Source organism: Artibeus jamaicensis, unplaced genomic scaffold (assembly GCF_021234435.1).
Source record: "Artibeus jamaicensis isolate MK-2021 breed Jamaican fruit bat unplaced genomic scaffold, CSHL_Jam_final contig_456, whole genome shotgun sequence".
Lineage (NCBI taxonomy): Eukaryota > Metazoa > Chordata > Mammalia > Chiroptera > Phyllostomidae > Artibeus > Artibeus jamaicensis.
The window spans coordinates 4,281,102-4,332,167 of record NW_026521839.1 but is presented as its reverse complement, the minus strand read 5'-3'; the positions used below and the strand labels follow the sequence as shown (position 1 = coordinate 4,332,167).

Genomic DNA, 51,066 nt, shown 5'->3' with positions numbered 1-51,066 from the left:
CAGTGTCTAGAACCCTTCATCTTTCCTTCCCCTGCCCTCCTGACAAGGCAGTGTGGGCTCTGCAGCATCAGCCACTCGCCCTCCCGAAGGAGGAAGAAGAGCCCGCCATGCCCTGGGTTCCAGTTCTTGGACTGTCACTCACATCTGGTCTATGGCTGTGGCATGATTTTCACTCAGGAGTGGAGGCCTGCCTGACGGGATCTGCCCTCCAGCCACCCCCTTGACTCAGGTCCCAATCTGGCTGGGCTCAGTGGGACACAGAAAGTGTGTGTATATATTTGCATTCGACTGGTGCTTAGAAAATGTAATACAAATATTAACAATCTACTTATCGAGCTCTTACTATGTGCCAGTATGTACATTAGATGTTCCATGTGCATCATCTCACTGAATTCTCATTTACAGATGAGGAAACAGGGTCAGAGAGGTTAGGTCCCTTGTTCAAGGTCACACTGTTAGAAAGCGTCAGAGTCTAGATTCACAGACCTCCTCATGCCAAGGCTGTGTTTTTACCGAATAAGCTATGCACCTCCCACCTGGGTGGGCATGAGGTCCCCTTCCTAACACTCAGTAAACAAGGTGTGTTATGGATTGCGTGAAAAGCCAAGGAGTGGCCCCTCTCAGGCCTCAGATCTACCCATCTGTCCACGATGTCCCATCTACCTGAGATGGTCCAGGGAGCCTCCTGGGAAAGCTGGAGCAGGGCCCAAATCTACCCAGACAGCTTGAGGAGGCTGCAAAGTCTCTGCTGAGTCAACGAACTCCCATCTTTAGACCCTACCATGAGCTCACTATGAGAACTCCCCCCAGTATCTTTTAGCCCTTGCCCCCTCCATCAAAGTGACCCTCCAACCTTTCTCTTCCCTGTTATCTCTCCTACCTCCAGAATGTTCTCTGCAGCACCCCCAGGCTTTCTTCATCCTACAGCCCCAGACCTCTGTGATTAGACTGGTCCTGCCCACAAATCTCCCAGTTGGGCTTCTCTTTGGGGTCCCAGCTTCAGACACATGTCTGCATCTTGCCTGTGTTCTATAAATCAAATGAAGACCTAAGTCTCCTCCTCATGGCTCCTCTGAACCTCCCTCCCCCTGCACTTTCTCCTCGCTCACCAGCTGCACAATGCAGTTAGGGAAAGGGGGTGGACCAGCAGAAACCAGCTTGTTTCTGAGGCTGGAAAACAGAACTGTAGGAAATTAACAGGCTGAGAAATGTCTGCTCTGCTCTGTGTTTGTTTTCTGCCCTCAGTCTTCCCCTCTGAAGCTCCTCCTGCCCCTGCCACCGCTGTGGGCTCTATCACCCCCACCACTCAGTGTGGGCGCCTGGGGCTGGGGATTAGGTAGGGGGGGGACTTTGCAGGAAGGTGCATCCTATTGTGTGTGCGTGCTCCGTGTGTGTATGTGTTTCTGCGTGTATGTGTTTCTGTGTGTGTGTGTTTAGGGGTGGGGATGGCAGACCTGCCCCTCATTCCAAGGCGGCTTAGCCAGAAACGCCAGCGGCAGAGACAATTGTGCGGGTAGGGATGCTAAGCGCAGAGCTGGGGGAGCCCGCGGGCAGGCAGAGAAGCACCACACAAGAAATTGATTCCATTAAAAAGTAATCTTAAATTTAATAAAAGTTATGATTTGATTATAGCCACAGAACCTACAGGCAAGAGGGGAAGAGGGTGGATTCTAGTGATGGATAAACAGAAAGGGGAAAAAACAAGGGGGGAGGGGCATGAGAGAGATGCTTAGGTTTGGATGGATGAGAGGACGAAAAGACCTGGGGGTGGGGAATGAGACCATTTTCTTTCCCTCAGATGGAGGAAAAAAGCCTGTGGCTGGTTTCCAAAGAGGAAGCAGAATGAGGAGTGAGTGCAGATTCAAGAAGCTCTCAGGAGACGGAGCAGCTGGGGGAGCCTGGGGCCTGGAGGCAAGGCCTGGGAGAGGTGGCAGTGCAGGAGGGGTGACCTTGAGCGCTGGGAAGGTAGGTGAGGAACACCCAGCCCCAAGTCAGCAGTCAGACGGGCCGTCCTGGGCTTAGATTCTAGGTCAGCCTCTTCCTACCATCATTACTTCGCTGTTTAGACCCTCAGTTTTGTCTTCTGCTAAGTGGAGCCGTGAAGAAAACACCCACCACACACAGGGTTGTCATGAGGATGAATGACATCATGCAGGCGCAGTATGTGGCATCTCCTGGACACCCAATAAAGAATATTCTTTTCCCATTTCTCCCCTGCCAGGTGTCATTGCCCCCACCCTGTGCGTTCTCATTTATTTGCAAGCACTGGTAAATCCCACTCCTCCCTTTTATTCCTTTTGCAGTGGTGGGACCGAGTGGCCTTCATCTCCCACCTCAACACAGAAAGTTGGTTCTCTCGGGTAGCGTCTCATGCTTTGTCTTTGCCCGTCCCTCTACGGCATGAGTAGGACATGGGCAAAGCAGGGAAGCCACTTTGCTTAGGACCTGCTCCATTATGGGCTAAGGGACTATCTGGAGAACACATTTCCCTGCTACTCCCCGCCCCCCAGCCCCCAGTGCCTCTCCCCTCCCCATATGCAGAGAGCTAGAACTCTCCTGACCCGAGAAGGGTCCCTGGGGTGAGACTGCTCAGGCCCAGCCTTCACCACCAGAATCAGCTCCTGTTATGCACAGCATTTGGCTCTCATGCAAGCCTCCTGTTTGTGCCTTCCAACAAGCCTGGGCTCTGCCTCCAGGCCCTGCGGAGGGAGCCAGGGGCCTGCAGGTTCAGCACCAGCACTGGTGAGTGGGGCCTGGGCAGGAAGCCAGGACATCACTGAGAGATGCTAAGTGAGGCAAGAGCTAGAGATCTCAGTGAGCCCAGAGCACAGCACTCAGGAACCAGGAAGTATGGTCATGGTAACAGGAGTCTCCAGGGGACACAAGACATTATTCTGAGGGTGCTGGAGCCAGTTCTGTGCAGTCTCCCCTTCCAGGTTGTTTTGAGCCAAGTATCTCCACCTGAATTCATTCCCACCCTCCGACATATTAAAGATACCTGCTGGTTGGAGACATTGAAGAAGCTAGTGGTATTAGTGTCTCCATTTTACTGATGAAGAAATTGAGGTCAGAAAGGGTAAGCTATTTCCACAGACCACACGGCTTGTAATAAATGGATCTGGGATCGAAAACCAAGCAGTCAGTCTCCAGCTAGAGAGCTCCTTCTTCTTCTCACTGGGCCCCACAGCCTCCCCAACCAAGCCATTGCTCATGAGGACTACTTCCACTGGGGCCCTTCCTTGTCACCTCTGCTGGCACCATGCTGCTCGGCTCTACCTCTTTTGCCAAAACCACCACCTTGGGCTCACACACCACCTTGGGCCTCCTCTTTCAGGGAGGGCAGCCCAGTCCTGTATTCTCATAGTCTCCACAAGGATGCGCCAACCGCCCTGAAGGTTGGGGAGGGCACCTTGAGAGCAGAGTGTGGTGGGACCTTACTAGGGGGCTCCAAGCCCCGATGGGGATCCAACTGGGACTATGGGCACAATGTGGCCATTATTCCCAAAGGATGGCTGCCCCCACAAGCTTTCCAGACCCTTCATGGAACTACCCTTCCCCTGACTGAGAGGAACTGGCCACCTCCCTGGCCAGGGTTGCCAGCAGGGCAGCCTGCAGCTTTCTGCGCACATGCACACGTTGGCTAAGACAGATCCCACTGTGCTGCCCAAACTCAGTCCTACCTGCTGTAAGTGTTCTTCTGTTCTTTGTGCAGACAGCAGTCCAGCCACCATCCTATGATAAAATCCAGGCATTCCACTCTTTTTCTTCAGGAGGATCCCTTCCTCCATTCTGCAAAGACTGAGCGAATGGAGGACAGGGGCTGGGGTGAAGGGATTATTTAGTGAAAGGCCTCCCCAGTGGCTGTGTTCTCAAAAGCAAGTCCTTCTGCTTTACTTGAAGTAGTCCTTCACTCCAAGAAGGGCCTGGGTGACATTCAGAAGGAGTCACCATGGACTCCTGACTTCTGCATGGCATTCACTAATAAATCACCTTTCCTGGTCTCTCCACAGAGTTGCTCTCCCATGATGAATGCAGAAGAGGGGCCAGGCAGGCAAAGGGCACTAACACTGGCCAAGAGTCTCCTGTGTACCAGGCTGGTGCTAGAGGCTTGACCTAGAGGATGCCATTTGATCCTTGCAACAGCCTTGTGAGACAGCTCTTACAGGGAACAAAAGCTCAGATAGGTTAAGTGACTTATCCAAGATCACACAGAAAAAAGATGGCAGAGCCAGGACTTGAACCTGAACATGTAGACTTTGATTTGAACTTGAAAAGTCCATGTCCTTCCTACCCTGGAATGCCTTTCATATCTAGTTCAACCCAGGGAGGGCTCCTTCACAGGAAAAAGGTCTCCACTCCAACTTGGCAGGATCTTTCAAAATGAAAAATTCATACACATTTTGAGCCAGCAGTCTCTCTTCTAGGAATGAATCCTCAAGAATGGCTCTTACATCTGCATAAGGTGTATTAGGAGTTCACTGCACAAAACATGGTAAATGTTCTTGTTTGCAACCACAATAAAAGAAACAACCTAGCCCTGGCTGGTGTGGCTCTGTGGATTGAGCGCCAGCCTGTGAAACAAAGGGTCACCAGTTCGATCCCCAGTCAGGGCACATGCCTGAGATGCAAGCCAGATCCCCAGCAGGGGGCACGCAAAAGGCAACCACACGCTGATGTTTCTCTCTCTCTCTTTCTCTCTCCCTTCTCCTCTCTCTAAAAATAAATAAAATCTTTAAAAAAGAAAAGAAAAAAAGAAACAACCTAAGTGTCCATCAAGAAGGGAGTGTATAAATAAACGATTACCATGCAGCTGTAAGAAAGGACGGAGCGCACCTTACCTGGACTGGCACGGAAAGCACTCTAAACAGAGTTAAGGGGCCCTGACCGGTGGGGCTCAGTTTGTTGGGTGTTGTCCTGCAAAGGGAAAGAAAGGTCACCAGTTTGACTCCTGATCAGGACACATGCCTGGGTTGCGGGTTCAGTCCCTGCTCAGGGCAACTGAACGATGCTTTGCTCTCACATCTATGTTTCTCTCCCTTTTTTTCTCCCTCAGTGCCCCCCTCTCTCTGAAAATAAATAAATAAAATCTTTAGAAAATAAAAATAAAATAGTTAAGGGGAAGGGAATGACAGTACTTGAATGTTGTACATATTTATACATATTACATTGTATATATGTATGTATTTTGTTTATGAGGTTTCATTTTTTAAAAGATTTTATTTATTTGTTAATTTTTAGAGAGAGGGAGGGAGAGAGAAAGAAAATATCAATGTGAGGTTACCTCTCACATGCCCCATACTGGGGATGTGGGCTACAACCCAGGCATATGCCCTGGCTGGGAATCAAACCAACGACTCTTTGGTTCACTCAAAGGATTGGAACTCAGTCCACTGGGCCACAGTAGCTGGGGCTATGTGGTTTCATTTTAAGCCACCAGCTGTTTTCCAGAGGGGAAGAGGGAAAAGATGAGGAAGGGTAAAGAGGGAAATGACCCCCGTCCCAGGAAGTGCCCTCATCACTCCCCGTCTTTAGGGCTGCATCCTCTTCCCACCCCGGAGGGAGGCCAGTGCAGACACCAATGGTTCTGAGACGAGGGGAGGGAGTTTCCTATCAATGCTGAGGCATGGCTTTCTACTACCATCCCCATCCCCACCTGGCACTGCCCAGGAGCAGCCCCGACGAGGCCTGAGGTTGGTGATGTCATCACATCCTCTCTGGCCTGCATCTCGTGATGTGTCAGAGCTTGGACCGTGCATGAGTCAAACTTGTGACTTAGTTCCTCCTTCTGTCTCTTCTTTATCACTAAGTTCAGTAACCTCTCAATCAAATAAAATCTGGGGACATCGGATGAGGAAGGGATTGGGGGGATGTGGAGTGCATGCATATAGATAAACCGGGATGGTTTCACATTTTCATTTGTCTTGCAAGATCTGTCTTGGGCCCTCACTGGTGTGGCTTAGTGGGTTGGGCGTTGTCCCGTAAATCCAAAGGTCACCAGTGAGACTCATAGTTGGGGCACATACTTGGGTTTCCTGCCAGGTCCTTGGTCGGGGCATACAAGAGGCAACCAATCATTTCCTTCCCTCTCTCTATCTCCCTCCCTTTCCCTCTCTCTAAAAATAAATAAAATTTTTAAATAAAAAAGAAAGATCTGTCTTGGGATGAGGTTTATATCCTAAGAGCTGTTAGTAGGAACTTCCATTGCAATGGGGTGCTGACTGTCAAGATAAACTCCAACCGACTGTCTTCCTCCTCACCCCCTGTGGGGACCCACCTTCCACAGACCATGGGCTCAGACAAATTTCTATCATTATGTAGATAGACGGCCTCTGTAGCAGGAGAAAGGCTTTCACCCAGCCTCAGATTGGCCTGGAGAATCATCTTTGGTTGTGTGTTCTTTCCCATAAACTGGTATTCCTGTTTCACTGGTTCAGTTATCCTAGTGCTCCAGCCCTCTCCCTCCTACACACACCTACCTTCCCATTAGATTCAGTCGTCAGCCCTGCAGTCCTCTCTGTCTCTCCCCCCCTCCTCTTTCTCTCCTTCGGTTTCTCTAAGTTGACTTAGAGTCTCTTGGATGCAAATTCAACTCAAACTGGCTTAAGCTTTTTGCTCACCTGACTGAAAAACCCAGGCATAGATTTCAGGCATCGCTTTCTCTCTCTAACTCTTGTCTCTGCTCTTCTTTGTGTTAGCTTTAGTCTCTGGTAGCCACTCCCCCAGTGATTTAAGCAGGTCCAGACTTAAGCCTACTGACATGGCAAACCCAGTGGGAGAAAGCACTTCTTTTCCAATAGTTTAGCAAAGTAGCCAGTGCTGATCTTACTGGATCAACTGTTTGGAATCATGTGGACCAGGATAGAAGGCACAGATGGTCCAGCTCCAGTAGTCATGTGCCCAACCTGAGATCTGGGGTCAGGCCAGGTAAAGCCAGCCCTTTCCAAACCACATGGACAGAGACAGGGAAGGGGTGGCTCCCTAAGGGAAATCTGGGAGTGCTCAGCAGCAGAAGGAAGAGGGGTGAGTGGGATGGCAGATCAACATGATGCTGACCAAAGGAGGTCTTCACTTCCCTGGGTCTTAGTTTTCTCTCTGGGTGTGATGACCGGGGCTGATTCTCTGCTCTTAGACGCTCCTGCAGCCTGGTTTCTTTTCATAGCCATGGGCAAGTTAAAGCAGCTCCCAGATCTTTCTACGTCACCAGCATCCTTACCACTCCTTTTCCCATTTCTGCTCCCAGCGGAGATGCTGTGGTGCAGAGGGGGACAGAAAGGGAGAAAAGAGAAAGGAAGAGGTGGGAAAAGCAACAGAGACAGAGGAAAGAAGGGAGGCAGAAGCTCACGAGCAAATTGCCAAGGCTGTGCTGGTGCTGGGTGCTTCGACCCACCTCCTCTCCCTGCCTACATCCTCCAGCCTGTGAGTGATGCGTCATGGCTCAGCTGTGCCAGCACCCTGGCCTGGCTGGGCTCCAAGCCCCCAAGGCTTTGTCAGGGTATCATTATTCCCATTCAGTGGCTCTCATCACCTGCAGGTTCTTTCTCCTGCTCTGGCCCACACCCCAAACCTGCACACAGGTGCCTCTGTGCTCTCCTCCTGCCCAACGCTCGGTTCCTCCTAATTGCCACCTTCTCCAGAGCCCTCTCCACTGATGCACAGTCCTGCATTTGCCCCTCTCGGTGCCAACTCTGCCCCAAGCCCACTTCTCCCTCCTCTTGTCTCCCTTTGTCTAGGTTCTCCAGTCCCTTGTCTTCAGAGACAGCCAAGGCCTCTGCTCCAGGGAGCCTCCTTGTCCTCCCTGGAAGGACAAATGTGGGACTGGCCGAAGGCCAGAGGCAGCACGACTAGGGTGGTGGGCAGACCCATGGCCCATTGAGAACTGAGCACTCACCCACCGTTCTGCAATGCGTGCAGTCTTCACAGCCTTGGGTTGGCTGCTCCTCAACTGCTTCTCCCATCCTCAGATCTCTACTGGTTGTCCCATAGCAGGAGCCACTGTCCCTGGGCCCCACGTCTTTGTGTCATTGTACAGCTTTCACCTAGGTTTTAGGAGACAGCAAGGGCCCTGAGATCTGCCTCCAATTCTCTGTGTAAACGTTGGACAAGTTTCTTTCCCTCTGGGCTCCTCAGCTGTGCCAGAATAAAGAGGTTGAAACTAGATCAGGGATGTAAATTCTGGCACAGATGCCACCATTTCTAACCCAGCGCCCACGGCAGACATTGCCAATCAATAACAGCACTCTCTTCTCAGGACTTACTCCCGGCATCTGCTACTCATCATTCAGCTTTTAGCTCGTGACTTGAAACTTCTTTCCCGTTCCTGGACTGCTTGATCTCTAAGGGCCCTTCCAACCTGACAGTCAAGGATTCTTCTGGCCTGGTTGAATCAATATCCTTTTCCCTGTTCCTCATTTCTCCCTCCAGCTCATCTTTTGATCACCCCCCCCCCACACTCTCCTCCAACCTTGCCTTATTTCTAAGTTCCCGCTGCTGAGTCCATGTAAACCACAGATGATGTCTGGGCCTCTAAGGTTCAGTTTGCTGTCATTCAACTTCAGGCTCCGTGAAAGTTACATTTTCTAGGTAGTCGCACTTACACGTGTTGGGTGAGTCCGTGGCATTGACTGGGAAGGAAGGGGAGGAGGCTGTGATAGAGACACCAGAGATGCTCAGAAGAGTCAGAGGAGGAGCAGGCCTGATGTGACCAGGGAAATATTAAAAGAGAGAGATAACAGGGTGAACAGACAGAGGGGTTAGAGTTAAATTCATGTATCAAGGCCATGCTGGGAGGAATGGGGAGGGAGAGTTCGAATGGAATTTATCCTGGACCCTCAAGGTCACAATGGGAGGGAGGACCAGGTAGGACTTAAAAGCCAAGGATAAAGGGAACTTATAAATTAGTGGCCCAGCTGTCATGAAAGGGGCAGAGGGATTCTTTGGTGGGGAGGAGCTATCAAGAACTGTGATAACGAGCCCTGGCTGGTGTGGCTCAGTGGATTGAGCCTGGGCCTGCGAACCAAAGGTCCCAGTCAGGGCACGTGCCTGGGTTGCAGGCCAGGTCCCCAGTGAGGGGGGTGCAAGAGACAACCATACACGGATGTTTCTCTCCCTCTCTTTCTCGTTCCCTTCCCCTCTCTCTAAAAATAAATAAGTAAAATCTTTAATTTAAAAAAAAAAAGAATGGCGATAATGAGATGGACTTACGGTGGGGGCTTCATAGGGGGGCTTGAAGAGCATAAAAGCATGCACTAGTGATTGATTAGAAGAGTTCGGTGTAGAACTGTGAGTGCTGGCCAGCAGCCAGTTCCAGGCTTAAAGCAAAGCCTGACCCAGGTAGCAGGACATATTTATCTCACCAGAGCCGCCTGGAGCAGTTTAGAACGCCAGGAATTCTTTTTCTGAGCCACATGTACACCGGTGAGGCGTGCCCAAGGGTGCGTCAGCCAGAAGCAGAGTGACCACAAGAAAGTCACTTATCTGCAGGCCTGAGTTCAAATCCCAGCTTATCTATTTACTAATTCTGAGATTTGGCCCCAGTGTTCTCCTCTGTACCATGCGGATAAGTAGCACGGAACTTGTAAGGTCCTTGTGATTGTTAAATGAGAATGTGTGTAAAGTGCTCAGCACAGTGTCAGGCTTCTGGTCGACAATAAGCAGTAGCTAGCAGGCTGGTAACATCAGCACGGTTATCATCATGGGTGATGCGTTTAAGGGGTCCCCTGAGTCACTCCCTAATTCATTCACTGTATATATGCCAGGTGCTGGCCTAAATACTTACCTGTGTTACAAACCAGTGATAGGACTCTGCCATCCGTACCATCTCATAATTCCCATGGGATAGATAAATTTTGTCTAAACCAAAAAGGCTACAGTTTAAAATACCTCCTCGAGGGTGGGGCCTGTGTATGGCATAGGACGAGCTGGACCGCTCCCCTGGACCCTGAGAGGAAGGGCTCGTTCTTCTCTAGGATGCGAAAGCCAGGTGTGGGGAACAGCATTAGGGCCTGGTGACAGGCTGGGAAAGGGCCCCACAATGCTGACCAGCGAGAGGGCAACCTCCCAAGTCTGTCCGTGTCTCCCTCACGGTCGTGCTGTGCACAGCCTCGGACAGGCTGCCAGCCCCAGCCAGCCCCCTTACCCACCCAAGGAAGTGGGAAGGCAAACACAGAGCTTCTGCTGCTGGTGGTAAGGCTGCCCAAACCCGCTAGCAAGGGTCAGCCGGGCTTGTGGGCCACAGTCGGTTTGTCCGTCAGCTGGCAACAAGGATCCGGGGAGGAGGCCGATGGGGCGGCTTCCCAGATGCCCTGAAGCCGGCCTCTGTGCTGCTCTCCTGAGGCTTGAACTGTAAGTGGGCACTAGTGGGAGGAGCCAGGGATCGTCTGCCCCCTCTGTGCTGTGCCCCCGCCGGTGCCATGCCATGGAGAGAGGAAGCCCAGGCTCCCAGCAGGCGTCTATCCCACCATGGGAGTGGTGCCCACATGAGCCTTGAGACCACAGTCACTTCCTTCCTTTCTTTTTTTAAAATTTTTATTTATTGATTTTAGAAAGAGAGAGGAAGGAAGAGAGAGAATGAAAGGAACATCGATTTGTTGTTCCACTTATTTATGTATTCACGTGTTGCTTCTTGTGTGGGTCCTGACCGGGGATTGAACCTGCAACCTTGACGTCCAACTAACTGAGCTACCCGGCCAGGGTGAGAACCTTGAGCCCTGGCTGGTGTGGCTCAGTTGGCTGGCCGTTGTACCACAAAGTAAAGGTTTGCGGGTTTGATTCCCAGTCAGGACATATGCCCTAGGCTTCGGGTTCTGATGGAGTCTCACATGGCAGTTCCTCGCCCTCTTTCTCCCTCCCTTCTCCCTTCCCCTATCTATCTTTTTTTTTTAAAAAAGTACCCCTCAAGTAAGGCATCATATCCCTGGGCCATAGCACAGAGGCCAAGAGGAAAAGGCTGTAGAATCACATAGACATGAGTTCAAGTCCCAGCTTTGCCATTAACCAGTTTGACTTAGGGCTACGGACAGCTTCGTGAGAATCTGTGCCTCAATCTCCCCACCTGTAAGTTAAGGATGATAAAAATGGGCTCCTGGCAGGATGAAGTAAGAATAATACAATGTGTAGTATTTAGCTCAGGTCTAGCACATAGTAAGTGCTTGAAAAATGTTAGCTGTTATTCTCCTAATTAGTTATTACTATTGTTCAAATTCCAGCCAGGAAGTCTGTAAGGGCCTGTGTGGGAGTGAATCTTACCAAAGTCCAGTGTGATTTGGTTCTGGTCCCTCCATCACCCGGAGGGAGTGGCCCAGGCCACCATGGAGGGCCACTGCAGAGCCCCTTTCCCCACGGCTACCTGATTGATCGCACAGCTGGGAAAGACAAGAAGACCTCAGGTGATGCTCCTCCTGGACGAGAGCTGGCCTCTGTCCTGGCAGGGGCCCAGGAGGCGGCCGAGGGATGGGAATGGATGTCTCTGAACAGCGCTGTCCGAACGAAGCTGGCAGCAGGGGACAGGGATCAAACCGGCTGGAACTTCCTGGATTCTAGTCGTGACCCGACATCAAGGCCGGTCCTGGGGAAAGGCAGCCCACCACTTCTCCAAGCAATTGCTAAGAAAACAGGAGGAGAGTGATCATTCACGTTGAGAGGCAGGGATGGTCATGAGGAGACCCCAGACCCTCTTTGTCAGGGACCTTCGCTCCAGAGCCCCATCCAGCAGTGTTGCCCCCCTGTCCTGTGCCCATCCTCCACTGGCTGTCTTCCTTCTTTTCAGGAACGGACTCTGTCCCTGTGTTTACCTGGGAGGGTGGGGGCTGCTGTGTCTGGGTATTTTTCTGTACACTGGTCCTTCCTTGCCCCACCCAGCGGATGCCTGGGCTGGATTGTATATTTCCGGAGTTGCCTACTTGAATCACAGCCTTTTATTTTTAGAAGATTACAAATGCCGGGACTGGAAGGAGAGGCCTGGGGGGCCCGGAGCTGGGCGGGGGAAGAAGTTCAAGGGTCTGACTTTGGTGACTATGGGATGGGAGTGGAGTTAGACACTAAGGGGAATAAGTGAGACAGTGGGAAAAAAAGCCAGAGGTGAGGAAGTAGGAGGAATCCCACTCTCTCAGCGCCCAGGGCCAGGGATCAGAGTCTTTACCCGCTGGGCCGGGGAGGGCGGGCATGTGGAGGGGGATGGGTCAAGGGTCACCTTTCTGGCATGTAGCTGGGTCCCCAGGGAGGCTGAGGAGCCTGGGAAAGAGACTGAGAACGTCACCCCCCTCCCCCTCCCCCCAGACCTCTGGGACTGGAAGAGCCGCTTCCTGCACCAACATCTCCTCAGTCCCCCTGGCTGGGGACGTCTTAACCCCTCTGGTGCTGGTATCAGGGAAGACAGAGCAACTGAGACGTGCACACCCGTTCTGGTGGGCGTGGCCCAAGTGCTGTGTCCCGCACAGGTGGGGTCTTCCACTTGCCTTACCGCCTTGCTCAATACATTCACCCTGGAGTCCTGACCTCGAAGCCCCAGAAGGCCTGAAGCTGCATGAATTCCACTGGTTCACGGAGAGAGGGAAACGGGGTGCTCCCCTTAGGGAGGGCTGGCACAGCATCTGCGCCTTCACTAGTGGGTGAGGAGAGGATGTCAGGCCGATGTAGAGCTTACAGGGTTAGAAGTCCTCCTCCTGCGATGAATGGGAGGCTGCTGGGCTGAGAGAAACTTGCCTTGAGGTTCCAGGGACCTGGTTCGCCTGCCTGTCTGTGTGACCCTGGGAACTTACATCACTCTGGGCTTCAGACGTAGCCCCTGAAAAACGGGAAGAAATCAGATCAGAGATGGTCTGGTGGGCTGAGGGCAGACCCTCCCTTGCCCTTCATTCCCGGGAGGGAGCCAGGCAGCCCTACACTCCCTGTCCTCACCCTCCCAGCACGGCGGGGACAGGGTGCTGTCTGCCCTCTCCATCCCTGCCAGCCCTCGTGGTGCACACACTCTTAAAACAAGCTTGTGATGAACAAGTAAATAGATGGACTAGCCGATCTTGACTTAGGGATGGGATGTCTTTGTTTTCTTTTTCCATTGTCTCCTAAAGAGCTTTAGACAAGGAGTCAGAAAAGAGCTGGCCTGCCCACGTGTCCTCTTACTCACCAGCTGGGGGCTTCTGGCAAGCCACGCTGCCCCTCCAAGACTCATTTATTTGCATTTAGTTTCATTTATTTGTAAAGTAGGGATTAGAAATAAAACATCTACCTTATCAACTTGTCAGGATAAATCCACCAAAGAGGCTTTGTAAACTCTAAAGTAACATGCAAAAGCAGGAAGTATTGCTATCAGTAAGATTGTTCATCCTAGACCTAGTTCAGGGGTAGTACCGAGTGTGGTGGTCTTGAGCCAGAGGCATCTTGATAGTTGTGGGAACTTGGGCAAGTTTCTTAACCTCTGTATGCCTCAATTTTCTCATCTGCAAAATTGGGACTTTAATAATACCTATAGCAAAGAGTTGTTGTGAGTGTAGATGAGTGTACATTAAGTCCTCACTTAATGCCCGTGATGGGGCGATAGGCTGAGGCTTTCAGCAAAACAACATATACCACGTTTACCACGGACTAACTGATATAAATGAGAGTTAAGTTCCTAGGGTATCTCAATGTCAAAACCAAATGATGTTAAACAAAACGTCATTCAAGGACTTGCTATATATATAAACAGTTTGCACAGTGCCTGGCACATGGTAAACTCCACAAACGGTGGTGACTATTACCTTTACCTCCCCCCATTAATTCTGCCCTCCCACCTGGAGGAGATGGTTGTTCCCCCCATATCTTCCTTGCATGATGACAGGTATTTCCAGGTTCATTTGGATGAAAGTGTATCTCACGGAAGCCGCCTTTCTCCCCGCTCTTAGGGGAGGTAGAGCAGGAGCAAGTGCTGCTCACTGGGGAAGGGGGTGCAGAGGACGAGGGCGCTGTGAAGGGCTGTGTGGCTGGAGAAGGGACGGCTGGGGGTCAGAGGCCGTCCCGGTACCCTCCACCCTCCGCCATCAGGATCGAGGCCACTCCGCCTGCCAAGCCAGCCTCATCGACGTCGGGAGCTGCTTATCAGGTTAGAGCAGAGTCGCTGTCTCTGGCTGTCTCTGCACATTACCCGGCCCATCCGTCCCGCGCTCCCGTGCGCGCTGCCTGCCCCCAGCTCTGCCTGCGCTAACTAGTTAATTGGATCTTGGCTAACCTGGTTATGGGCCGAGTCAGCCCAGTTCCTCCTGCCTCCAGAAGCCTGGCTGGGGGATGTGCATGTGTGTGAATGTCTTTGAGTCCTTGTTCCAAGATTCCCACAACCTGCCAGGCCCACGGGGCTTGGATCTTGGTGCCCGGGGTAAGCCCAGAGCAGGCCGATCTGCTGTGATGGCTGAGGGCGTGGACTCTGAGTCCCAGCGCCCTATTCCAAAGCTGGGCTCTGCCATTAACCTAATCTGTATGACTTCGTGGGGTGGGGGTAGGGCTGAGCCTCAGCTTCCTCCTCTGTAAATTTTATTATAAAATAATAAAGTGTCCCACCTGGGATGGCTGTGAAGATGAAGAGAACACAACATCAATTTCAGTGCCTGGCACTTAGTAGGCACTCTGTGATCATTATAACTGTGGTCACCGTCATCATCATTCTTAGGCGAAGTTGGGTTCCTGCCCCTGCCCCCCATTCCTGGAGGAGTGTTGGAAGGGATCTCAGAGTGGGGGGAGGGAGAGGCTTTCATTCACTGTTCCTTGCAGGTGTTTCCTCTGAGGCACGACTCCAATCTCCTCAATTGTTCCTTATGCAAATGATATGCTAATGTCACAGCCCCACACCCCTGTGCCCAGCTCCGGGAAGGTGGAGGGTGAGCTGATTTCCCAGGTTTTACTTCAGTCCAGTCATCTTCTTCCTGCCTCCAAGAGAAGCAAATTCGGGTCCTCTGACAACACCCGTCCTCAGGGCAGAGGGAGAAGAAGAGAGACCCTGACTGAGAGAGGAACAAAGAAGGCCCCAGTCTTGATACAAGATGGACAGCTTCATCATCGCCATAATCATCAACATCCAAAAGGCCTTTGGAAACGTCAGATTCTTCCCCGCCCTGTGCTGGCTACTCTGCAATTACAGAGGCCCTCCGCCGGGCCCTGGGGAGCTGGAGCTGGAGCTGGAGCTGGAGCTGGGGCTGGGGCTGGGGCTGGGGTGGGGGTGGGGAGGAGGAGTCAGGGGAAGGAGAGAGGGAGAGCTAAGGTTTGCTAAAAGACAGGGGTCCATTCTCTGGTTGTCCTGGAGGGCAGAAGCTACACTAAATTCTCCCCCAGAGCCTCAGCTCCTGGCAGACAGCAGGTTCTTGATAAAGTGGGGAGACCTATTAAAGTGACGCCAAGTCTTCGACAGACAACAACACTCTTGTCCTGCTTTGCTTTCACTTTCCAGCTGTGTGACTTCATCTCTTTGTCTTGTTTCCTCAACTATAAAATGGGCATAAGAATTCCTGCTTCTCCAGATTCCTGTGGGAATTAAATGAAACGCTGGAGGCTTCAGTGACTGCTAGTCCTAACTGGCAAATAGAAAGGTAGCAAAGGAAAAGCTAAGGCCCATCCCTGATCACTGGTTCACATTTGGGTGGTCAGACATAACCGGTCCCACTTTGTATCTGGCGACATGACATGTGATCAGTTTTCTGAACCAAGGCAAATAATAAAATCAAGTGGTGCGTGCCCTTCCAAACTAGGTGGGTTTTTGGAGTCTCCACTGAACATTTAGCCTTGCCCTCTGGGTTAATATTGGACAAGATTTACAGTTAAACCTGAATTTTCTGCAGCTGTCCTCTGGATGGTATAAAAATAGAGGTGGGAGGCCTGACCAGTGTAGCTCGGTTGGTTGGGCATCACCCCGCAAATCGAGAGGTCACTGGTATGATTCCCTGTCAAGACACAAGCCTGGGTTCAGGCCGGACCCCAGCTGGGGTGCATGAAAGAGGCAACCGATCAATGTATCTCTCCCTCTCCTTCTCCCTCCTTCCCCTCTCTTTAAAAATAAATAAATAAAATCTTTAAAAGAGGATAGAGGTGGGAGAGGTGCAAAGATGACAGCAGGGGAAGCGTACAGCACGAGGTGAGGGCACTGTCGAAGCCAGTGCAGACCCAGCCCCTTCCCTCTGTGAGCACAGCCTTGTTTGGATGAGGTGTCCAGACCTGCAGGCAGCTCTCTCATGACCCCTCCAGTCCCTGCAGAGAGGAGCTCCAGCACTTGGAGCAAACTCCAGGGAAGACCAAGCCCTCGGGACATAACAGGTGCTCAATAAACACAAATTGGTTGGACCGGGGAGACAGCCACAAGGACACTGCCAAATAAATAACAAGCTGTGCGAGCAACAGGGCGCTGTAATTAAACCAAGGAGGACAGTCACTCAGATACTCGGCAAGGTTAAGAGCCATTGAGGGTGGCTGTAATGTGGAGTCACCTCCTGAGTCCTCAGGGCCTTCCCTCCAGTGAGGGCCCTCTGAAGAGCGCTGGATAGCACTAACTGCCTTCCTGCCTTAGATCCACTTGCCTTCATGGTACCCCAAATGGTCTCTGCCTTGGTGCCCCCGAATCGGGGGCCCTGGCCCCCCCCCCCATGCCTGCCTGTCTCCTAGAATCCCACAGCCTTTTATCTGCTCTGCGGCTGAGAAGCCCATCTGTACGGAGCCCAGTTAGAGCTCTTCATACCCAAGCTTATCTCCTCCGTGGGATACTCAGCTCCCTGGGGCAGGATTTATCAAGTGTTGCTGCTGTGTTCCCAGTGGTAGAAGCCAGCCCCTGGCCGGTAACGGATGCTTAGTAAATGTGTGAAATGGAAAATTAGGGTGAGAAGGAGAAGGGGAATAAGAAAGGAGGGAGAGAAGATGTGAAAAAGAACAGGCTAGTTCAAAAAAGTGAGAAAGTAGACAGGGGAGAAGAAGGAAGGGAGAGGGGAAGGAAAGAGGGGACTGGCGGCCTCGCCTGCTCTCCAGACCAGGGGCTACATACCTAGCCCTGTCTTTGGTGCTTAGAGTCCACTTGGAAACACAAGCCCTGACTGCAGTCCTCCTGCCCTGTCCCTGGCTGTGTGGCCCTGGCCTGGACCTGCTCTCTGCATTATCACTCCCCTGCACCCCTTGGCAACCCACCAATGAGGGAGTGCGCTGGGTGCCATCCAGGGGATGGGGGCCTAGCAGGAACCATGCCAAGCCAGGGAGCATGGCCAGGAAGGAGTCGGCAAGGCAGATGCCGCCCCTCTCCTGCTGCCTTGATTAGAGAAATTGAGATGTTAATAATATTCCGAGATGCAAGGTGCTAATTAAAGTTAATTAATGTTTCCTTGTGAAGTAACCTCTCCTCGTGTTTACCGGGAGCAAGGCTGCCAGCCGCTCCCCTGGCTTGTGCCAATCAGGATGCCCGTCACTCTGTCCTCATATGCTCACAGGTGCCCTCAGCTACCCCAGCCCAGCCCAGCTCAGGCAGGCACCACCATCTGAGGTTTGCAGGCCCTGCCTCCTAACCTGACCAACCCTGTCAAGAAGCATGGGGACACATGGGCATGAGTAGCCCATGGGGCCTGGGGACAGGACTAGTGGCCTCAGGGGCTGGCACCCCTGTCCCCTGCCTCCTTCCCTCATCCAGAGTCTTGCTCTGTCTCTTTCCAGGGCCTGCCTGGACCTGGAGCAAATAACTGAATCTCTTAGAATCTCAGTTTTCTTATCTGTAAATGGGGCTAATAATTCCCGCCTTGTACAGTTGTCATGAAGATCAAAAAAGACACTGACTGTAAAACGCTCACCACAATCACATAGCTGGGATTTAATAAGCTCCCAATTAAGGTTAACTGTGATTATTGTTGTCTTTGTTAATAATCGTCTCCCTCCCAAATCTCTCTCCTGTGTGGTCTGACTGCAGGGCTGGGGGTGGGTCCACTGAGTACGCACATCCTCTGCACACCCTGAGACGGCACCCCAGGCACACTGCACACATAACACTGCACCCACACGCAAGAGAAACACACCCCCATTGTGGCGGGCCGCCACTGCACAGCCCCCTGACCCACCCTCTTCTCGTGGCCCTGGGCCTGGGGAGATAGGGAGATGAGAGAGGAAGCTGATAGCACTCCCAGGAATAATTCTGCAAAGCCCAGAATGTGTGTGTGTGTGTGTGTGTGTGTGTGTGTGTGTGTGTGTCCACTTTTGTGTTTCAGGCTTCATAGGGCTTTGGGGGAGAGGCCATTCTCTTGGGAGCCAAGTCGAGTTGCCATGACAACCATTGCAGGTGCACACCTCGAGTCTCTTCTCTGGTCCCCCACCACCACAGCCACTCTGGCCAGTTCTGGGGTAGACGCCTACCATCTGCGGTGAGAATGGGTCTCCCCATTGTCCCTTGCTTGCCATCTCAGGAAGCTCCTGGGCCCAGGAAATGGTCAAGAGACAAGGCAGAGCCTGCAAAAGGATTCCTTCTTCAACCCAAGCTCCTCTGGGGGCTTAGTGCTAATGAGTTAATATTGCTGTCACCTTTGATTTGGGAGAACAGAGGCTTCGGAAGGGGTCTTCTTGGGTAGAATATGGGCAATCAAAGCATCAGAACCTCCTGCTGGCTCTGTGCACTTCCCCTGTCTTGGGAGGATCCCTGGCTCTTTCTCAGAGGGTATTAGCACTGACCAGCCCAGCCTGGGGCATTTCCTGTTTATGGGCTTAGAAACGCAAGGGGAGGGGACACGAGGCTGGGCATCCAGCCCAGATCTGGGATGAGGGTAGGTTGGAGGGTCATTGATGGCACCAGCCGGCCCTAGAAAACCCCTATGGCTCAGCTGTTCCTGGTGGCTTTTGTACTCCACCCAATCTGTCCCCAAACCCAAATTCCCAGCATAGCCTTGCTGAGGGCAGACCCTATCTTTGGCTCCCTATTCTAACCTTGACCTCATCCTGCCTAAAGCCCCTCTAGCCCCTCTGGGGGCCTGAATGCCTTCCCCAAAGCCCATGACTGCTGGCTTTTGCTTCATCCCAGCTCCCTCCTCACACGCACCTCTTTCTCGGCCTCCCTCATCCTTATCCCACCCACTCCCCCACTCCTTCCCCTCCTCCTCCGTCTTCACTACCGTCCTTCTCACCTACCTTCCTGCACATCTCTGGCCCACCCTCCCCCCAGCTGCCCCCCTTTTTCTTGCTCTGGCTGCAGAATCCTGAAGCACTTTCTTTCTTTCTTTCTTTCTTTCTTTCTTTCTTTCTTTCTTTCTTTCTTTCTTTTTTTCTTTCTTTCACACTTTCACTCAGCAAACATTTTTGAGTGCTGGGAAATAAGTTAAATAAGATTCTTGCCTCCTGAAGCTTTTATTCTAGTGAGAAGAGACAAATTGAACACGTAAACAAATAAATGAAGTAATGATAGATTGGGAGGAGGTCAAGGAAAGGACAACAGGGACCTGTGACAGAGACCACAAAGGCACCTTCCAATCCCCCACCAGGACACGGAGGAGGACAGTCATGGAACGCAGAGGACTGGGCGCCTGGAGGCAGAGGTCTGGCAGAGTTAGTCTCCCCCCAACCCCGCACGCCCTCATCTTTCAGCAGAGGACATAGAAGCCACGGGGTCCTGCTGCTATCCCCCCTCCCCTCTGATGGATAGCCTCCCTCCTCAGTAACCATGACAGACAGAGAGAGACAAACTCAGGGAGACCTCCTCCCTGCCACCCCTGCCCGCGCCCCTGCTCCCAGCCTACCAGCTCTTTTCAACTACTTGCCTCTCCTGACAGGATTGAGATGAGGGGTGAGGGTCCAGTCTTGGGGAACCTCAAGGTGAAATCTGAATATGTGGACAAGAAGAACGTGACCATGTCAAAATACAGCTTCAGACCTGAATCAATACTACAGCTGTAAGGAATAAAATATGCACGTGCCGAGAGACCTTTGAAGGGGCTGGGCCAGGAAAGGGTCCGCAGGGCGGGCTTCTGCGGGTGCGGCACCCTGAGGGTTGGAGTGCCTGCCGAGGGCGTGGGCACGTGGAAGAGCGCCAGGCCACGTGGAGAGAGGAGCACATTCACAAACAGTGTGGGGACTTTGCCCTTCCCAGGGCTGCAGCCCCATGAAATATTTAGACTTCTGGATGCTGCTCATCCCTTATTGTCCCCCTCAGCGAGTGCACTTCCCTGCGTCACTGTGGCTGCCCCACTTTCCTCCTTTTGGAAGATGCAAAGAAAGGAAAATGAGACCCCAGACTGGAGGAGGGTCTGTCCCCGCCCTGTGGGCCAGGGGGTGGGATCCAGGCTGAACTTTCTACATAATACTCCCCCCACATGGGGACAATCCCTTCCCTGATGTGTAGCCTTTGGAACAGGCAAAAGGGCTGAGTCTAGGAACTGAGAAGTAACTTCTGGCTCCAAAGAACGGGAAAGCAGAATTAGGAGAGGGTGTGGAAGATGCAGATGTCCAGGTTCCTGAAGGGCCGGGGAAAGGGAAGAAGCCTGGGAGTGGCGATATGTCGCTTTTCACTGAGCACTTACAATTCACTGTGTGAAGCAGCATCACCACCTTCAATCCACACTGTACACATAGGGTTTATGATTCCCACTTCACTGCGAGAGAAACTAATGCTCAGAGAGAGTGAGAAACCAGTCCAAGGCAATCCAGATAGTCCAGCTCCAGAGGTTAAGCTCCACATATTGTGTCCTCTGCAACAAACTCCTTAGGAGTGACAAGGCTTAGTTAGGGGTGAGAAGAGAGAGAGAGAGAGAGAGAGTGTGTGTGTGTGTGTGTGTAGCAGGGGAGTTATGCCTGGGCAGGGTCTGCCCCATTCCCTCTTACTCCCCAAAGATGAGGCTGTTCTCAGTATAGTCCCCACCTCCCACTCCCCCTCTACGCCCAAGTGGGTCAACCCTGCCCCAACCACTAAATGCTTCACCTGTTCTTTTTTTCCTTAAGATTTTCATTTATTTATTTATTTATTTAGAGAGAGAGAGAGAGAGGGGAAGGGTGGGCAAGAGAGAGAGAAACATCAATGTGTGGTTGCCTCGCACATGCCCCTTACTGGGCACCTGGCCCTCAACCCAGGTATGTGCCCCGACTGGGAATTGAACTAGTGACCCTTTGGTTCACAGGCCAGCACTCAATCCACTGAGCCACACCAGCCAGGGCTGTTTCACCTGTTTACAAAACGAATATTGTTGGCCAGAGATTGAGAGACCATGAGGAAGGGGGCAAAGGGAGGTGAGAAGATAGAGCAGGAGAGAGAGTGAGTGAGAGCCAGAGTAAGAGAGAAACAGAGAGAGCAGGGCCAGAGCAGAAAGCAGGGGAGTGTGAGAGCACAGGGGACAGCTGGAGGTGGGAGCTAGAGAGACCCACAGCCGCTGGCTGGCCACAGGATGGACGGAAGGTGAGAGAACTCCCATCCCCACCCCCACGCCCAGCTGTCTTCCCCCACCCTTCCCCCTTCACACCCCAGCTTCTCCCTCCGCTCCCCCACTGTCCTCTCCCGGAACAACTCTAATTAGACTAAGTGACTAAGAGGTGGTTTCAGCCTGAACAGCGGATTAGGCCTGGAAGAGGGAAAGTAGCCCCCCCAAGTCCCCCACTCTACCCATCCCCCTCACCTGCCTTTAACCCAGACCAAGTATCATAGCCCGAGACTCCAGACGATCACTGAAGTTCTGCTGATGTCGCTCACAGTACCCCATTACCTGAGTCCAGACAACCACCATCCATTGCTTAGTTCCCACCTTAAGCACCTCCATCCTCAGCCCGAGTCCATTCAAATCTTCCTGGCAGGGGGCACAAGGAAAGAGTGCGGGCCTCCTTGGGAGGCCATCTTTCTGAGTATCTTTATGTTTCTCCTCTCTGCCTCTCCCCTGCCCCGCCCCCCTTCCTCCTCTGGCACTTATTTCTAACATCCACGGACCAGGCCTACTGGTTGCCATGGAGACGCAGTGTGCAGCTGGATGGTGAGTGTGTGAGAAGGGCTGTGTGCGCTGTATCTCGGGTGGCTTGTGTGAAATGTACCCGTGTGCAAGGAAGCATTCTTCGAGATCTCCCTGAAGTGAGACCCAGGCCGAGGCTCCAGTGACCCTAAACCCCTTGGCCATATTCATTTGGGACACATCCTGTCCTCACCCCCTGCGGGGCAGGCACTAAATTCTGCTCAGTTCAGGCTCTGGACTGGCAGATTCTGGAGGGGCCCTCACTGCCCCTCCTGTCTAGGGAGAGGATTGGGAATCCCAGGAAAGAAACTGGACTGACAGAGGCCTTTCCCACCGGGAGCAGCTTGGGTGAAGATTAAGCTGTGCCGGTGGGCCAACTGGTAAGAACCAGCAGCCACCCCATTGCCACTCGGGGGATGGGGGCTGGAGGCTGCTCCAGCAAGTTGGAAATTCCACTTGTGTTTATTTATCCACTATTTATCCAGAGGTTGGAGAAGCGAGAAACCTAGATTCCTGCCCTCAGCAACCTTAGCATCTTAGAGGAATCAGGCTAACTTCCTCACTGGCTCCCAACTGAGGGCCTTAGCGGCTGCGGCTTCCTGTGCCTGGAATGCCCCGTTCTGAGCTCTAAATCTGCAGGTTTCCTGGGAGAAGCTCGCTGGGCACACTGAGCGAAGCAGCCCCTTCCCCTCCCCCACCTCCAGTCATCCTCCTTCATGTCCCACTGTTCGTTTCCTTCGCAGCACTCTAACACAGTCTCTAATTATCTCATTTGTTTGTTTATTGTCTGTTGTCTCCACTGGAATGTAAGTCCCAGAGACAGCAGAGACCATGCCGGTCGGTCTTCAGTGCTGTAAAGCCAGAACCTGGCACAGGTCCTGCCACGAGGAAGGTGTCAGACATGGGTCCAATAAAAGAGTGGGCAGATTGTTTCACTGGGGCCCCAGTCACCCGTCCCAGGTCATACCACTAGGCCCGGGTGCAGCCAGAGTTCTAATGTAGGTCTCCGGCTCCAGGTGTGATGGGAGGAGGCGGGGACCGCCTTTCCTAATCTACACTGCAGCAGATTCCTCTTGCTGCCTGTCTCTGAGTGTGTCTCCACTCCCAAACCAGGCATTGCCAGAGAAACGTGGGGAGAGGAGGAAAGAGGACAGTTAAAACCTGTGAAGTGTAACTTTGGCCTTTTCTTTAAGAGGTTTAGGATCCTGAAATGGCCCTCTTTTCCCCTCCTTGGATTTACCAGCAGGACCTTCTAGTTCTGGTCCCCACCTTCTCCCCCAATTTCTCCTGCCTTCCTGAACTACCTCACCTTCTCCTCCTCCATCCCAGGCCTTAGCACACACCACTCCTTCAGCCTGCAGTGATGACCCCTTCCTCAGTGGTCTGTTTCCCATCTACCCTTTTAGAGTCAGCTCCAGCAACCACCCCTTCCAGGAAGCCTTCTGGACTCCTTGGAGGAAGCACCTAACTTTGGCTCTCCAGCCTGAAAGCACAGATCAGGGCAGGGCTGAACATGTGACATGGTCATTGTTTACCTGCCTTTCTTTCCCATAGAGACTGTGTGTCATTCTTGGGGCATTGCAGTTCCCTATGCTAGGCTGGCACAAGGGAGGGGCTCAGGAAATGTTTGTGGAACAAGCAAACCAACCAGGTGCAGGATTCTATTACCTAAGTCCTTGACCTCTGATATCATTTCCAGGACAGGCCTTAACAGAAGTTCCTTATCCCCTACTGTCTGGCCAAGTCAGGGGTGGCAACGATGTGGGGACCTTCGGGGTGATTCAGTGCCTCCTCTGATCTGGAGGTGAAGCCTGGAGGTCTGGGCGACCCTGGCCACTGGTAGAGGGAGGGTTGATGGTTCTGTGTAACTGCAAGATTAGTAGTGGGTACCAGCTTGCATACTGAGCCAGGGGGCTAACCTGATCTTGTGGATTCAGAGACTGCCAAAGGGGCCTTTGCCCTTTCTTCCCCACCTCTTACCCCCAAAGCCAGTCTCCAGAGTGCCTATCCAGGCCTGATCTTGGCAGTGTCATCTCCACTCCCAGCATCTCACCAGCCTGTCCCCACAGCAGATCCAACCTCGTATCTCTGAATGTGGGGAGCGGGGTGGGGAAGGAGGGGTATCTGGAGTGGGCACCAGGCCCTGGGTATGGAAATGCATGAAGGGGCACCTGTGACCTCCTGCCGTACCCGCGGTCGATCCGGGTTTACAAGGAGGCTCATCCAGGATTAGTCCCTGCGGTAGCTAATCCCTACCGCTGAACCGACCGGTGTCCTGGAGCCAGGCCCAAGCTGCGCCACGGGGTGGGGGAGAAGCACACCGCGAAGCAGAAGCGCTGGGGAGGGGGGCGGGTGGCCCCGAGAGGCGGGGCCGGGAAACCGGCTGATCCGGTCCGGGTTCTCCGACCTCTCTGGTTCGGGGTGTACACAGATTAGGCTGGGGAGCTTGGGCGAAAGCTGTGGGGAAGTGGATCGCAGTCGGAGAAGGGGACTGAGACCTTTTCGGGTCCCCAAATCGACTTCCAACCCTCGTACTTGAGCGTGGGAGGGAGCTACAGACAGACAGACATATGTCTCCTACCCCTTCTCCCATTCAGCTCCGCAATTCCTACTCGTTGCCAGATGAGGGGGGAGCGGGAATGGCTACTTGCGCCTTAGAAGGCAGCACAGCGTAACTCCCCAGCTCTGCATCCCACCTCCATCCCTAACCTGCCCTTGGTGGGGATGGGGTACCTGGAACTGGCTGGGCCCAGTGGAGCAGCTGGGAGGCACTCTGAAGTGCACGAATAAAGTGTCTGTCTTCAGTCTGCGCCCTCTTGTCCCCACCCCTGGTCAGCACCGACTGATCTCGGCCTGGGTCTTGGTCCCCCTTCTCCCGAATGCGCCCCTGGCCCCCTCCAAGGCCTCTACTCCAGACTTAGTCCCCACCCTCTCCGGGACGCAGGACTGAGGGCTCGGAAGAAGCGAAGTGGGGTCCGGTTTTCACATTTTTATTGTAAAGCTTGGGAATAATTACACGGGTCTTTCATTGACAGCTCAGCAAACAAACCGGAAACGAACCGAACCGGAGGAGGGTAGGGGCGGTGCCTGCGCATGCTCGCGGTGGGGGTGGGGGGGGCAGGTCGGAGAAAGATAAAAGACAGAAAGAGACAGAAATCATTACAAATCAACGGGATTGTGCTCGCAGCGCCAGGGACAGGGGTGGAGTGGGGGCGGGGCGGGGGCCCTTCCCGGGAGGAGCGAGGCGATGGGAAGTGGCACTAACCAAGAGAAACACGACCCCAGTGTGGGCACCTGACGCGCCCCAACCCCCCCTCCCGACCCCACCCCCCAACACACGAGAGAGACACGGCCCCCCTCCCCACTCAGAAAACCGGAGGAGACACAGTCTCCTCCTCCCCACGGGCAGACACACCCGCCTGGGAACCCCATGGGTGAGAAACAGTCCCCCATCCCAGAGAAGTCCCACGTAGAGACGCCCCTGAAGAGACTTTCTCATGGCCAACGCAAGCCCTCCCACCACCAGGAGACAGCCCCCACCCAGGGAAGAAATGGCTCCAGAGGCCGGGGGAATGGGTGTCCTCAGGAGAGAGAGGTACCCCAGAGCCCCTAGGAGAAAAGACAGCTCAGAGCTGTCTGGTCCCTTCCCAAAGTGCTGCAAGGTCAGAGACCCCCAGAGCTGAGACGCGGGAAGGCCAGGAACATCCCTCCCCAGACATGCTTCCGAGATCACCCTCTTCCCTGGGAAGAGAGGTGGCCCAAGACTGACATGCCTTCAGTACTCCCAGGAACCCTGGGAGGAAAACAGGCTCCCCAGAGAGCCTGGGTAGGGGGGAGACATGCTCCCATGTCCCCCCAGAGACTCCCAAGGGGAGAGACATACGGGCTAGGGAGCCCCCAGAGGTGAGGGATGCTCCAGAGACCCTCCCAAGGGATGTGAGATACACTTCAGAGACCCTAGGAGATAAATATGTCCCCACATACCCTCCCCCTACCAAGAGACATGCTCTGAAGTAAGGGGGTGGGGGCCGATTAGGTCCCCTCTAGGAAGACACTGACTGGGTCAGGCTGGGGTTTGAGGGGGGTCTCCTCTGGCCAAATGTCGCCTATTTGTACATAAAACTGTACGCGACACAAGGCATTGGGGAAGGGCTTCACAGACCTAGGACCAACAGGAGCGGTCCCCAATGCTGTCACCCATCCCCTGCCCACCTTTGGTTTCACCTCTCGGGTGCCCAGGTGGTGACAGACTCAGCGTGCCCCAACCCCAACCAGGGGGCTAGGGGTCCCGCCTTCGCCTGTGGAAGGGCTCCTCCGCTGTGCTTCTCGGCCCTCCCAGCCGCCTGGGCCACCCCTTCCTTCTGGCTTCTCCATTGTGCAAATTGCTCCTCCGCCCTTCCACCCAGTGCTCAGGGGTCTCTAAGACCAGAGCAGGATGCCCAGGCCCTGGGGGCACCTGGGGGAAGTCCCCTGACCCCAGGAATGCCTCCTGTCTAGATAACCCTCTCCACCAAGCAAATGGGCCTCATACAATCTTCTTGCCAGAATCCTGACCTCCAGGACCCAGGACAGCCCTGGAGGCCACTGCCCCGCCAACCGGGCACCTCATGTTACAAACTCCACCGCTATTGCACCTGCCCCGTTTGTGCAGGGGGAAGGGGCTGTCTCCTTAACAAGCCCCAGCCCACTTCCTGGGAAAGGAGCCTTTGGCCAAGCCCTAGACCTGGTTGCTGTTACCCCAGCCCACTCTACCTCCCACCCTCCATAGAAGGAAGGGCTGTGTATGCTGGGGCCACCAGCCCGACAGTGCTCTCCTTCCCAGCACTGTTCCTCCAAGCCAAGTTGGGGGGAGGAGCAGAGTACAGGGCGATTCTTCAGCCCCCTCACTTCTCCAGGGTAGAGGTGGGGTCTCTGGGGTTACAGGAGTCAAGACCCCAGCAACACAGCTTCCAAAGGCACCAGACAACCCAGCAGCCTGTACCCACCCCTCCCACCCTTGGGCTGCCCCCCCAAGCTTAGACTAAGTCAAGCAAGGGCCATACCCTGAGTCTCCAGCCTCCCAGCCTGGGCCCCTGGGGAGCTGAAGAGGTATGGGCCAAGGCAGCGGGGCTTTCTGGGAGGAAGAGGGACGGAGGCTTTGAGATGGCCACAGTGGGAGGCGGGGGGTCTTCAGGGTGCCCCGCACACCCTGGCCCCCTGAGGTGAAGAAAGGAATCCCACCTCATCATGGCTGACTGGGCTTCTCTGACCCCCAATCTCCCCACCCACTTTCCCACGGGACCCCTGACCCTGGCAAAGGGAAGCCCAATTGGAAGAAGGGGGCCAGGAGCCCAGGGTGCCCTGAGGCAGCCCTTCCCACCCCAAGATCAAGGCAATGGTGGTTTTACAGGCTGATGGGTCAGTCATGGCAGGGGCTGGGGGTGGGGGGCAGGGAGGAAGCAGGGTTCAGGTCCCCCCTATTGGGGGCAGCAGTCAGCCACCCCCTGAGCAAACCTTCCTGCTCCCAACTCACCCAACCGGGCCAGAGGCACAGTCATCCCTCCCCTGTCCAGCTGCCCCCCACAACCTCAGGGTCCCTCTGCGATGCTCATCTGGATGTGGGGGACCAGCCTGAGTGGGGATCTCCCCCCAGGGCACAGCGCAACAGTTCCAAAAAAATAGAGATTTGTATTTTTTTTAAAAAAATTAAATAAAAGCCCAGCTCTGCTGATAGGCAAATGTTATCCCCATCCCTACCCCCCCACCTGTCGTTTCCCTGGCCTGCGCCCCCACCCCACCATGGCCCCAAGGGTATTTACAACATGGAACAACAGAGGCCTAGGGCGGGGAGCACTGTGGCAGGGAGTAGGGGACATAGGGCAGGTCCCCCCCAGAGGGGTCCCCCAAGACAACACAACATCAACAAGAAAAGTTGCAAATCAGGCAGAAATGGGGACATCATTCCAAGGTCCTTATATACAGACACTGCATGACCAGCAGGGAAGGGGGTCCCAGATGGGACAGACGTGGGCATGTGGTGAGCAGGTGGGTCAGCCCAGGAGTAGCACAGGAAGACAAGGCCTCCGCCCCACTCCCGCCCCCATCCCCACCCCACCTTTGGTAACGAAAGCCCTTCAGGGAGCCCCTGGCGGTCAGGTGTCTCCTCTGGGAGTTCCCAGGGAGAGGGGCTCCCCAGTCCAGCCCCACTTCAGTGCTGGAATGGGAGCATCCTATCCCCGCCCTGGTCGGCCATGCGGGAAACAGGGAGTTAAAAGTGTGTTGCCCACCCATGATTCCACCACCTGCCCAGAGTGAGGAGGGCTCCCTGGAAGTCGAGGGCTGGGAGCCTAGTCATTGTAGAAGAGCCCTCTTGGGCAGCAGCTGGGGAAGCCCCGTAAAGGGGAAGAAGGGGCTCGCTGGGGGCTGGGGGCTGAAGCGAGTGGAGAGGACCTGGACCCTGCAGGGGGAAAGGGCCAGCGTGGTCATGAGGCCAGAACACCCCCTCCCCTGACTTGGGGCCTTGGCCAGGAAGTCCACGCTGGAGGGGTCAGGAGTGGAGCCCCGGAATGGGCCCATCTGGGAGCTGGCCGGCGGCTGGATGAGGGGGTTGGCCGCCGGCCAGAAGGGGGCTCACAGGTAGATCTCACGCTTGGCCGTCTGGGCAGATGCCGTTGTGGCTGTGGGCGGGAAGTCCGAGGTCTGGGTCAGGGGGATCTCCTCCAAGGTGGCCGAGTCCTTGCAGGAGTCATGGCTACTGTGGGAGAAGGCACTGTAGGGGGGCAGGAGGCGCACGGGGGCCGTTTTGGGGTTCCGGTCTTCCGGCGGGCTGGGGCTGCCAGCGCCCGCGGGCTCCTGCCCTCCTCGGTCCTGGTAAGGCACGAAGGTGGAGAGTTTGAGGGCGCTGCTCTTGGTCCGGCGGCTGGGAGACGACTGGCCAGGCATCCAGCACGTGTCAGAGTGACCAAACTCGCTGCACTCCCGGGTACATGTGCCCGTCATTGCGACATCAGGCAAAGGGCGCAGGTCTGCAGGACAGAGCGAGGACGGTCCTCAGGTAGGGTGGCCTTGCAAAACTCTGCTCTGAAGCCTCCTGCTGTGCCAGGGCAGCGTTCACAACCCTTGCTGCCCCCTGAGCTCAGAGGCACGTGCACCCTCAGATAGGCACACACTCTCCCACCACCCAGCACATGCTCACTTTCTCTCTCACATGATCTATCCTTAAATAGACACGTTCCTCCCCTGCTCACCCACCCTCCGGCTCTGCGCGTAGACGGGTGCACAAACACACAGCTCATCCATGCACTCCATCATCTATCTCCAGACACACGAATCCACCCTCCAGTAGGGGTGAGGAAATCCCCACCCTCATTTAAGGAGTCTTTCTCACACACACACACACACACACACACACACACACACACACACACACACACACACACCTGCCCTCAGGTAAGCAAATCTACACTGGGCATCTCTATCCTCACACACAGAGCGCACAGCCCTTCCTTCTGAACCCTCTCCAGCCTCACAGTGCCCCCAGTGGTCCTGGAAGACCACCCCAGCACAGCAAGGCCCTGCTCTAAAGCCAGGGAGAGAAGATGAGCTTTGTGGGAGGCTCACGTACAAACACACTCAAACACCCACGAGCACGCTCATGCAGCCCCTCTTCACCTCTCTCCGGCCCCTGCACCATCCACCACCCCTGGCCTTTTCCCAGCTCCCTGCCCAGAACACCCGCGGGAACAGGAGTTGGCCGCCTGACATCAGCAGTAGCCAGTGTGGTTGCTGGGCAGCAGGGTCTCCATGGGAACAGTAAGGCCATGAGCACTTCCTGTCACAGTTGCCCCTGTCCCGCCCTTGCTCAGGGACAGTACCAGGCTGTGACCCCCCTCAGGGGATGTGACTGAGTAGCATTGCCTATAGCAGGGGCCCCCCTGACACCACCCGTCTGGGCTGGGCCTCCAACTGGTGCAAGGTGAAGAGGGGGCAGCTCTGCTGTTAACGCTTAAAGCACTACCGAGGCTCTTCAGCTCAGGGCAGAGTTGGGGGATCCAAGCTGGCGCAGAGCAGAGCAGAGCACCCGCACTGGGTGGGTGGGGCCGGGTGCTGGGCCGAGTCCCCCAGACCCCAGAGTAGCTCCCACATACCTGGCACTCCACCTCAGGGCCTGCTCCGACCAGCCGGCTCTGCGCGGGCACAAAAAGGACGAGATGCGCATGAGACAGAGCATGGAGGGCAGGGTGGGGGCGAGGGTACTCTGCGACCTGTGGCCTGGGAGGTCAGACAGGGCGCGGCGCCCAAGGGCTGGGAGTGGAACTTGGCATCTTGTGGGGATGCTGTGAGAGTTTGGACTGAGGGAGGGGGCCAGACCCAAGGACAGCTCCAAGCTGGGGAGTCTCTCCATCCCAAGGTTAGGCTTACTGAGGCTGCCTCGCCACAGGCAGCTACGGGGACACACACACACACACACACACACACACACACACACACGTTCTGACAGCATACCTACCACACCTCCTCCAGCCAGGACCTCCCTTCTGCCACTGCCCTCCTGAACCCTCCCAGAAAAACCCTTCCCCTTCCCAGACCTCCCCACTCCCCTGCCCCAGCCAAACCCTCTCCTGCTCCTCCCCACAGTAATACCCCTCTCAGACATCCTCGGAGGACCCAGGGTCCCCTCCCTTTTCTCAAGGCCCTCTGGCCACCATTCTCTGGGGTCCCGTCCCCGGGGAGGCAGGATAATGTCTGTCGTGCCGAATGCAAGATCTCTGGAGTCAGAGAAGCCTGGGTTTGAATCCCTCCCACCTGTCACTGCCTATATGTGGCTATAGGTAAGTGAGTCATCCTCTCTGAGCCTCAGTTTTCTCTACTGTAAAGTGGGCACAACCAAGTTCTCAGGTAGAGAGTGGCTGTGATGATTAAATAAACATGCACCTGAGAGCACTTGGCAGGGTAATTGCTGCCGAACATACAACGAGTGCACTCAATGAAAGAGATATTTTTCTAAGGTCTCGTCACCATCTCTGGCTTCTGCTCATCCCTGGGGGGCCCCGACCGGGCCGGCGCTCCTCACCGTTCTCAGGGTGCTCCATCTCCCCTATGCTGCCATCGGGGGTGGTGCGCTCATAGTGGTCCTCAGGCAGAGCCAGGGGACCGAGCCGGGGCCCCGAGGAGGACTTGCTGGACGGCGTCTCAGACTCCTCCAGACCACTGTCGTAGTAACTGTGCTGGGACGGGTCCTGCAGCTCCTGGGCCTGGCTGGTGGTGGAGAAGGTGACGCGGCGGTGAGGTAACTGCAGGGAGAGAACCAGTCAGTGCGGGCGGCCAGGCTGCGCCGTGGGGCCCGCCACCACACCAGGCCCCAGCCTCAGCCAGGCCCGCCCAACAGCGTCCAGCCCCTCCGCAGCCACCAAAAAGAGGCCCAGCCCCCCAGTACAGCATAGCCCCCGTAAGGCACACACCCCAACAGAGGGCATCCCCTTAATTCTAGACAGCTCCCAGTACCGCCAAGACCACCTACCAGAAGTCCCAACACAGCGCAGGCCCCATGTCACTACAGCCCCCAGGCCACCACGGTAAGCCTCACCCAGCACCACCGCTGGTTACAGCGCAGCCTCCCGACACCAGCACGGTGCCAGCCAGCGCCCCTGGACAAGCAGAGCCTTAAACACTAGCAAGCCTCAGATTTCTAGAACAGCTCCCTAAAAGCGGTACCGCCTCCTAATTCCAAAACAGCTCACCAACAGTCCCTAACTTCCAAACAGCACTCCCCAAACTCCAGCTCCTCACCTGTCTCATTGCTCTTGTAACTTCCCATTGCCTCCATCCAAATGAGCTGCCAACCTCTTTCTGATCCTGTTCCTCCGCCTGGCTTGTAATGCTGCAGGCCAGGTGGCCTCTGGACTCCCACTGTGCCCCCCTGGCCCCACGTCATTCCCCTCCAGAGAGGCCTGGGGGTGGGAAAAGGTAGGAGGGAAGAAGGAAAGGGGGCCAGATAACAAAAAGGGCACCTTGGAGGTGGGAAGGCGGAACGACGGGACCCCCCTCATCCTCCGGATCAGGAAGCAGTTTAAACTGTAGGGGATTAGGGTCCTGGAGGACCTGGGCATGGGGGAGGGGCTTGGCTGCCGTCAGGGGTCAGGAAGGCTGGCCTCAAATGAACTGCGAGGACACAGGAAGGAGCTTCTGGGAGGACTGTGGGCTTGGTGGAGCCAGGACTGAGAAGCTTGGACTGGGGGCTGGGGTGCGGGAAGTGGAGCTTCCCCAGTAGAGGACGTCCCCAGCCGGCAGCCCTGTCTGCCTGCCACGGGTTAACGATAACCCCAGCAAACTGGGCCTCACCTAGGCTCCAGCACAACCAGCCAGTCACCCCAACACCCACCTAGAACTGCCACCAGTTTTCCTGCCAACCAGAAAGTAGGAGTTGTGGAGGGCACAGCACTGGGTCCCGTAGAGGGCAGGGGTGAGCGCCACCCAGGCCCAGGGTGCTGCCGAGCCGTCTCTGGGCTCCCTCCGATGCTCTGAGACTTTGTAAGCACTCTGTCCTTCTTCTAAAGCCCTCACAAGGGGGTTTTCAAGATGGCCTGAAGAGGTGGCTCCGGGATGGCAGGCCCACCTCCCGATACCCCACCTAACCTCTGTCCCATCCAAGGCAGCCAGAGTGGGGGAGGTGTCAGGTCAAGGAGCTTTGGAGCTGATGGGAAAGCAGCCAGCACCGCCTCCCACCCTGGCTCTAGGAAGGGGCCACCCTTCTTGGGGATCCACGCTGCGATCAGAAACACTGAAGGGTCTGGGTGAGGACAGACACGGCCCCCCAATTAACCCGACCCATGGGGCTGAGACGCTGTAAAGGAGCACCGTCCACCGGGCGCTGGAGTGGATGGGATCCAGGAGGGGTCCGGGGAGCCGGGCAGTCTGGTTGTCGGTGCTTCCCTTCCCCTGCCTCGCAGAACCGGCCCCTGCTAGTCTAAGGGTTCATTCAGTCCTGCCCGCCAGGCACACCACTTGGTCTCTTTCTCCCGATTCTTTCCCATAAAATGGAGGGTTGGGTTATAACTCAACATCAAATATTTCCTTTAATTCTCTACTATTAAATCTTAGAAAGTCTACATCCAAAAGCTCTCTCAAACTCTAGCCCTGTAGTTCTAGAAATTTGCTGGATATTTCCAATGGGCTGTCTCTACTGGCCCTTCAGAATATCTGAAACCAAATTCTTTTTCTTCAGTCAACTTCTGCATGGGTAATGGTCTATACCTTATCACTATCCGGTCACCCGGACTCAGAAGGATGAAGCCTATCTACCTGGGAATCTGGCTTAGCTCTCCCCTCAGTCCCCATCCTGCTCCATATCCAATTATCCCTCGAGGCCTATGGGTCTTTTCTCCCTAAGTCCAGCCAAATCCATCCATCATCCCCATTGCCACCAGCTTAGTTCAGACCAGTGTTGCAATCCTGTCCTTCCCCTTCCACTCCGTGAGTCTACCACACACTCCACTGAACTCTGTGAAACTCGTTCGCCAAACTCAGGAGCTCTCTGGGCTCCCATTTCCTCTTAAGAAACTTTTTTGGCAAGGTATCTGTGTCCTCTGCAACCTACAGTTCCTCCAGACTCACCTCGAAGCTCTCCGCTACACCCTCCACCGCAGACAGAACACTCCCCTTTCTGCCCCCTCCCTGCCCCCAACTTGGTCCTGCTGGCTCCTGACTCAGTGGTTGGCTCACAAGGTGGACCGCCCGCCCGACTCCTACTTATCACTCAGAGTTTCGGATTCTCTTCCCAGGAGCCCATTCCCAGGTCCAATGCGGGTCTTCCCACACTGTGTTCCTCAAAGGGAGGGGGCGCTCTGGTCAGATAAATTTGGAAAACACAGAGTAATACAAAATTTACCACAGGTTCCTGCTTTTTTGCAGGCTTCGCAGAGCCTTTAATTGGACAATGTGATGATGCAGCCCTTACTACCAAAACTAACCTGATCACACAACCCCCTTTTATAGCATAATGGTTAACAGCAGACTCCGGAAATCAAATTTCATGATGCTCTGTGCTTGAATTCTGACTGCATTGCTAACTAGTTTTCACTTCTGTAAAATGAGCTTTATTATAATGACCTGTGTCACAAAGGATTATGAGCATTGAATGAGCTAATTCACATAAAGTGCTTAGCATGGTACATTGCATCTAGTAAAAACTCAAAAAAAAAAAAAGGGAAGCAGAAGTAGTCGGGGGACAAGTTGGGAAAAGTTTTACTATGGCGCTTCTCAGTTGACACTTAAGATTCTTAACTGCCTCATCTTCTCACTGGTACGTCTTGCACAAAGTGTCCATTTTCCTCTGGGTCTAGTACCATACTGGGCACATGGTAGGAACGCAGCCTTTGTGTTTTGGTGATGGTAGTGGCGTTGCGGTGCGGTTGAGGCCGAATGTTGGGAGAAGGTGTGCAATGCGGCTCCATTTGCAGTTTGGATTGGAGCCAAGTAAGGGATAACCCCTCAGACTATGAGAAAGAAAAGGATGAAGGAGCTAAAGAATAGAAAAGCTGGTGGCAGCAAGATGCAAACGAAAGAGAAGGAATGATTGGTCAGGAGTGGTTGGAGGTCACCCTAGAGAAGCTAATTTGTCCAGGAGACATGAAATGAAACTAGACTTCACTTGCCCAGCCCCCACTCCTCCAAAGCCCCCTGGAGTTTTTACTTTGGGGCTACCGGCAGGGGATTGAGGGAGTTTGTGGACAGAATCAGAGTAGAGAGCTGGCGCCCCAGACCTCCTGGGAGCGTCTCAAGCCTCTTCAGTCGCCATAGAGACAGGTTGCCTCTGGCCTCAGAGACTCACCCAGGACCTGAGGCCCCTCACCCAGACTTTAGCCCTCCCTTCCTCAGACACAGCTAGGGAAGACCCAAGAGAGCAAGAAGTGAGAGATGGAGAGAGAGAGAGTGAGAGCCAGCAACCCAGGTGGCCAGAGCAAGGAGCTGAAGGAAGGGACACCAGGACAAGGATGTCTCTGCCCTGGTCAGCAGGGAGCACCGTAGAAGTGGGGATCCGGAGCAGGTCAATTCAAAGGGTTGAGGACCCCCCACCCCTCTCTCTGGGCCCTCCCTCTGGGCAGCCCAGGACGGTGATCATGGTGGGGACACATGGGGACGGGCCTGCTGATTGCTGGGTCGAGTGGTATTGGGATAAAGAGGCTGGGAAAGGGACTCGGGAAGGTTTCGACCTGAGGGAAGGCGGCTGGTATAATCCAGAGGGTCTCTCTGCCTTCACCCGAGGCAGGCAGGCTGCACTCCACACTCAGCAGGTGCTCTGTGTGAGTTGTCAGAGACTACTCGGTACTGGAAGACTGGCGAGGTCAAGTCTCAGCCAGCGGAGAAAGGGCAGGGCGTGAGTGCACCCCCACCTGCCCTTTCTCCGTGACGAGTGACATTTCTGGGGAGAAGGCCTCACAAACATGGAGCAAGGGGCCATGTTGCAGGTTACTTGGGAGGGCACTTTTCCCAGGCCAAGGACATGGACAATGGGTGGACAGGAAGATGTACGTTAAGATAGGGCTGGAGCAGAGGGGCAGGTGTAGGACGTGGGAAGGGGCAGACAGGAGGGACGGGAGAATTGTGTCGGAACCTAAGGACAGAGGGCCGTTTCCAGTCTCTCTCACTCCTTCTCTCAGTTCCAGAAAAAAATGGAAACCAAAACTCCAAAAATAGAGAACTTTATTGTCAAAGATAAGTATTTGGAACTGGGGCTGGGAAACTGGGGCCCAGCCCCGGGAGCCTGGCACGGGGAAGAAGATGACCCACAGCACACACCGAAGGCACAAACGGGGAGGCCCCTCCCTGAGAGAGTCCCCGCCCAGTTACCAGCTAGGACCCAGCTGTCCCATTTCCGCCCAGAGAAGCACCACGGCTGGTCTCAAATGGAGACCCAGGTTTGGAGGGGACTTCACCACTTCTCCTCCCTTTCTGCCTCCAAACCCTTCTGCTCACCAGCCAACAGCCCCCACCTGCAAGACCCAGCAGCTGGTCCAGTGTCCCTGGATTTGACAAGTCACAGGCCTCTCCCAGTGGGGAGGGGCCAGGAGGAGATTTCCCTTCCCTCAATTTCCACTCTGCCTAACCCTCCATGCCTGGGTGAGGTGACCAGGACCCCCACATCCCTAGCTCTTTGGTCCCACCCCCCACGGCTGCCTTGGTCCAGCCCTGACAAGGGCTGGTCAGCACGCAGGCCCAACACACCTGCTTTGTCACTCCCACACCTCAGTCCAGATGGCCCCGTGGTAGGGGTGGGGTAGGGGCTTGGGCGTGCTGAGCCGCAAGGTCTGGCCTACCTGCTTGTTGGGGTATTTGGGGGGATTGGTGCGGTAGCTGTAGTCGGAGTACTGCTCAGAGCCCGTGGACGTGGTGTCCCCAGTGCCCACAAATGTGTTTGCAGGCGGCAGGTCCTGCACCACCTGGTGCTTCTTGGAGGCTGAGGGTGACTGGGGCTGCAGCTGGATGGAAGGCAGTGGGGAGTTGGAGCGGTAGTGGCGGCCCAGGTCAGGGCTGCCTGGTGGGTAGTTGAGGGGCAGGTGGATGCGGGGGCTGTCCCCAGGGGCATCGCTCATCAGGTTGAACTTGAGGGACTTCTGTAGCCCAGCCTCGTCTTCATCCTCCACTGGTTTCACAGGCTTCGGGGACTTGCTCTTCTTGCCTTTGCCTTTGTTTCCCTTGGAGGCTTTACTGCTGGGCTTAGGGGTGTACAGGTCCTTGGTCTCCTTCTTCCCAGCCTGGTAGCCACTCTTGGCCTCCCGCTGACGGCAGTAGCGCACGAGCACGGCCAGGGCGATAAGCAAAGCCACGGCCACGATGCCAGCCACCACCCCAAAGAGGATGTTGCCACGCTGCTTGGAGCGCTCATATTCTGGATCCCCGGCAATGTCGATGTCCAGCGGCGTATCCAGGCTGTGGCCCAACAGGTTCTCCAGCAGCGTGCGGTTGGCCAGGGTCTCATTGACATAAAGGTGGACCAAGGCTGTGCCATAGCGTGGGGGCTTGCCGCGGTCACTGACCTTCACCACTAGACGGTGCAGCCCATGGTGGCGCCGCTCAATCTCCTTCTCCAGGGTGATGGCACCTGAACGTGATCCAATCTGGAAGAGTCCGTAAGGGTTGCCGCCGGTAATGCTGTAGGTCAGCTCAGCATTGACACCGGAGTCAATGTCCTCAGCTGTTACCTGGCTGACTGTCTCCCCAAGACGTGTCTGGGGGGTCAGCAGCCGGTGGGAGGTGTTGGAAGGGGCAGTAATAAAGGGTGCATTGTCATTCTCGTCCAGCACGTTGATAGTGACACCAACGTAAGCAGAGCGAGGTGGGACGCCACCGTCCACCGCCTTCAGCTGGAAGGTGTAGGTGCTTTGCTGCTCTCGATCAAAGCTCAGGCTAGAGAGGATGGTGCCTGTGCCGTTCTGGATGACGAAGTCGCCGTTGTCCTGCTCCACTGTGAGCTGTACCCGGGCATTCTCCCCTTTGTCCCCGTCAATGACGGTCACCATGCCCACTGGACTCAATGCTGGCATGTTCTCCATCACTGAGAAGTTGTAGCCGCTCAGCATAAACTTGGGGTCATTGTCATTGCAGTCCAGCACATTGACGAGGACAGTGGCTGTGCCCTGGAGGCTGGGGCTGCCCCGGTCAGCTGCCACCACCTTCAACTCGTAGTTTTCCCGCTGTTCCCGATCAAGGGATGTCTTCACCCGGATCTCTCCGGTCTCAGGTGAAATGGTGAAGAGGCCCTCGGCGGCCGACTCCGGCTCCAGAGAGTAGACCAGCTCAGCGTTGGAGCCCGAGTCAGCGTCACTGGCAGTGACCTCAGCCACCACTTCATCTGGCATGTTGTTTTCTGGAAAGGCGACCTCAGTGACGCTCTGGGTGAAGACAGGTGCGTTGTCATTGACATCCACCACTTGTACCTTGAGGGAGTTGGTGCTGGAGAGTGGAGGGTTGCCGGCATCCACGGCCACGATCATGATGTTGTAATCTCTGTCCATCTCATAGTCCAGGGGGCTGGTGGTCTGCAGGAAGTACTTCTTCTTGCTGTCACTTCCCGTTTCACTGGCCTGGCGTAGCTTGAAGGGCACATTATTTGCCACCACACAGGTGACGGCTGCATTCTCTCCCTCGTCTCGGTCAGATACCTGCACCAGGGCCACAGCTGTCTCCGCTGCCACATCCTCTGAGATGTTGGCCATCCCATCTTGATGGGTCACCAGCCCTATGCCCCGGATCTCAATGGTGGGGGCATTGTCATTCATGTCCTTCACGGTCACCACCACCTGGGCACGGGCACTCTTGGGGTTGGTGCCCCGGTCCTTGGCAAGCACTGAGAAGCGCAGGGTGCTCAGGTCCTCACGGTCCACGGGGCCCTGCACGGTGATCAGTCCAGTGTTCCTATCCAAGCGCAGAAGACGCCTCACCACTTCGGGTGCCTGGTGGAACATGTAGTCGATCTCCGCGTTGGCACCTTGGTCCGAGTCATTGGCCCTCACCTACAGAGCAGGCGGGAGAGGGAGGACAGGGCTCGGTCAGTCCAGAATAGGAAATCAAGGGACGCACAGGCTGCCTTTCCGACAAGCACAGCAGACTCGGCGGGTCTGATGTGGCACCCTGTCCCACAGCATTACAGGTGCTGCCCCCTCCCAGTCCGGACACTCTGGCCCATTTCCCCGACCTGCTTCTCTAAAGAAAATGGACGCTGCCTGCAACTCCACAACAGTGCTCCAAGCAACTACTAGAGATGGGAGAGGGCAGAGTTCAACTCTACTTACCATTCCTGCACTCACCTGCCCAAACACGGGAACGAGGATCCAGTTGTCCAATTAGTACAGCCCTTCCACCCAATTAAACTGGCCTTCAACCCCTCTGAACAGATGGAAAGGTACGGGCAGCAGAGACGGTGTATATGCGTAACATATGTGTATAATACACACGCACATACACATGTGTGATTATGGGAACATGTGCGATTGTGGGGAAAGGTATGTGTGTGTGCACATGTGTGTTTCATACCAGTGGAGACCCATACATCCACCTGGCGGACACAGGTGAGGGGATTTCTTTTGAAAGCAGCCAGACAGGGATATGGGTCACAGAGAGCTGGCCAGGCCACTGTTCTGTCAAACTGGGGAAACCTGTTTCTCCCCCTTCCACTGGGCCGGTGCTGGCCAGGCACCAGCTTGAGGAATCCAGCAGAGCCTGCAGCCAGGAGGGAGGGGCTGGCGTAGGCCACAGAGCCCGCTGGCAGCAGGCTGGGCTCCCGGCTTCAAACAACGGACTGTCTGTCCATTGCACCGGGCACACCCTCCCGCGGCGATACCACAGCACACTCTACACAAACACGGGGCCGCGGGAACCAGGCAGCAGTGGCCGTAAGTCAGGTACCAAAGCATGTGATGACGGGGGGCTGGGGGTGAGAAGGGAGGAGGGGACAGGCGTAACGGCAGAGCTCTGGGGAGAAGAGCAGAAATTTCTTAGGTTCAAATTCAGCTTCACTACTTCCCAACTATTGAGCCAATTATTTAATCTCCCCAAACCTCAGTCTACAAATATACAAAATGGGGGTAACGGAAGAGCCCATTTCATGGGGTTGTGGTGAGGATTAGATGGAATACATGTAAGTGCCTAACATGACCTGGCACATGGCAAGTGCGCCCTAAGTAGCACTGATCCCTCTTTTTGCCCATCTACACATCCATCCTCCTAACTGTCCATCTCTGAAAGTCAGTGCTGACACAGTGCTGGGCACCGCACCCAGTAGGGCTTTGAGCCACTGCTAGTCTCTTCCCCTGCCCGCCGGGACTTCGTCCAACATGGCGGAGACACCTGGGCTTGGGTTCCCGGCCACCCTGGCCCCTGCGCACCCCTGTGGGCCAAACTCTCACCCTCTGAAAACCAAGCAGTTTCTGCTCACCCCTCCACCCACCCACCCGACCTATCTATCTGTCCCTGACATTTTCATTATGAGTCCCACTGTCTCCATGTCTCCGCATTGGTCACCCAGCTTCTTACCTACTTCTCTTGACATTTTACCTCCCTTTGTCTGCCTAGGACTCGACTTCTGTCTGCTTCTCTCCCATCCTTGCTCAGTTCCCTGCCTCTCTCCCATTGCTGCTTTCCTCCCATCCTCTCTCTGGTCTCATCTCTGCCCGTCTCCTGCTTCACCCAGCGGGAGGGGCGTCAGCTGCTCCACAGAGTCCACAAAGCCAGACTGTTGGACACAGCCCAGGTGGAATCTGAATACACAGGCCAGATAATGTCAGGCAGGTTTCCTAAACTCGATGGACTAAGCTTCTCGTCTGTAAAATGGGGATAATGCTTACCTTGCGCTGTGCGGATTAAATGATATAACACACATTATGTGCTGAGAGCAGCCCCCGGCACCTACACTATTATTATTCCCCATCCCCGACTGTCTGTCTCCCTTTCCTTTCTCAGTGTCTCTTCTATGGCTTCCAGCCTCTAAAAAAAAAGGGGGGGGGGACTCCTCCCCCGGCCAGACTTCAGTTTGAGGACACAGGACAAAGGGTTTCCTAGGACGGGTACCGAGGCCGGGTAACGGTGCCCAGGGCAGGCTGAACCCTCCTCGGCTCCCTCCCATCAAAGACAGACAGCTTCAGCCCGTGGCAAAGAGAGAGGAGCTGGGGCTGGCAGGAGGCCAGGGCCGAGATGACGGTGGGAGATACACCCACCTGTCTGCATGGACGCTTTCTCTGCTCCCTCCCAGACTCTGGCCCTACCCAGCTGCCCGGCCCCTGGGGCAGTTCCCACAGAGAGTGGTGCTGAGAACTTCAGCAGAGGCCACCAAACCCCGCACTGTGCCAAGCACCCCACACCCATGGGCACCCTGTGCCTGGTGGAGGACGCCGGGAGGCAGATACCCGAGTACAGTTCTCTAGAACTCCGAGGACTTGCCTGGCTGAAATGACCTCATCCGACTGTGTCGAGCAGGAGGCTGAAGTGCGGCCCTGCCCTCCAGCTTCAGGAGAAGCTCACGTGGCTAAAGGACCCCTGCTTGGGAAGACACTCTCTTCTCCAGAGAGATCCTACCTGGACAAAGGGTGTTGCCCTTGTTCCAGCTCAGCTTACGTGGCTGGGGGAAGATCAGCTGATTTGGGAGGGAGTGTTACTTCTCAGAGATTTCGACAATTGGAGTCTGCCTTGGGGAAGGGGGAATTACTGGTCACATGCTTTGTCACTGTCACCGATGTAGCTTGATAGAGGAAAGTAGTATCACCTGCCGGGGTGGGGTGGGAAGGTCTCACCTAGCTGGGGCCAGGGACGAGAGGCTTTACCACAGTATTCTGGTGGTTTGCCTTCTAAGTGAAGGCAATTCTAACCGGCTTAGAGTGGGCTCCCATTTCTAAAGGTGGGTCACCCAGAAAATGAGGTGGAGGGGACTCTCACCTGGATGACGGAGTGGCCTATTGGGCTGTTCTCAGACAGCTCAGCCTCATAGGAAGGTTGCTCAAATTTGGGGGCGTTGTCATTGGTGTCTAGCACAGCGACCCGCAGCAGGGCACTGCTGGCGCGTGGGGGGTTGCCGCCATCCTGCACCTTGATGGTGAGGTCATAGGAGTCCCAGCGTTCCCGGTCCAGGTTGCCCATCACGATGAGCTGTGGCTGTTTCCCGTCCTGATCCTCTGCCACCTGCAGCCCAAACAGCTCCTGGGCCTCAGGTCCAGCCTGCAGCTCATAGGATGCCACACCGTTGGGACCAGCATCACGGTCTGAAGCCACTGGGATGGAGAAGAGTGAGCCGATGTTGGTGTTCTCCGGGATGGGCAGTGTGATGACCGGGGAGGCGAAGTTGGGTGTGTTGTCGTTGATGTCCTGCACCTCTATCTGGCCCTCAAGCAGCCGGGGACTGCCATTCTGCGAGAGGTCTGTGACAGACACCTCGAACTCCAGGATGCAGGGCTCACCGGGGAGCTGGTTTTGGCATTCACGGAGCCCCTCTCGGTCGATAGAGGTCTCAGTGGTGAAGATGTCGCCTGTCCTGCCCTCCACTCGCAGGTACGGGGCACCTATCTCTAGTTTGTAAAGGTGGCCCACATCTGGAAAACCATAGTCGGCTGTGAGGCTCCCAATGAGGGTGTTGGGTGGCTGCTCTTCTGGCACCTTGTACACCACTTGAGTGCCGTGGCCCGGGGATGCTGCCAGCAGGAGTAGCAGTGCCAGCAGCAAGGGGGGCAGCAGCAACTGTCGCCCCCCAGGGCCTGGGCTGGGCCTCAGGGGCCCCATCCTGGCAGGCTCCAGAATCAGGAGGGCTGCAAGGGGAAGAGGCAAAAGAGGTGGTCAGCTAAGAGGAGGAATCTGGCCCTGAGGGCTGCCCAGAGCCGGCCCCCCCACTCCCCCTCTCCCTCCTATACACTACTGTCCTTTAAGGAGAGCTCAGCCCAGCACAGAGCCCTGAGTCTCTCCCAGAGCTGGGTGTAGCAGCTGGTGTCTGCTCCAGCTGGAGGAGCCGGTAAGGGACCTGGAGCAGGTCTGGAGCAGCTCCCGCCCAGGGAACGCCCTGACCTACCTGACACTCCCTCCTTCCCGCCCTGCTCTCTGTTCAGGGCTTTGCCCAACACCTCCTTCTCACCAGCATCCTGCCTTAGTCACTCATGGTAATTACCCTGATACTGAGATAGACAGAGGCAGCTAGTGGAAAGGGTGAGGCCTAGAGCACAACTCCCCCTCCCCCACCGCCACACACGCACAGTAGGAGAGACACGGGCGCCCCTTCCACTCCCAGACCCACACTGGGGGCCACGCAGATTGGCTGGAGGGGATGATGTCTTCTTTCTGTCTCCTCAGAGATGCCAAGTCAGTGTATGTGTATGAGGTTAGGACATCTCAAATCCTTCCTGTCTGACAAAAACCACCCACAGTGCCCGATGTCCCCCACACCCCATGAAGGGCCAGCTTGAACAGGGCACCAGCCAAGGCCCGGAAACAGTGAGGGTTGAGGAGCAAGGCGTCAGCCCTCCCCGGACGGCCTCCCAAACACATATGCCCCTGAGCTGGCGTGCCTGTGCACACGGACCGTTGCCAGGATGCCTCCCCACTCCATCTCCCCCTTCCACTGGCAGATGTGGGGGAGACCCCAGCTGATGTACAGAGACAGTAAAGGACAAGGGTGGGGTCAGGACTGTGGTCGGGGCTGATGAGCCCTGGAATTGGAACTGGGAGTTGCCCTGGCCCGTCCTCAGCACAGGGAGCCCAGCAGGTCTGGCTGGGACAGAGGTGCCAATGACACCACCAGCCTTTCCCAGACCCCCCCACCCAACCACAGTCTCTTGATTATGAACATCTGACTCTATTTGATCCCTATCTCTGTAAACATCTGGCCCCTATTTCACACCTGGCCCGTTTCCACCTCAACAGGCCCAGCCCCATCTCTCCCTGCCCTCCCCCAGACCCTTCCCATGAGTCCTGTGCCCTAGTCAACAACGGCAACCCTAATCCGTTTCTTCGGCTCCTCTCCCCCCAACTTTAAGGCTTGCATTTGCAGACCTGGCCAGACCTGCCAGCTACTGTCCCAGTCCTGCCTCCCTCCTCCTCTCCCACAACACCATGGCCAGCCCCTCTATTCAAACCCAAAGTCTCTGGCCAGCATTTTTAGCAAACAGCTCAGGTTCGGTCCCTTTTCCCCACTTACACTCGAAATCCCACCCAGGCTCTATGACAGACCACACTCGCCCCACTGAAGGCAGGCTTGGGTGCCGCAGGAGGCCTTCCCAGGCCTCTCCTGCCCACGGTGACCTCTCGGCCTCCAACGCACAGCTGCTATTGTCTGCCCCAATCCCTCAGCCGTGAATCACTGCTGCCGGGGACACCGCCCGCCCACAGTGCTCCAGCATCATGCGCCTGTTCCTGTGCTCCCAGCCTCCAATGGCAAACATCCTGAATAAAGGGACAGGGCTCCCTACACTCAGCCTGTGCTCCACCCGAGCTCCTTCAGGGATCCAGGTGCACCGTAGGTGCTCGCCCACGCATTCAGTGATGTTTGCTGGACACTCACAGTGGGCCCGGCTTTGTGCTGGGTGCTGCTGTGCTGGAGCTGACAATGGTTCTAACTCAGTGACTGCTTGTCAGTTTGGTGTGGCTGTGCCCATCTGGCACATGGGCGGCAGCGGGTGCAGAAGAGCAGGGACCACGACGCCAGGCAGTCTGAGGCGAACCCCGGTGGCCCACTTCCTGGCTGCACAAGCTGGCGCAAATGATGTAGAGCCTGTTTCCTGGTGTGTAAAATGGAGATCATACCACCTATTTCCCAGGGAGTTTGAAATCATGTGGGCTGAATGCCTAGCACCCAATGAGTCCTCAGCAAATGCCCCCCCAGACACAACTATAGTTAAGTAGTCGTCTGGGAAATAATGTGCATTGTTTGTCTTTCCTACACGACGGAGCAAGAGCAGGAGAGCCTTTGCTCTGCTGAGTCCTAAATCCTCCAGACCCCACCCCGGACTCGGCATACAGCAGGCACTCAGCAAGGGCTCTTGAACCACCAATGATTCAGCTCCCAGGCTTAACCCGTCCTGGCACTTTTGGCGAGGTCCTTGCTTGTTTTCCTGCCCAGTTCCCCTACTGAGAACCTGCTGGAGGCAAATGTAATCTTTCTGTTTAGGTCCATAGGACACTCTCAGCAAATGCTCACTGAGCACAGATTCCTTACGCAAGTCAAACACTTCACTTCCTCCCCACAGCTTGTCCAAAGCACAGCCCCTCCCTGGCCCTTCTGAGAAGGTGTTTAAAGCTTGTGAGGCGTTATCACATTACTGCACGTTTGTTCCCAGCTGCAATCTTAATCTCTTTAAGAGAAGGGGGCATTTATCTGAAGCTCCATTTGGACTCGCTCTCCAGCCGTCTCCCCACTGTCTTCCAGGAGCAGGCACCGGGCTCATCTCACCACCACCGCGCATGCCCCACCCACACACCCCTGCCTCCAAAGACCCTCATTCTCTTCCGGGCCCCAATTCTGTCCCTCCCCCTCCACAGCACATGCACAACACTCGGTCACTGTGTGCACCAATCCTGTGGGAAAGTCTCGGCAGGCTGGGGGTTATGAGGGAATCACCCTAAACCTGACAAAGAGAATGAAGAAGGCAGTGACCGCTTGCCTCCACTCACTCTCTTCTGATCTAGGATTCTTAAGCTTGTTGGGTCATGTCCCCCTCTACAAATTTTATGAAACTATGGTTCAGATTTTTCCAAGAAAAATGAACGCTCACAAATTTTGGCTACAAATCCAGAGGTCCGTGGTCTGGCAGAGTTAGGGTGACTTTGACATGTAGCTGGGGCTTCTTTCCCCACCTCAGGATTACCATCCTCAGGCCTCTGGGGCAGTACAAACACAGCTGCCTGTGTCCCGCCCCCACTCCCAATATTCTCTCTCTCTCTCAGATCCCTCACCTCCAGCCAGTAGAGGTGCCGGGGAAAGAACTGTGGCATCGAAGGTTTGAGCTGGAAAGAGAACCACAAAGGAATATCCAAGGCAGGAAGGTTTGGTGGGGGCAGGGGCGTTCCTGAGAGGTAGGAAGAATTTGGGAGGAAATGGGGTTGGGGGAGGGTACCTAGAGTAGGAGCAGGAGTTGAAGAGGGTGTAGGCCCTTAAAGCACCTGGAGAGCCCCCTTAAAAATGAGGATTTTTCTGCCCCACCCTTAGGAATTCTGATCCCCGGGAAAGGACCTGGAGAAATCCTCGGGCTGCTGCAATGGCCCTAAACTTCTGGGGACAACTTTGAGATATGATAGATCCTAGTTCAGAAGTGCAAACTCCATCGTCACTTTTACCACCCTCTTCCCTGTCATCACCAGGTCCCAGGTAACACTCCCTGAGATTTTACTACATTTACATACATTATTTCACCTAATCCTCCCAACCCTCTGAAGTGAGTACTATTTATTATTACATGCCTCCCCACAGCACAGTTGACAAGACTGAGGCTCAAAAAGAGTAATTAATTGTCTTGGGTCACAGAAGTAGTAAGTGGAAGTCAGGGTTTGAGAAAGAATACCTCTTCATATCCCAGAGCTTGGGGGAAAAGCTGGATGGGGGAGGGGAAGTCAACAGAAATGACCCCCCCCCCAATGGCTAGACTGTGATGTTTGCTCTGTATCCACCCAACTCATGCGCGTGCGCGCACACACACGCCATCCATCTGTGCCTGGGCTGGCAAGCCTGCCAGGCAAAAAACAGAAAGAGGGCCTAGAGTTCAAGGACCGCAGCCCTTCTAGGATACTTTGGAGACCCTAGAGATGCAGGGAGAGTCAGAGCAGCTGAACAACAGTGCGGTGGCCCTTCCTCACCCCTGCTCCCGCCAGCCCTGAACTTTGCCCCAGTGGTTAGTTATTGGGAGTCATTAGTGCCTGACGGGGCCTTTGAAGCAGTTAGTGCCTTATCTGCCCTTCCCCAAGTCCTGGCTGGCTTCCTGGCTAGAGTAGACTCACCTCTGCCCAGTGACATGGGCACCCAGGACCCCGAGAAGCCAAGGCCTCAGCAGGGACACTGACTTATCCTTCTCAGGCCTAGGGAGCACAGGGAGGTTTGAGGGGGCAGAGTCTAGGGAAGGCCCAGGAAAAACACCATCTGTGTGAACACCCGGGGAGGCTTCACCTGGAACCTTCACTTCCAGCCCATCTTGGGGACCAGGGTCCACTTCCTACTGAATGCCATGGCCACAGAGGAAACACACAGAGCCAGCTATCAATGTCCCAGTGGTCAGATCAGCCCTGGACCCCCAGGCCCCCACCCCTGCACTGTTACACAACAGGCACCGACACTGAGGACAAAACATCAAGGAATGAAGTGAGCAAAAGTCTGGGAGGGGAGAGAAGCAAGCAGGGCTGTCGGGTGGAGCCGTTCAGAGACCTCCCGCGATGAACAGAGCCAGCCCTCAGCTCCTCTCCCTGCTCTTCCACACCCTCTGTCAACCTTCTAAGGGCTGCCAGCACCTGCATTCTTCAATCGGATTGTCGGGGTTCGAACCCTTGCTCCACCACTTCCTAGCTGTGTGACCTTGGCCAAGTGACTTCGCCTTTCTGAGCCTATTTCCATACTGTGAAATAGAAATAATAAATCCTGCCTCTTGAAGTTATTTGGGAGAATTAAACGAGTGAGAACTGATGCATCGAGGTGTATTACAGTGTAAAAGATATTTAAACATATCTATACCTGTGTGTGTGTGCATATATATATATATATATATATATACACACATTTCCTTATTACTCGCTAAAGCATTTTATTCCCACCATCAGGCACACAGTAGGTGCTCCCTGATTCAATAAACAGACAAGTCAATCTCCTACCCACTGGGGAGACCTACAAAGGCAAGGAGGGTATGTACGTTACTACTGTACTGTATCCTCACCACTCACCATGGACCCTGGCAGTAGGTGCTCAATACACTGTTGAAAGAATCTCTGCAGCACCGACTATCCTTGCTCATGGCAGGGGCAGCCCTCAGCCAGTGTCCTGGGGGACTCCGCCTGTCTGCCCCGCTCCCCTGGATTCCCGCTGAGCCACAGCTGTACCCTTGCAGGCCCATCCCGCTCATCCCAGAGTCAGGAGCCTAGCCCGGCTCCTCTGAAGGAGCAGCCACGGCAGCAGCTCCTCTGCCAGGAAGACGCCAGACCAGCACGACACCCCCTTCCAGTCGATCCCTTTCGGAACTAGAGTTTGGGTTTGGCGGAAGCGGGGAAACCAGACCTGCCCGGCCACCACTCGGTCCCTGGCCATCTCAGAGATCTTTCTCATCCCTTTCCCCTCAGCTCCACCCCACGCCTTGCTATAGTCACAATTACAAATTTCAATCCTTCCAGGCCCCCACCTCAAGAAAATAACACCCTGCCTCTCCCCAGGCACACGCCCAGATCTCTGGGCTGCCACGAACACCTCCTGGGTGCCCTCTTTCCTGGCAGTAAACGAGGGTTGGCCCAAAGCAGGTAATGGAAGGCTCCCTGCGTCTTCTGGCACGATGTTCTGCACTCTGCCGGCCAGAGCAGCCCCCTGCCTACACCGACGTGGTCTGTGGGCGCTTCGGCACACACACCCTTCCCAGGGAGTCTCCTCCCAGAGAACGCAGGAGTGTTGGGGGTGGGGGCAGAAGGGGTGATGGGGGCAGTTCCTCCATCATCCTGAGGCTCCACCCCCACCTGAGCGGTGCGGGGCCTGGGAGCTCCAGGCGAGGGCGGGGCGCCGCGTGGTGAGCAGGCTCAGCCAGCGGGCCCACCGCATGCGCCCCCGGCCCCAGGGGCCGCCGCGGGAAATCTCTCCTCCCTCTCCGCATATCCGGCCTCTGCCTAGGGTCCCCCCGTAGCCCGCATCCGCCGGAGCCACGCTGAGGGCGCCGGGAGGGATCCCGCGCCGGAATCACGCAGCGTCGAAGCCAGGCCGGGCGGGGACATTCCCATAGAACAGACCCTCTCGCGGCGGGAGGAAAAGGGGTGTTTGCCCCGCGTTCAATCCTCAAAGACCTCAACGCCAGCCCAGATTTTCCTGCTAGAAGGAATAGTCGCCCACCACTGTTGGGAAATTGAGACCAGAAGTCCGGGCTACTGAGGATAGCTGGGGGGAAGGGGTGCGAGCTCATCCCACCTACCAATTTTGCCCCTGCGAGTGCCGCGATCTCCGGCCCCAGGGCCTTGCCGGTGCACAAGCTTCTGACCTGCAGCCGGGAGCCCGCGGAGGGGGCGCCCAGGTGTGAGAGGGGAACAGGTGTGCTGGAGACCCAGGTGGCTCGAAGAACGCAGCTAAATGGTCCGAAGAGGGTCGCAAATACCGCCCCAGGCTTGAACCCTCCGGAGCCCCGGGGAGGCGGGATGGCGCGGCCAGCCACGTCCAGCTGGTTCCGGGAATACCCAGCCAGACAGCCCGGGAGTGGGGGTGGGGGAGGCGCCGGTGGAGGAAGCCTGTCCCGCCGGCCTCCAGGGTTCCCGCGGTGCGGGCATTTGTAATAACAATGTGCTTAAGGTGAAGGGGCGCTAAGGGCTCGTCCAGCGGCCTCGGCTTCGCCAAACAACATCAGGCCTCCGGGGGTGAGGGACCGGGGAGAGTGTTGTGTGTGTGTATAGGCTACAAGGTGTAATGTGACACTGTTGGTGTAAGGTGTGTGAGACACCCACCCTTAGGACGTATGAAGCAGTGAATTTTGTGTTTTGCGATTGTGAGGCGCGGCTGCAGGTGCCACTTACTGTGTCAGGGTGTGTGCCTTCAAGGCGGGTGCTGCGGTGCTGGGTTGTGTTTATGTGGGTGCAGTCGAGGGGTGGCAGCCGACCTGTGATGTGTGCCTGTGTTCAGGACAAGAAGTAGGTAACACGATTTGTGTTAGGGTGTGTTCCCTAAAGGAATGTGTATGTGTGTGTGTGTGTGTGTGGCTAGGTTTTGAGTGTTCATCTGGAGAACTGTGGCATAACACTCTTACATGTGGGCACGGGATTGTGTTTGTGTCCGGATGTCACACCGATTGTGTTCCGTTGCTCCGAATGGCTAAGGGTTGCATGTCCCTGCCGCTGAACGTGCAGGCGCTGAAGCGGGTTTTGAGGTAGTGACGGTGCCCCAGTGGGCGCTGGTGTGCGGGAGGTATGTCCGTGTTCACATATGAACGGATGTATGTATGCGTGTACTTATGTCCGTGTTCTGGTCCTCAGGGTGCCTGCCGGGAGCTAGAAGCGCCTGAGTGAGCAAAGGTGGTCGCCCAACAAGTGTGTGTGCGTTGTGAGGGTCCTTGATGTTTCGTCCTCGGGGAGCCCCCCCAAATTGGGGGCTGCGCGCTTCCCCAAAACCATCTTCATCCCGCGCGCTCCTAGAGTCTCCTACCCCGTGGTTCCAAGCGAGCATAGGTGCGGGACGCCGAAGCTGGGGGCCGGTTCGGCAACCCCTTTTCTCCAGTCCGCTTCTCGCCGCGGACCTTGGAGGCCAGGGTGCCCCGGCCGCAATCCCCACTCCGACTTCCCGATCTCTCCCACCTCTGCCCTGGCGCGCTGAGCACCGACACGGCCCCCTTGGCCTCGCTCGGATGAGCGCCCCTCCCGCAGCTCCCGCCGGCCATGGCCGCTCACCGCCGGGAGCCACCGCCGCCTCCACCGCCGCCGGATCCTTACCCGCCTCGGGGCAGCGCCGGCCGCGGGCCTTGCAGTCCATGAGCCACCACTGGCCCCGGCCCGGGCTGCGGCTCTGCACCGCTCAGGCTGGCGCTGCGGTTCAGGCTCCGGCTCCGGCTCCGGCTGCCTATGGGCGCAGCAGCCCCAGCGCCTCCGCGTCCGCGCCGCGCTCCCGCTCCCCGAGTGTGCGAGGCGGCGGCGGAGCCAGCGACGAGCAAAGCGCAGAGCCCAGAGCCTGTCCCGCCCCCTCCCTCCTCCTCCCTCCCGGCCCGCCCGCCCGCCTCCCGCCCGCCTCCCCGCCCCCCTCCACCCCGGCCGGGAGGTGGAGCTCGGGACCGCTCTGGTCCCACTGGGGGTGGGGTGGGGGGGGACCCCGAGCTCCGCTCCAAAAGCCAAGAGCCCTTTTTGCTACCTTCCCACTACCCAGGGCCCGGAGGCACAGGCCGTCCCCCTCCCTGGCTCTTCCCTTTACCCTTATGCCACCCGGGCCCGCTTCTGGGACCCTCCCGAATCCCCTTCCTAACCTCGTCCAAACACCTCTCCCTACCCTGCCCCCCGGGAAGTCGAGGCTGGAGAAGAGTCTCCGCCAGTGCTTTCTTCCATTGGCATCTGCTCCTCCAGGTCCATCCTCTTCCCGCCAGGACCCCCAGGCCGCCCCGCGCGGCCCTCCCCTCCCACGGCGCTCGGGGCGAAGTCCGCCCCTCCCCCGCCGGCCGAAGCCGCAGAGCGGTCGGCCTCTGGCCGCAGCCAACCGTGGAGGTGGGGCTACGGAGGGGCCCGGTGGAGGTGGAGGGTAATGGGACCCTGGGTCTGCTCCAGAATGGGAATGGGGGAAACGAGCAAATCTGAGGACGAGGCGACGCACCCCAGTCCGGCTATCTGAGGGTCCCCCAGTCGCCTGACCTCAGGGCGTCGGGGAGCTGTGGCCCCACACAGTTAGCAGTGACATACACACATTCACACAGAGTCACACGGGCCCCTGCCCCGCGAGGCCGCGCAGTGTCACATGCCCTCGCAGTGCCACACGTTCCCTGTCACACTCACACTCACCGAGTCACACACTGTGTCACACGCAGTGTCT

The 51,066-nt window shown here is 55.7% G+C and overlaps 1 protein-coding gene across 7 annotated transcripts; it reads right to left on the bottom strand.

The window, feature by feature from the left end:
* Positions 1-24,862: 24,862 nt before the first annotated feature.
* Positions 24,863-50,554, bottom strand: PCDH1 (protocadherin 1). Of its 7 annotated transcripts, XM_037147586.2 has the most exons (6): positions 49,944-50,193; positions 41,298-42,160; positions 36,188-38,383; positions 30,946-31,165; positions 30,020-30,058; positions 28,810-28,897 (listed from the first exon to the last, which is right to left on the bottom strand). In XM_037147586.2, exons 1-5 carry the CDS (start codon positions 50,023-50,025, stop codon positions 30,033-30,035), a joined length of 3,387 nt encoding a protein of 1,128 aa, XP_037003481.1. In that variant the 5' UTR covers positions 50,026-50,193; the 3' UTR covers positions 28,810-28,897; positions 30,020-30,032. The 7 variants fall into 7 exon arrangements, with proteins under 7 accessions (XP_037003480.1, XP_037003479.1, XP_037003477.1 ...); XM_037147585.2 differs by lacking the exons at positions 30,020-30,058; positions 49,944-50,193 and adding an exon at positions 50,533-50,554 and having other exon boundaries at positions 24,863-28,897; XM_037147584.2 differs by lacking the exons at positions 30,020-30,058; positions 49,944-50,193 and adding an exon at positions 50,510-50,527 and having other exon boundaries at positions 24,863-28,897.
* Between the last annotated feature and the right edge of the window lie 512 nt (positions 50,555-51,066).

What these genes read in the sequence shown, in the direction of transcription:
- PCDH1 (XM_037147582.2), bottom strand. Translation starts at nt 50,025, where the DNA reads ATGGACTGCAAGGCCCGCGGCCGGCGCTGCCCCGAGGCGGGTAAGGAT. An exon ending in CCAAATACCCCAACAAGCAG is followed by an intron (nt 31,166 to 36,187) that starts GTAGGCCAGACC and finishes CTCTCCCTGCAG; the next exon opens with TTACCTCACCGCCGCGTCAC. An exon ending in GATGGAGCACCCTGAGAACG is followed by an intron (nt 28,898 to 30,945) that starts GTGAGGAGCGCC and finishes TCTGTCCTGCAG; the next exon opens with ACCTGCGCCCTTTGCCTGAT.